This window comes from Vicia villosa, linkage group LG1, assembly GCF_029867415.1.
Source record: "Vicia villosa cultivar HV-30 ecotype Madison, WI linkage group LG1, Vvil1.0, whole genome shotgun sequence".
Lineage (NCBI taxonomy): Eukaryota > Viridiplantae > Streptophyta > Magnoliopsida > Fabales > Fabaceae > Vicia > Vicia villosa.
The window spans coordinates 230,126,111-230,198,199 of NC_081180.1; the positions used below are offsets into that span (position 1 = coordinate 230,126,111).

The following is a 72,089-nucleotide window of genomic DNA, read 5'->3' on the forward strand; positions in this document are numbered from 1 at the left end:
TTTTTTCCAACTTTTGCTCATAGCACAGAAGCACTATGATTCCATAATTCACAAACCTCTCAAGATTATCTGATCCAGCCAACCCGACGTCTTGTAGCTACGTACCAAAACACTCCTAACAACAAAGTCTACCACAATACTTTCCTTAATCATTGATCCAACAATGACACCTCACACAAGGCTACTTAAACCACAACTTCACAGTCCATCAGTAGCGTTATAGCATCACAACTTTCTAAATTCCATTCTTTAGAATTAATCAAAATCTACTCCGAGACACTCCAACTTGATTAACAACCAAAGTCTTAAGTCCAAGTCACCTTCACTTCAGAAAACAACAAATTCCAATAACACTAGTACTGCTGCCCTCAGTAGCATACTAACATCTTGCAACTGAAACATATCCGAGAAGCATATCTTCTCCCCCACTTAGCTTCAAACCACTCCTGCATGCAACTGACTAGAGGCACAACAAGTACTGACAGTGCTCCACACACTTATCACATACTGAGGAATTAAACAACATTAGACAACACTGGTCGGACAGACCGACCTGCTCTGATACCACTAATGTAACACCCCAATTCTACCCAAAGCATTTAGGCAAGAAAATATCAGAGTATTTAAAATTTCATACAACACAATTAGGATGTTACACTAAGTAACCAAACAAACACCTAGAAAACAAACGGACATCAGCGATGCCAAAAGCATACACACCTGCCAATAACATGATACATAACACACGGAAGATATGAACATATATATATATACGTATAGCTCTCACTCACAAAGAGGAGTTTTCCAAAATAAAATGTTTACAATACACATCAGCACATTATCACATATACATGTTCAAAGAGTCATATACAAATAAATAACAACAGACTCCCGACTTCCCGGTGTTACGTATCAGAGCAACTAACAAGACCAACTGGAGAACTACCTCTTCCAAAAGACTCCCAAAGCGGCTAATCTGCAGGATGCCACTCAAGCATCAAATCAGCAGAAGGGTGAGAATATAATTCATAATGAAAGCATGACAATGATAGTAATGCCAACAAGTATCATCAAGAATCATACAACAAGGTAATTCACTAAGTCAACCACAATCAATATATAAGTAATGTGACACATGAATGATAACATAAATTATAAAGACTGACGATGATGAATGAGACTCGACTATGCATATGCATGTTGTACCAAATCCGGAGTAAAACTCCTCCTTGTCATTATGACAAATACACCTGCCGAGCATTATGCTGGGACTTTATTCCACTCAGGAAGCCCGCAGGCTGTCGTCATCGAGCACGCAGCCCCCACTGATGACCTCTTGCCACTCAGGCTCATTCCGTTACCGAGCATTAAGCCCCTACTGGTAACCATGCCCGCAGGCCATCTGTTAACAGCATTCCGCCATTAACGTATTGAAATGTTATGCTGTGCAAATATAAGACTCTTTTACACGACAATAACATCATCAACAATATAACACGATCATACACTCACGTTACATCGTTTATATTTTATCCAAAAGGATACATCACCAATTAATAACATCGTTATCAATTACATCACACCATAATTACCACTCAGGCATTAATAAGCACACAACACACATTCACCGTCAAAACATACTAGCCACATCGGCATAAATGATCGCATAATTGCATCACATCAAATTAATATTGGCCCTTGGCCCACAACTCCATCAATACATCATCTCATTACAACAATTATTGCCATAAGGCCACACATCATGTTAATAACAAACAACCAAACATTGTCACATATCAAGAATGAACATTCATTAATACATAACACATATGAACATGATCTCATGTGATCGACAACTAATCACATACCTCATATCAATACGATAACGTTTACACAACACATCATCATGATTTATCATGCACTAGTTCACAAAACCATTTATGAAAATCAACCAACCACTACTACATCCTACATCATTAACAATTACAACCAAGCACTATGATTATTTACCAATCATATCGCGCATATAAACCATTATGTGTTTTCATCAATAACACCTCATTACCAATTAATAACAAGCTAACCAATCCTACACTATCATATAGAACATCCAACTAGCTTCCTAACACTTCGAACGGCGTACGAAACGGAGTTACAGATCAAAAGTTACAAGGTTTCAAAGTTTGGATAATTGAACATACTACACAACTCATCACTTGATCCTAATAAAAATAATGGAATACTACATCCTATGAATCATTTAATTAGATAATAATATAGTTCATTTTGTTAGCTTTCCAACGCTTCGAACGGCGACAAAATCGGAGTTACGGTCCAAAAGTTACAAGGTTTCAAAGTTTTGGAAAAACAAAATATGTTGTTGGCCGCTCAGCGGGCTGCTTTAGGCCGCTAAGCGGAAATTCCAGAAACGGACCAACGAAAACTCCGCTCAGCGGGCCTGAGGCCGCTTAGCGGACCTGAGAAAAACCAGAAAAAACCCAGCACGAACAGAACTGTCTTAAGCCCCTTATACCCACCAAAACCACTCCAAAACATCATTATAACACCAATACAACACATACAAACCATAGAAACAACCTAACATCAAACTTTCATGGTTGATCCATCAATCTTTCTCAAAACCTAACTTTTTCTTCAAACTCAATCAAGCCATAGAAATGGAAAAGAAAGCATGATCAATGAAGGTATCTATCATCACACTACACATACACACCACAAAATCATGTTTATAACTTCTAAACTCACAAAACTCACAATCCACCATTGTTGGTCAACTTAGAAAAGAGCAAGAACAAGAACAAGACAAACAAAACTACAAGAATCATACATTCAAGATAAATTAGATTCACCCCTTACCTTGGTTAATCTTGATTCTAGCTTGGTTGGGATTTCCACAAAAATCTCTTCTTCTCTTGTCTTCACAAGTTCCTTTCTTTCTCTCCAAAATATCTATCTTTCTCTCTATAACTCTTTCTATTTCTCTACTTCTCATTTTCACCCACTTAACTCTCATTAATTCCAATTTTGGCCCAAATGTCACTAAACATTAATTCTAACCAATTAACACCCAAAACATAATAATTACACACATGAAAGTAATAAGTAAAATATTAACATAATTAATATTTACCGACTGACACAACTCAAAAACGGTAAAATTCCAATAAACGACACAAACGTCCAAATCAAGCATATACTTATTTATCCGAGCGTTACAATTATGCCTAATTGTATGCTTTTCTCTCTATGTTTGATTTTGTTGGAATTGATATGTTGTTGTTTGGAGAAATCAAATTAATTGATGAATTGTAATTAATGTGGTGTTTGTGTAATTGTTGTGTTGTATCTATGTGTTCTAATTTGAGCGTATTCTGATGCTTTCGAGTTGTGATTTTGGACGTATGTTTGTTCTAGTATGTACGTAATCGCTGTGGTTGATAATTTAATGGTAAATTATGTAATTTTGTTGTTAAAATTATGCATTTGATGTAATTGTTGATGGTGAATGTAGTGTTGATATGTGTGGTTGCGAGTCAGCGTCAGAACTGAGTTGTGGGTTTTTTCTGTGAAAAATATTTGGTGTTTGGAACTTTTAAAAAGGGGTTATTTCGTGTTAAAATATAAGCTAAATGATTTGTAAGAAAAATTGGATTTTGGGATGGCTTAAAGTAATTTTTCATTTAGAAAAAGTTGCAAAAAAGTGCTTCTGTCAGCGAGGTAACCAGTTACATGGTTGAGGTAATCGGTTACATTAAAAACGTGTTTTGGGGTATTTTGGGTGATATAACTGGTTACATGGATGAGATAATCGGTTACATCAAAGAAAATTTGGTTTTTTTAGGGTGTGTTTGTTTCATGGCTTAAGATTATATTCCTTGGAATACTATTCCTAGGATTGTTATTCCCTGAAATATTGTTCCAACCTATGCGTTTGGTAGAAATTTAAATTCCTAGGCATAATAATAAAATTTGTTTAATTTTAAATTATAAAAAAAATAAAAAAAATAATAATTTTGAGTGATAGTTGGAAGTTAGACTTAGTTTAACTTATTCCCATGGGAATATTTTATTCCCATCATTCATGCCTTGGAATAAGAATTGAAAGACTATGTGTAAATAATATTCCTTGGAATAAAAATTTCTTGGAATAACTTTTTAAAACTTGAATCAAACACGTGAATATTACATTCCCATACTCATATTCCCAGGAATAATTTTGGTAACCTTGAAACAAACACACCCTTAGCTTATGGGATTGAGGTAACCGGTTACATGGTGAGGTAACCCGTTACCTCGCTGTGTTAGAAATTTTCGTAAAACTTTGAGAATTCGTAACTTTTTACTCAGGTGTCCGTTTGACGCACCGTTTGAACCTGTGGAATGCTAATAAAATAAAATTTCTTTTAAAAATAGTTTCAAGTTTAAGGAACTAAATTTAATTGATGTGTAATGAGGTTTTGTGTTGTCAGTGTATGTTGCGGTATGATGTCAGTGTTTGTATTTCGTAAGACTTTGAAAATTTGTAACTTTTGACTCTGGTGTCCGTTTGACGCGTCGTTTGAACCTACGAGTGGATTAAAATTTGTAAAAATATTTTCTATATTATAAAAATAATTTTGAAACAAGTGGATTAATATTTATTGGTAACTGACACATTTTCGTGTAATACTGTGTATGTTGTGCTGATATGTGTGCAAACTTTAATGTGTGTTGATGATGTGTGTTATTATTGAGATGTACGGATTGTATGTTATATGCATGAACAACATGTGGTATGTATTGTTGTGTCGCATTGATAGATGCACATATCAATGTGCGGTGTTTGTTGCATGGTTGAGTCACATGCATGATGTGTTGTAGACTTCGGTCCTGTTGTTGGTTCTAATCCTAAATGGAGGGGATTTGGAATGATGTGAACCAAATTGTTTACGATTGTTTATTCTAATCTGTGTTATATATTTTTCCAATAAAATTAATTTCTACATTAGAATTCCAACTATTTGGTCGAGGGATGCGTGTTTTGGTGTGTGTTGAGCTATGCTATTTTTGTAGAATATTGCAATTGCATAGTGATTTCTTGCTATACCGTTGTTTGTTGTGACTGCATGAATTGGTAGGTGTTTGGTGATTGGTGGGTGGTATCGACAAAGTGCACTGACCATGGTAGAAGTCAACATGCATATTGTTGTTGTTGCATGTAAAAATGTTGCATGCATTCATGGTGTTGGACGGTGGTCCGTTGTTGGTAGCTAAATTCCTATGTTGTTGGAATCAGTGAGATAATTATTGGTGAGCCTCAATCCCATTATGTGGATTGAGTGTGTGTGTAGCTAATTCCTATGGCGATGGATTAGTGAAGTGTTATTGTGTAACGATTTTGGACCACGTGGGGATTGGACGGTGAACCTGAGAGTTCACAAATTGGTACCACGTGTATTGGGTCATGTTTTTGAGTCTTATTGCATTGCATTGGTTTTGTATTGTTGTATTGTTGTGTTGATGGTGTGAATACATCGGTGTTGTGTTTTATGTTGGTGGTGTGGATATGTGCGTTGTTGGAATGTGTGATATAATTATAATAATTTGTTACTCGCTTACTATTATGCATTCCTTTATATAATTATGATATATCACTCCTTCTATTTGAATGTTGCCTCTACACGGGTAACATGCAGATACTCAATAGTGGTCAGCATGGATGTGAGTGGAAGGATGAAGCTTCCTTTTTATTTTCTGGTATCGACGTCTCCTCTAATGTGTAACACCGGAGAGGGAACTTTTTTTATGTCTTTTATGTTATAGAGATTAATTGAATATCTCTTGAGTTGACGTTGCTATGTTTTTCTCTATAAACATGATTATGTTTTGAATTATTATTAGTTGGTGATATTTCCGTTGCCTGAATACAAGTTTAATTTGTAGACATGTTTTTATAAGTATAGTCTTTATTATAATTTTTTAAAAAGGTAAGTGTTAAAGATCATGACGTATGAGCAGTTTTTTTTAAACTGTAGCATCCTAAATACTTTTGTGTTGAATTTACTCTGATAATATATTTAAATTACGCGGGGTTGTAACACCCTTCTAACCCACATATATTATCGCATGTCTTTTTACGAAAAAATAAAACAAATAAACCACAAGGATGCCACATCTTCATATAACAAACAATCTTGCTCTGTAACACGGGTTGCAAAACACTTAAACAAAAATGGCATCTTTGGTACTATTAATCAAACTACTTCAGACTTCGCAGCGGAATAAATATTTCTTAAAAACTTCTTCATAAATTAATCAACACCATGAAAGGTAGTTCGAACATCAACAAAATCATCACACTTCATGTTTATAACTTCATGATTATGAAAGTAGTATAAAATCCTTCAAAATAACAAAGGTATTCAAGGTTCACAATCAATCAATCCCAACCCCGATGTTACGTATCAGAGCAAGACCCACTGGACTCAGCGAAAACTAAATAAGCGCACTCCGAAGCTACCTCCTAAGCTTCCTGCACTAATCTTGATCACCTGCAAGTTACCCACGTTTCGAGGAAACATTTCTAAGTAGAAAGGATGAGTAAATCATAATCATTATAAAAGACATAAGTAATAGATACAATAGCTATAGCATAGGAACAACAACAACATAACACCATCTACTACGTCCATAGCATAAATCAAGAATCACTAATTCTTCACATCAAAACACCACAACTCAGGAATCAAATCAAACATATCACTTAATTCAAATATTATCCAATGCCATAAATAATGAGATGGAACATCAATAGACTCATGCATGTGGTACCAAAACATCACTAATGACTTAATCATCGTTATCTCTAAAGATCCCCACTAATAGGATCGGTTCTCGCTTGAAAGCAAAGCACTTCACAATATTTCACTCAATCCACACTATGGGATTGAGGCCATCAATGGACCGTATCTTCCTTCATACATCACTAGATCAGTATCATGCAAAACATCACTAGATTATTCGTCGTGATAAATGCTATGAATGTATGATGCACAATAACACATAAAATACGACCACAGTTAGTTAAGACGCGTCATCATTTACCATATTAATTATACCTCATCACATGATTCATAAATACACATATCATCACAATAGAATTAAAACATCATAGAACACAAGTCAAGTAACGACAAGACATGGTTAATTGAATTTCATAGTAGAAAGCATACTTACTATTATATTATCACAAGGTATCATCATATCATCATAAAGGAAGTACTAGAAAACTATGTCCTATAACTCATTTTATTCCACCAAGGTATAGATTATTACATTAGCTTCTCTATGCTTCGAACGACGCATCAATCGAAGTCCGGAAACTCAAGTTACGGATTTTACAAAAGGGAAATGCTTAATAGCATGTAATTAAATTCGTGAAAATCATGCGAATGTATTAATAACTTAATTTTAAACTATTATCATCTTTATTATTGGACCCCACCATGTTTTTATGCAAAAAAAATATAATTGAAACCAGCAATTCCAAAAACAATATGCATGCCAATTTGATTTTCTACAAGTTTATAATAGCCATCTAGTTAAAGAATCGATGAAAATCAGAGTATAGAGATAAGTGAAGACAAATTATGCATGAATGATTATATCGTACTACTTACCCATCCACTTATATATATTTTATGTGGCAAACTAAAAGATATTTTCATTCCTATTATTTATTGAAAAAATATTCTAAGTAACATGGTCTATGACCAGTTTCTAAACACATCCCTTCGTGAAAATTTGTGAGGAAAATTTTCGCACTATATAGCATTCCTCTTTACAAAAATTCTGGTTCAGGAACCATTCATCCGGCGAGCCCTTTTATTCATCCAACGACTGAAGTCAGTAGTCTCTACCTCCACTCACCTACTCGCTCGCCCGACGCGTCCTAGGAGATTCCATTCGCCCGACGATTAGATCGATTTGCATGGATAATCTGCACGAACTTGATTTTCTTGTTGCGACTTCCTGCATAAAACCAGTCCCAATTCTTGCATTTGCTTCCCATTACAAGTTCTAAATCATCATCTAAAGTCAGAATTTCATGATATAACCACAACCCAATGTATTCTACATTATAGACATCATTCTATTACAAATCAATACTTCTAATTCATCAATATTCATCACATCGTCATAACCCAAAAACCTCAAAACCTATTCTACAATTATCTAACACATAGACCAATTATAATAATCAAGATAAAGTCCCATTACCTTAGATTAGAGCTTGATTCTAATTCCTCTCAACGTTCTACACTTCCTCTGTGCCTTAGCTATGTTCTTCCCTCAGCCTCTTCTCCAAATGCAATTTCACAGAATGAATCGTTAAAACCCCGATATTCCTTTTTGTGAAGCTTACCCCTTGGACCTCTAATATGGTCCTTCAACCCTGTCCTCACTTAACCTTCACCATATTATCACCTTGCCCTCCTATTCTCTACATGATATTTTATTCTATTTTTCTAATTAAAATAATCCTAACTAATTATTCTAAACTATCTAAAATACTCTTATTTTTCAATAATCTTTATAACACACATGAACATCACATAAATTACCAAAACATCGCATAATTCGTCATAATAATCAAATCATCACAAGTCATCACACAGCTTCACATATAATCACAAATATACATCAAAAATAACTTAAATAATTAAATAAATAATCTAATTATATTTTTTGTGTGTTACAGGCGTTATTTAGGGTGTTACATCCATGGTGGACAACATCAAAGAAAAGGGGTGAGAAATAAAATTCAATATAAACAGTGTAAAGAATTCTAAGGTAGAGAATTATATAACAAGCACAAGTTCATTGCAAAATTAATTACAACATGGTCTCACACCCATTCACAACAACATATGCATATTCTCAAGCAATCAACAACATCATGAATAATCAACCACTTATGCAAGCATGTATGCAATATACTCTACAGTTGACTCATCATGCATATGGTACACTTGATGAACACTCAGGTTCATCTAGCTCCTTGATCCCTACCATAGGATCAGATTCCCTCTAGGAACCATATACATCAAAAACTGTCGTTAATCACCATATAGCAACGCTTCACTAATCCCTCAATAGAATTATCTACACGCACTCGATCCCCACCATAGGGACAATGCTAACAGAAACTGGATCTAAGTTCGTACACCATGATGCATGACTCTCAACAACATGCATTATCACCAAAAGATTCACTAAATATTCACCATGCATATATCAATATTACATATAAAAACAATCATCATACACAACCATTAATCAATGTTACAACAATCAATAAACAACACTAACAATATCAACTCAACAATTGCATATCCACAAGCATCCAATCATCTTAATTCATTATAACATCGACACATCATTATACAACGATTCATTAAAAAATCATACAATCCATCACAAACATCCCTATAGTAGGCATATGACTACCTCTAAACTAATGCACCAAGCACATAAGGTATCATGAAGCGTTAGCTTTCTAACGCTTCAAACAACGCATCATTTGGACATACAAATCAAAAGTTATGGTATAAAACAGTAGTAAATCAAACATGGTTCAATTCATAATTTTTCAAAAAACCATACACCATCAATCCATTGACATAGAGTGTCAATAGATTGACATCAAACATGTTTTGCAACATCCACTTCAAAAAATTGCATTTGGAAAGCATTCAATCGATTGACATTTGATTGAACTGACTCTAAAGTCCAAAAATTCCAGTTTTCAGCATGTTCATTAAAATCAATTAATTTTCACTCTCTCCCAAACACTCAATAACATTCAAACAGTGTATTTCAAATTCCTATCATCATAGATCAAATTGCTATTGTAATCTCATCATAATTTCATCAATTACCATCTATTTTCACCAAATAAACACCACCTACAACGCATCAAAACAATCATTCTCACATTCATTCTCACAACATCCAAACATTCATCAATGCTGGAAACTTATACATGTATAATCATGATGATTCAAGTATAAATTCAATAAAAAAGTCACATGTACAAACACAATAATCATCAATTTCCAGATTTCTAATACAACAACAATTCATAGAACAAAATCATTGAACCCTAATGAGAGCAAGGACCTATCTTCTCTACCCTATCTTGCAATATACCCATATTGAAAGCCCTTTCTCCCCCTTAACTTGTTCTCCTAGTAGCAATGAAATCTCACATTTTATTCTCCTTCTTCTACCTTTTGCCTCTTTGATTTCACTTTTCTCTCTTTCACTTTTTCTCTCAATTTCTTATCTTACGTACTGTAAAAAATCTCTGTTTTCAAACTCCGTATATAATAATAAAACATAATATCTCATATTTAGGTTATCCCCTTATTACCCTTATTACTCTCCATAATTCTCACATTGCCCCTTATTTCTTTACAAAGCTCTATTTTGTTTTTAATTAAATTAAAACTAACTTCTACCATCCTATAGTATTTAAGTAATCAAACTAAATTTTTATTATTTTAATTAATAAAATTCTAATTGATTATAAACAACTATACCAACCCCTTACTATCTTTCTCCCTATACCTTCACCTCTTGGATACTTGTCCCTGCAATCACACAACAAGTAAATAAATCACTCAAAAAGGCATAATTAAATTAAACAAAATTATCTAACAAAAACGGGGTGTTACAAATCTCCCCCACTTAAGAAATATTTGCCCTCAAAAATACCTGAGGAAAACAGAGTCGAATACGACTCTCTCATATGCTCCTCACGCTCCCACTAGTTGGTCCTCCCCAAACTACCTTCATTAAGGTAATCTCTTTACCACACAACTTCTTCACTCCCGGTCCTCTATTTGCATGGGTTATGCCTCAAGAGTCATATTATCTCTCACTTTTACATCATCCACCTGGATCACATGAAACGGGTCTGGAATGTATCTCCTCAATTGAGAGAAATGAAACACGTCATGAAGATTAGCAAGAAGAGGTGGCAAAGCAATCTGATAGGCCACTCCCCTATCCTTCCCAAGATTCGGTATGGACCAACAAAAAGCAACTTGAGCTTTCGAGACTTCAAAGCTCGACTAACACTAGTTATCGACGTAACTCTTAAAAACGTGTGATCTCCCTCCTATAACTCAAGTGCTTTCCTCCTCTTATCATGATAACTTTTTTGATGACTCTGTGATGCTTTAATCTTCCCTTGGATCATCTTGATCTTCTCAATCGCTTACTGAATAATCTCAAGTCCGAGCACATCACTCTCGTCTGACTCATACCAACACAAAGGAGTTCTTCACCTCCTACCATGCAACGCCTCATACGGTTCCATTCCAATAATAGAATGAAAAATTTTGTTGTAAGTAAACTCAATCAACAAAAAGTAGTTATCCCAAGAACCTCCTTGTTCTAGAAAACAAGCCCTCAACAAATCTTTCAAGGACTTGATGGTTCTCTCTGTTTGATCGTCCGTCTGCGGATGATAAGCAGAACACAACTACAACTTAGTACCAAAAATTGCCTACAAACTCTCTCAGAACCTTGATGTAAATCTCAGATCTTTATCTGACACATTACTCGAGGGAATACCATGCAGTTTCACAATCTCATTAATATATAATTCAGCTAGCATCTTCAAAGAATAATTGATCGTCATCAATATAAAATGATCTGATTTGATCAATCTATCAACAATCACCCAAATGGAATCACATCCCTTCGAATTCTTCGGTAAACCTATTACAAAGTCCATTGAAATCCTATCATATTTCCATTCTGGAATATTCAATGATTTCATCAAACCCAATGACTTTTGATGTTCAATCTTTGACTTATAGTAAGTCAAACACGCATACACAAACTCAACAACATCTTTACACTACAAGAAAAATGGTGATTAGCTGGGTGAATTTGCCAGGTGACTAGAACCTCGCAAATGATTGCAGTTGAGGGATGCAAACCACCTCGCAACTCAATTTTCTTAAGAAAAAATATATAAATATTTTTCCGTCTCACAAAGGAGGGAGGGAAGTTTGAAATTTTTGGAAAAAAAGTTGCAGAGTGTTAAACACCCCGCAACAATGTTTTAAAAAAGTTTTTGGAAATTAAATATTAAATTTACTAAGAAGTCAGGGGAGCAAGTGACTTTACTGACACAAAAGTTGTGAAGTGCAAACCACCCCGCAAGTCTCAATGCCTTCTTGCGTTGCGATTTGAGGTCCACTTCACAAGTTTCTTTTGAAAATTTTGGAGAAAAATAAACCTGGTAATTAATGATGATAGAAAGTGGTAGGGATATGTGTCAGACACGGAGATTGCGGGGTGTGAAGCACGCCGCAAGTGTCAACGATAATAAAATTTGCTAGGTATTTATCATCCCACAAGATTTATTTAATACTATTACCTTTTCAAGTCCATCTCCCACGTTCTCGTTCACTCTCTCGTTTTGCACTCTCTGAAGGAACCAACATCTCCCAAAATCTCTCCCAAACCTGATTCATTCAAAAAACAAAATATCCATAAAACCCTTCTTGCAAGCTGCATCATTCCTTTCGAGGCTTCCTACAGGTTGCAATAGTTTATTTCTAGGGTTTCAACATTTGGGGTTTCTCATACAGTGTCGGTGATTTCTCGTTCAGGGGTTTTGATTTCGGGGTTTTCCAATCAAGTACTTTAGTGAACATCGTTTTTAGTTTGTGATTTCTCTTCCATGGTTTCTGCGATTTGAGTTTGATATTTCAGCGTTATGCCTTTCCAGTATTGGACGTGGTGTTACTAGCTAAGAATCGTGAGTTTCACATTTCTCAAAGGGAAGGCGGCGACGGTGGAGTTCAGGTGTCTATTTCATTTTGATTGCTTTAATTTTAAATTCAATTGGGCCTGTTAGTGTTAATTAAACTATTAGAAGTTAGTAGTTAATTCCTATTGGAAAATTATGTGGCTACTGTTAGTGTTATTTGATAGAATTACTAACATAAAATTAATAACTATAGTTATCAGTACATAATTGTTAGTCCATTCAACAATAACAAAAATTCGCCGTAGCGGTGGAGAACACTATAACGGCCGTCGTAGGGTAAACAACAGGATGGCGGAGCTGAGAGGTTTCCCCTCTTAAAAAATCAAAATTTCCCCTTAAATTTACAATGTTTTAATGATAACTTTGGAATTTTCAATCAAATTTGAGTTGAGACTCAACCTTAACCTTCCTTCGTAGTAGTCGTTTATGCCACTTAAAGATGGTAAAGACTCTTACTAGACGTATCCATCAAACTGAAAAACAGTATTCATGTCAAGATGAAGGATTTGGAAAATGCATTTGTCATGGCTTGTTTACCTCTTGTCATAAATGTGTTTAGTAAAGTTAGATTTGTTTTTCCATATTCAATAAAATTTGTTAATTGGCAGACATCTATGTATTATCCATTTGGCTGAGTGAAGTCTGTTTTTTCACAGTGAGTTGGTGTTATGTGTGAAAAGTGTCAGATTCTTTCATATTTCATGGAATTGAATGCAACTTTATTAATGAAAAAGTCTCTGTAGTCTTACATTTTATTAGAAATGAGGCATAAAAGGAAAGGATAATATGTAAGTTTGGGCATGTTTTAAAGCATCTTTTTCGGTTTCATTTTGCAGGATCTCTACGAAACGAAGAGGTGAATTTGATGGTAAAGACTGGAACTGCAGCGGGAAAGTTTGTATCTGTTGGCAGAAATCCTTGTGAAATACGATGAACTGATGAGTGATCCGAGGTTCGGTTTTGATATGTGATTGCAGGTCTTTTCACTCAGATGGATGCGAAATACAATGGCTCGAGTTGAACTGATACGATGAATTGACATTGGCCTTGAAGTGTTTTGGTTTGGTATGAATCTGTAGAACTTGATTTGTATGTTGAATTGAAAAACATGCTGGTTTTGCTTTGATTTGCAGCTTCATGTAGTCTTATTCTTTTGAATTCTTTTGGGCATGAATGCAGTTCTAATTTTCTGTATATTTTTTGCAGGTAATGTACTTAGCTTGACATATTTGTTCGGCAGCTCTGTATTAGGATGCATAATTGAATCTGAGTTAGGTTTGAAGTTCGATTTGGTTTGAGGTGAGAATTAATCAAGCTAGAAGAATGTTATAGAATCAGATTGTTTATTTAGCTCTGAATTCCTTTTATGCGTAGTTTCTGAACTGGTTTATAAATGTCAGCTCTTTTCACATAAAATTACCGTTCGTATTTTCCATTCATTTATAATTCTTTTCACCTCATAAAAATACACTTTTACATATGGTGGAGGTTGTGAGTCAGCAGGGTCATAATAGGAGAAGACATAGTATAATTAGATTAGGCGTGGTTGTTTGATTCAGGTGAAACTGTTGCAGGCGATTAGTGAAAAGAAGTGTATTACAATATGTTGCCTAGTTGGAATTTAGAGAGCATAAGAGGTATATGTTTTTTGTGATATGATTTCCAAGATGAGGAATTTTGGTCCCAAGAAGAGATGCTTATTGCTTTTTGGCTGTCTATTGAGTTCCATTCATGACTTTGTTTCCTATGGCCAGTGTGCATTGGAATTTAGGATTCTGTAGAGGTTTCTGCTTGTAGCAAGTAATTACAGGGAGTGAGTTCAGTTTTAGAGTCATTTCGAAATCATCTTACTAACACCAGTATGAAGTAGCTATTCTATCAAATTGATTTCAATAGTGGGATTTGATCTCTGGGTGCTTAGGTTCTTGTCGTATCGGTTCTCGGTAGTACTTCTTTTTCTTATAATCACAAAAAGTATTTCTTATTAGCATTAGTACTTCTATTCTGTCACCAGTATGAAGCACAAAAAGTAGAAAAGAAAAAATGAGTTATTAGCATTAGAAAAAAGCTTCTATTTTTTATTTTTATAATGTCTTATTTTAAAGTTTTCTTATAATCATTAAATAAATCTAAAAATGTCATTGAATTGTAATTTAACATTTTTTAGTAATAAAATTAAACTACATAAAACTTAAAGTGTAGGGGGTCAACAACTGACAGAGTAAATTTTATAGTATATTAACAACTCTGTCTAATTTAAAAATGAGTTATTAGCATTAGAAAAAAGCTTCTATTTTTTATTTTTATAATGTCTTATTTTAAAGTTTTCTTATAATCATTAAATAAATCTAAATGTCATTGAATTGTAGTTTAACATTTTTTAGTAATAAAATCAAACTACATGAAACTTAAAGTATTGGGTCAACAACTGACGTTGTACATATGGTGTTAATTAAAGGTATCTTGTAGCTATAAAATGCAGAGCTAATTAAAGTATAGTAGTACTTCTTTTTGTCACTACAATATTCACAACAACCGAAAGAAACAAGTAGATAAAGAAAAATGCACTAGTGCAGAAACTACTTTTTACATCGGGCAAAAACTACTTTTTACATCGGGTCTGGACCCGATGTAAAGCTAGGTGATGTAATAAGTCTGAGACATTTTACATCGGGTCAAGGCCCGATGTAAAAAGTGGCATACCACATCGGTTGAATTCAGATGTCTGATGTGAAAGATAATGCATTTTTTTTATAAAAAAAATATGCGCAATATTTTACATCGGGTATTCATTTTGCCCGATGTAATAGACGACCTTTTACATCGGTTGTTAGAAAGGCCCGATGTGACAAATCATGCCTTTTTTTTTGCGCCATATTTTACATCTGGGTGTGCATTTTACCCGATGTAATAGACTACATTTTACATCGGTTTTTAATACGGCCCGATGTAATATCTTTTTTGGTTTTTAACATAAATTGACTATTATTCCAATTTTCCCTATTTTAACCTGTAATTTTTTGTACCTAATTTTCAATATAATAGACAAATACCACACAGACCAATATAAGGTCTCTACTTTGCACATTTTTCCCACATCACACAGACCACATTTAACTGCACCAAATAGCTAAGATGCATATATATTCGTCAAAATATACAAAAGTATTAATTTAGGATACACAAGTGTACAAAATGATAAGAAAAGTTTACACACATTTTTCTACTACAAAATAACAACACTAAACATAAAGTTATTCTTTATATAACTCAAAGAAACATTTTGCCCAACGGAGTCGCAAATCATACAAATCTTCTTCTGTTAATTCTGTAGGATCATCAAATACCTACAATACGTAAATGCACAATATAGAGTTATTCTTTGAAAATTCTCATTAAGTTGCAATACGCAAAGTAAATAACAAATTAAATTTATTTTATTACCTACATCCAAGATCCAATTATATTTGCAGAGACAATGTCCAACATATTTTTCATCACATAGTATCCACAATCATTAGAGTTATGTTGTTTCCTTGTCTACAATTGAATAATTATCATAAAATTAAATATAGAATTATAATTTACATCACACTTACATTGGGCCTATGCCATGTAGCCTTTTTTCTATTGCCATAACTTGCAAATTGATGAACCTCAAAAAGGCGGGGGGTGTAGACATTATTTCTAATAAAATTGACATTAAATATTTGTCCAAAAGGCGGGGGTGTAGACATTATTTCTAATAAAATTATTTCATGAATGAGATGGTGTATTGAAAGATTTGATGACTTGAAGAAATTTATTAGAATTGAGAGACTTTTAAACATGAATGAGATGGTGTATTGTTGTAATTATTTTTTGAAAATTTATAACTAATTTAGTGTTTGGATAATAATTTTGATTGGGAAGTTTATAACTAACTGTGTTGAGTTGTAATTTTGCTCTCAAAATTTATGTGTGTTAACTTAAAATTTAAAAAGAAAAACACCGCATTCAGAAAACCCAGAAATACATATGTCTGAAAGCTTAAACATATCAATATCCAACTCAAGTTAGGCCCCAACAAGAAACTAACCTTATTATAAATCAGATGAACTCCAATCAGCTATGTATCTTCAAGTACCTAAAAAATACATAAACATATAATTTAAGCATGTTTTGAATCACATTCTATAAATTATAAAATAAACTATTGTCCCTGAACAAACATCTTTTAAACATAAAAAGTTTAATAATTATGCATTTTTTGTATACAAAAACTACATAAACGGTCAATTATATCATATAATTGTATCATGTAATATTATTATTTACTAAATTATTAAATTTTCAGCATGAATATCAATACAACTTTGGTCCTTGAAAATATACTTTCATTTTCAAAGGCATTCGTACATTTCATATCAAGAAGCTTAAATACAAAAAGTCATAACAGAAAACAAGTTCACAAGTAGATTCACTATAGCTTAGAGCTAACCATTTTCACAACCAACACCATCTAGACTAAACTAATACCAATAAAGTACATTTCATGCCAAATATGTAATACATCCAAATAGCTGAGTCCAAAACCAATTCTAATAGTTAATAACATCTAGCTTTCAACCATTCTAGTAACCAAATTAACAAGCACTTTAGACCTATTCTAACCCCTTAACAAGCACATGTTTCCACTACCGACCGACATACTACAAAGTTCTATATATCTTTAACTTGTACGAGTACAACCCTATACTACTACTATATAGGCTCAACTTTTTAGATGATGAAAAAATTCAATTTTTTATCTAAATTATCTGAACTTGCAATACAAGGGTAGATTGATAGACTCCACTTTTAAAACAAAGATAAAGTCCAATTCTTTTTTCCAATCAAGAAAGTTTCTTTGAGGAGTAACATTAATTAACCATTCTTTTCTCACATCTCAGACTTAATCATCATTCTCTCTCTAAAACATATACTATAAGCTAGTACCACCTCTCTCAATCTTTCACTTTATCATCTTTCTCTCAAATCTTCACTTTATCATCTTTCTCTCAAATCTTCACTTTATAAGTATTATATTCTGATATTTATTCCTGGTTTTCTCTAATGTTAGCTTAGATTTATTCATAAATTATTTTTCATTCATGTTACTCTATCAAGAATATTATTCCTTCATGAATTCATTCTATCATTCTTCATTAATTTATAAAACTAGCATTCTTTAGATTTTGTTTTTCTGGATCTAAGTTTCAAACTTCTGTTCTCTTGCTATTGATTTTCAACCGCCAATCTTTTTATTTTTTGCAATTGATTTTCAACCGACTAAACTCACCCGAACCAACCGACAAACCGGCAAACCGCCAAAATTAAAACCGATGACACCAAACGGACGATAGTGGATGAGATATTGTCATCTGTGGGTTTCTTCGGATCGAGGTTTTTTCATCCGAATCCGACCGATGTCCACCCCTAGTTATTATTACATTTACACACATCAAGCTATTCAAAGCATCTATCAAATATCCAAACCATCATAATTTTTTGTTCAAAACAATCTAAAGAGCATACAAAAACCGAGCCATATCATTATACTAGCTTTCAGTCCACCACAAACCAATTCAAAATTCCATATAACACATATATCATCCAGACAATTAAACATAACAGATGCTAACAAAAAGGATCAATTAAAAAAACTTACGGAAGAGGAAGGGTCGTGCACCGTGAGACTCAGGCCGTCACGGGCAGGCTGAAGCAGGACCGGAAGAGGAGGCGAGGTCGTACACTAACGCAAAGACGCGGTTTGGCGAAGGTCGTGGATCGACGACGGTGGCGTTACCGGCGAGTCTGCTGGGCGTTACCGGCCGTCGTGGGTTTTTGTTCAATCGCGCAGGAAGGGAAGAAAGAAAAGAATATGTTTTGTGTATAGCTAGCCAACCATTGTATATATCTTTTCTGGGTTTTTGTTCAGTCGCGCAGGAAGGGAGGTGAGTGGGTCGGTGAAGGTGAAGCTGTATCGCGCAGAGAAAGCAAAGAAGGAAAAAGAAATTTTGGTTTTTGAGTGAAGGAGGCTAGGGTTAAGTTGGAAATAGTGGGAGACTTTTCCCATCGGGTAATATATAGGCCAATGGGAAAATCTCTTTCTGGTAGACTTTTTCCATCGGGTTTTGTATGGGCTGATGGGAAATCCCTTTTTGGCAAACTTTTCCCATCGGGTATTGTATAGGCTGATGTAAAAGCCTTTATAAAAAAATTTGTTTTATTTACAGTAATGCCACTGTGTAGACTTTTCCCATCGGGTATTGTATTGGCCGATGAAAAATCCTATTCTGGTATACTATTCCCATCGGGTATTATATGGCCTGATGTAAAAGCCTTTATAAAAATTTAGTTTTATTTACAGTAATGCCACCGTGTATTGGATTTTTAATTTTTTAGTTATTTTTCCCATCAGCTCCATTAAATACCTGATGTAAAATTCTTTGACACATATTTTTCACATCAGTTATCTTTATACTTGATGTAAAATCTTGTAAGCAAATGTAATATTTTTAGTAGTGATGTTGGCGTAAATTCTAGATTTACTATGTTTTAACATAAAATTATATAATTGATATAATTGACTAGAATTCTCGAATTGGTCAATTGATTAAAATGTTTTCTGATTATTATAATGGATACGATATTGTAAACATGCAGTATGGAAAATTACAAGTGTTATCGTAGTTGGATGTACGATCGTATGTATGCTGGGAGACATGGACTTAAACCACTTTTTGAGGAAGGAGTTAAATTATTTATTACATGGGCATTTGATCAAGAATGTTGTTGGACAGAAGGAGGAGTGAGATTTCCGTGTCTTAAATGTGGATGTAGAACTATACTAAGTGATCCGAAAGAAGTAGAAACTCATTTGAAGAGAAAGGGATTTAAGGAAAACTATTAGGTTTGGACATCAAATGGGGAAGAAATGCCGATGAATATGCTAGAGACAAGTAATTTCCAACATGGATCAAGTAGTCGATCACAGATGGAATATGAAGAACAATTTAATCTACCCGATGACATGATTGGCGATGCTTTAGGGGTGAACATGGCCTACGATGAACAACAAGATAGTGACGAGGAAGAGTTGCCGAATGAGAAAGCTCAAAAATTTTATGAGTTGTTGAAAGAAATAAACACGCCATTATTTGAGGGTTCGTCAGACTCTAAATTATTTATGTGTGTGAGATTGTTAGCTGCAAAGTCAAACTGGAATGTTCCTGATCAGTGTCTGGAATTCTTTTGTCAAATGATGTTGGATGCAACTCCTACGAAAGACAATTTGCCTAGAAGTTATTATGACGCGAAGAGGTTGGTTATGAGGTTGGGTTTAGAAGTAAGGAAGATTGATTGTTGCATTAGAGGTTGCATGTTGTTCTATGACAATGTGTTTGGTACAAACGATGGAGCGTTAGAGGAATGCAAGTTTTGTAACAGTCCAAGGTATGTAGTTCGCACTAAAGCCATTGATCGTAATAAAAAACGCATAGCAGTGAAATCAATGTTTTATTTGCCGATAATACCAAGGTTGCAGAGATTGTTTGCTTCAATGCACAGTGCAAGTCAAATAACATGGCATCATACAAACAAAACAAGTACAAGCACTATGCGACATCCATCTGATGGTGAGGCATGGAAGCACTTTGATCGGATACATCCTGATTTTGCTATAGAACCTAGAAATGTCAGACTTGGATTGTGCTCAGATGGTTTTACTCCATATGTCCAACAGTCGGGAACTGCATATTCTTGTTGGCCGGTTATTGTTACCCCTTACAACCTCCCCCCTGAGATGTGCATGACAAAGCCTTACATGTTTTTGACTTGCCTCATTCCAGGGCTGTCGAGTCCAAGAGCAGGAATTGATGTGTATTTACAACCTTTAATTGATGATTTAAAGAGGTCGTGGATTGGAGAATGTACTTATGACAAGAGATGGAGAGTATTGCGACGACCGTGCTAGAGATACTCAAGTAAGATGATACTAGAATTTTCCATGTAAAAAAGAACATAACAGAACTATGTGATTATGGCCAATAGAATATTGCATGTTGTTGAAGATTTTGATTATCAATAGAGTAAAATAACATTGAAAAATGCAATAATATTGATAGTAGTTTATGAATACTCTTCTGTGTAACCAAAACATAACATAATGACCAACTTTATTCCCATGTAATTAAAGAAGAATGTGCTGCAGAAACTGTATTTTTGTTACAGTGAATATACCTAGTTTATATGTTTCTCAATCATCCTTTGTAGCTCCTCATTTCTTATTCCAACCACTTTATCAATAACTTTTCCATTCTTAACAAGTAAGAAAGTTGGCAACAAATACACCTGATATGTTTGAAAACACTTTATATTTGCATAATATAATGACCAACTTAAAAATAGTTTATCAACTCAAAATTGGAGGAAGTATATGAATTTAAAAATGAAAAATTTGAGACTGTTTGGTAGATTTTGAGACTCTGCTAAGAAATTAGTAATTTGGTAGTTAGCATGATGTATTGGAGTGAATGGTGGTGGTATGTGCATATGTAAATGTTGTTTTTGTTTTTGCATACTGAACATAAATGTTATTTTCTATTACTATTTTTTACTTTATTTAATTTATTTACGTATGTGTAGGCGGAGTACTAAAGGTTGAAGGTGGAGCTTTTAGCTAAACATCCTGAGTTAGGTGGTCGACGGGGGCGACATCCTCATGATCCAGCTATTAATCAACATTTGTGGTTGAAAGCAAGTTAGGGAAAGAATAGACATGGAAAAATTTATGCTACTGGACCTTTAGCTGGCAACTACAAAAAAGGGGATAGGTGTTCTTTATTTAGGAGAATTGCAGACGAGGAAGGGTCTTCACGTTCTACAACATTAACCCCTAAAATAACTGAAACAATTAGACAACTAGCTCAGAGTGATGCAGCACGTGAAAATGAAACATTGAGAAAAAACAAACGGAGTTGGAGGAAGCATTGCGACTTTCACAAGAGCAAATAATGCTTACACAACAACAAATTCAACAACAAGTGCAACAACAAATACAACAACAAATGCAACAACAAATGCAACAAATGTAACAACTATTTCAACAACAATATGGTGGTGGTGGATTTGGAGCGGTTGGTAACCAGGGGGTGGTAGACGAGAATGATGAAGTAAACGAAAATAACGCGGACATCCCAGATCCTCAGTGAATATTATTTTGAATTTAAATATTTTAGATTAATTATAAATTTCTTTATATTAAGTATGAATTAAAATAATTAGAATTAATTATAAAATTGCATTTTTAAAATTTTTTGAATTTAAATTATTTATTATATTTATATTATTCTAAATATTAATTTTAATATTTAGAGTAATATAAATATATATTTTTATTGAATTTATTATATTTATATTATTCTAAATATTAATTTTAATATTTAGAATACTATAATTTTTTTTTATTATCTGCGTTACATTTTGCGTAGTGCATGTTACATGGTATCTTAGAATATTTGCCAGGTGAATTTCACCCTGCAAGTTTTTGAATATTCAAATATTGCTAGGTGAAATTCACCCCGCAAGTCCCCTAACACTGCTCTGACTCAACTGTCACACCTGCTCTGCACGAAACTGTCACATGGAACGAAGTTCGCTGAAAAGTCTTGGAAAGCGTGTTTGCAAGGTGTTTTATACCTGGCAATGTTGCGGGGTGAAAACCACCTGGCAAAGTTGCGGGGTGTTAATCCCCTTGCAAATATTTGCGACTAACGTTTTTCCGGGGTGAACAACTCACCTCGCAATTACGGTGTTGCAGGGTGATTTTTGCTTTTGCGGGTGAATTTCACCTGGATAATTGCAGTTTTTTGTAGTGTTAAGTCTTAAAACATTTTGGTAGCACATGGATGGATATTGAGCTTACCATGGTGTTCTTCCTCAAGAATACTTTTCTTAAGTTCTGGCACATCTGGAACACAAACTTTGTCTCTGAATCTCATCATACTATTCTCGTCAATCTTGAAGTCACCACCTTCACCTCGATTGATCAACACTAACCGGTCACACTGATCTCATCAAGAATACCATTGGTCGGTTTTAACATACCCAATTTCACACTGGTATGAGTCTTTTCACATACTAAACTCATATCTTTGAATTGGTCAACCAATTCCAACTCTCAATCCATAAGCATCGACATATGCAAAGACTTCCTATTCAACGCATCAGCTGCAACATTATCCGTACTAGGATGGCAACTTAAGCCAAAATCATAACCCTTTAGGAGTTCAAGCTATCTTCTCTGCCTCATGTTCAATTATTTCTAATCGAATAGATACTTTAAGCTTTTATGATCACTAAATACATCAAATCTAGAACCAAAAAGATAATGTCTCCAAATGTTTAACACAAAACTACAACTGGTAGTTCCATATCATGCGTACGATAGTTCCTCTCATGAACTTTTAACTTTCCGGAAGTATAAGCCACAACCTAAGCATTCTTCATCAGCACACCACCTAAACTCATCTTTGATGCATCACAATACACCACAAAGAACCCACTTGGATTCGACAAAATTAACAATTAAGCATTCCTCAACTTTTCCATGATTTCTCAGAAACTTTCCTCCTATTTCACATCCCAGACATAAGCTTGATCCTTTCGAGTCAACTGAGCCAAAGGCAGTGCTAATATTGAAAAACCTTTGATGAACCTCGGGCAATAACCAGCCAAATCTAGAAAACTTCTTATATCCGTAACAGACTTCAGAGTCTCCCACTATAACACATCATCAACTTTTGACGGATTACCATTAATCCCTCTACTAGAAATCACATGGCCGAGAAAACTCACTTCTTTTAACAATAATTCATATTTGGACAACTTTGCATAAAGCTTCTTCTCTCTCAACACCTGCAATAAGACTTTCAGATGCTCCCCATGTTCTTCACCGGACTTAGAATGTATTAAGATGTCATCGAGAACACAACCACAAACTGATCTAGATAAGGATAGAAAATCCTATTCATATACTCCATGAACACACCTGGTGCATTAGACACTCCGAACAACATTACTGTATACTTATAATGACCATACTTCGTTCTAAATGCAGTCTTCAGAACATTGTTTGGTTTCACATGAATCTGATAACCAGACCTCAAATCTATCTTGCTCAATACACAAGCACCCATCAAATTATCAATTCTCAAAAGAGGTTACATGTTCTCAGTGGTAACTTTATTCAGTTGTTTGTAGTCAACACACAACCTCGTATTGTTGTTCTTCTTCTTAACTAGCAACACTCACACATCCCACGGAGAAACACTTGGTGGAATCTTCACAAGCAACTCTTCCAACGGTTTCTTCAATTCACCCAACTTTGGAGTAGACATCCTATATGGAGCCATCGACATAGGATTAATATTGGGTACCAAGTCTATGGAGAACTCAACTTCGCGCTCTGGCGACAAGTCATGATATCATCAGGGAACACATCCAAAAAATCACACACAATAGGTAAATAAACATTGGAAACTTTACTGTCGACTTGCAAAGATGCAAACATTGTAAACATCTAAGCCTCGTCTTCTAAGAGTTATTCCACTTGTTTAGAAAATAAAAACATCAGCTCTCCACTATCGCCAAACTCTAGAAATTTTTCAATCTTGTTGAAGCAGTTAATATGAACATAGTTGAATTCTAACCAGTTCATTCCAAGAATAACATAGATTTGATGCAAAGGTAGATAGACCAATTCCATCGCAAAACTCTTACCATAAATAGTCAACGAAAAACTCAAACAAACCAACGTAGTAGTCATATAACCATTAGTCAGGGTATCGATAACATACTCCCAATAATAGAAGATAGTTTTAAACCCAACCTCTTAGCACACTCAAGAGAATTAAAAGAATTAGTAGCACCAGTATAAATAATAGTAATTAACTCAACATTGTTAATGAAACATGTACCTCTGATTAAGTTATATGTCTTGTGGACCTCTGAACCACTCAAAGCAAACACTCTACCATTAGTCTGGGCAGCAGTAGTTGTCGTCTTCTTTGGCTTCTCCATTGCATACTGATATAACCCTATTCACCACAGTTGTAACAAGTCGGACCATTATTCTTTCACTCTAAAACAAGATGACTGTTTTTCCTAGCTATTGAAAATTGATGAATGCACAATTATCAAATTGAGGTTGGATTATGTTCGTATTTTGATCACTACAAAATTGGTGGGGGAAATAAATGTGGTAGAGGCCTTTTGGGTTGATGGGAAGAAATATCCTATTATATTTGTGGAGGATCTAGAATTTGGCTTAACATGTGACAATGTTTAATTGATTATAAGAAGCAAAATGAGTATCAAGGTACTGAATGAGCTGCGCTTTTGAAAATGCGCCCTTGGTTGACAATGAGGAGCGGTCTTAGGAAGGTTTTAAGTTAAAAAATTCATCTGAGTGGCATGGTCCTTGGAGTTATGAATGTATCAAAAAGAAATAAAAAGTGGAGGAAGGACATTCTAAGGGTAATAAAATTGGAACTAGTCACAGTAAGCAAGAGAAGGGAAGATGCCTGCTTAAATATCGTAATAAGAATGATGTATCATTTGTTCTTAATCTAAAAAGAGTGGCACGTTTATTAACTAAAGATAGATTTTATTTGATCCCTTAAGGGTAGAAAAAGAAAAAGTTTTCTAGCAGTTCGTCTAGGTCTTCTTCTAAGAAATATGAATGGGTTTATTTGTCGAAGGATTCTAAGGCTTAAAGCTCTAATGAGTGTCGCGGGGAAAAATCATCGTTTGTGGGATGAGACACCTGATGCCTTCTTTGGGCTCGAGTGCTCAAGAAAAAGATTTTTCTTTGTTTTTGTCACGACCAAACTTTTTATTGTTTCCAAAGTAGGAAAAGGAAAAAAGCTGCAATAACCTTAAAAGTGGGGGAGAGATTCCGGGTAAGAGGGTTGGTTATACGAAGGGAAGGTATTAGCACCCAACGTATCTATAGTACTCTATAGGCTTCTTTGTTATGTTTTTCATTCTATGTTATTGTGGAGGTTCTGTTGTGAGATAGGTGGGACCTAAGGTGTTTGTTTGATTATGCTCGCAAAGATCATCGCGATCCTCTGCATACATATCCCTTAGAGGGAATCAGAGCATCTATAGCTCGGGGTCTACGGGTGCTAAGGTTTGAGTGGTTTGAGGGAGAAGTTTTGCTCGCCAAGGAATAAGACCTTGTGCCTACGTATTCTCAAAGGGATGTTGAGAAAGTCAGAGCAATCGTAGTTCCCACTTATGCTAGTGGAAGCAAAGGATAAGAGACAAATGTCATCTCAATGTTCGATGTATCTAATCTATATCATCACATACATCTGTTTGTTTTTTGTTTGAAAATCTTTTCATTATAAGCCCTGGGCTGTGCCACTTATGCCGCTTAGAATGATAAAGATGTTTTTTGTTTAGCCAGCCTTGTGGCAAAAACAAGTTTGATTAGCCAGCCTTGTGGCAAAAACTTTCAATGAAGTCAGCCTTGTGACAAAAAGTTTTGATTAATCAGCCAGCCTTGTGGCAAAAGTTTCGACGAAGCCAGCCTTGTGGCAAAAACTTTGATTAATCAGCCAGCCTGGTGGCAAAAGGTTTGATTGATTAGCCAGCCTTGTGGCAAAAGAGAAAATTTGATTGATTGATTGTTTGTGATGATATAGATGAGATACTCCTATCATAGAGATGATAAATGTCTAATCTCCTAGGGTATTTGATTTGGATATTGGGGATGCTTATAAGAAGCCCGTGGGTCCTTGTACGAAGCCCAAGAGGAGGCTATCCGAGGGTCCTTGCATTGTAAGCCCAAGAGGAGGCTATGGGAGGGACAATCGAGGGTCCTTGCATTGTAAGCCCAAGAGGAGGCTATGGGAGGGACAAGTCATTTGTACGAAGCCCAAGAGGAGGCATGGTATAGTTGGTTTGAGCTCTTAGAGCGATTTCACCAGGAAACCATACTCTATGTCCTAACCTAAACTAGGGAGATTCTTTGCACGAAGCCCAATAGGAGGCTATGGGGAACCTAGTGTTGTACTAAGTTGAACAAGTATATATAACACGATCACAAATATGAACAAGTACAAACAAATATTGACAAGTACATGAACAAATATGAACAAGTATGAACAGTTATGAACAATTATATATGACAAGGTGTGTGTATAAAATGGAGTTTATGAAGGAAATATACCTGTAAGGATGATTCGTTTGTATACACGGGGCTCGGGACTTATACTCGGGGAGAGGCCCATTGAGTTTATTCAGAAGTTATGTAAACAAATATTTACAAAAGGGCTCGGGACTTATACCTACATGGAGGCCCATGGTATTTTTGGGAAGATTTAAAGAAAACCTTCATTTTTGATTTGTTATTCGAGGTTAAAAATCAAATTGATCGAGGTATGTACAAAAAGGTGTATGTACAATAAAATACCTAATTTCATGTAAGGGAATGAGACTTATACCTATGTGGAGGCCCATGTTTTATTTTATAAAACATGGTTGATTGTTTTGTTAAAAGCGAGGTTTCGTCGTTTTGAAAACAGTTTGAAAGTTTTGTTTTGAAAGAAGTTTTAAAGAAAAACTGTACAAAGAAAAAGGAATGGGACTTATACTCTCTAATATTCGAGAGGCCCATGTTTTTTGAAAATCAATCGATCAATCAAAAAAGATTTGATCAAGAGTTTTTTTTTTTGAAAAGAAAACCAAAAGGAAATGGTTTATTGTTTTGAAAAACTTTGTTCGTTTGTTTTAAAACAGTTTGAATTTTGACAAAAGTCAACTTAATTAAGATAAAAACAAATTTTATACTTAATTAAGACCTAAGTGATTAGGGTTTGATCACAAAATATTTACAAGTGATTAAGTTTTGAAAATCAAGTGAAAAAAACTATTTTTAAAGTATTAAAAACATTTAAAAACAAGTCACTTTAAACTTAATAAAAACACATTAAATAAATATTTTTTTTGTGATTTTTTTGGATATTCATAAAATACATATATTAAATGAGAAGTGTACAAAAAATGAAGTAAAAAAGAGTTGATTTGATTGGTTAAAATGATTGATGAAATTGTGTAGAAAATGAAGAAAAATAAGTGTTAAAAAAAAGGTTTTGGTCCCTAAGGGACTTGAACTCGTGACCTTGAGGTTACCAACCAAAACACTTGCCAACTGAGCTGCGTGCGCAGCTTGTTATCATAACACACTCATTTAATTATATTTAAAAACGAACATTTGAATTTTCTGAACAGAAAATGGCGCCAAGAACACCATCCCCATTTGATTTTGAAAATCTTTGAAACTGAATGAAATTGATCAAGTGAAGGGTCTATCTCACTCGTTTTTTCATAAGGAACATGATGGTGACCTTTAATTTCATTTATTTTCACTCTAAGGCCATTGATTTTCTGATGAACACGAAGAACCCTAATTCTGAGATTGATCATGGAATCGTGTATGTGCAAGGTAATTAACAATTGATTGAGGGTTAATGATCCATACACATGCAGAAACAAGATGGCAAAGCAATATTTCACTTATGATGCATGTATGATAGAGTTTGAAGTTCAAGAGAGCTTACCTTAAAAATGCCAAAACTGAGAATCGAATTCTGCAAATGAGAGGTTCCAGATGTTGTTTCTTGATCTGGACAGCTTCAATGGACCTTAGGGAACATGTTTGAATGATTGGAATGAACTGGAAACCTCTTGATCAATCTATGGTACCCGATCTGCAGTATGACTTAAGTGAGGATCAAGCTTGGTGATTTTGGTGTTTCAGATCATGGATGATGGTTGGAACAGTTCATATGAAGTATATGGATGATGTCTAGAAGGTTAGTTTGGACAGATATGGCTTGGTATGAAAATTGGCATGTTAAGGCTCACTTTATGCAAACATGGAGGTGAGATGATGATTCTGAGTTTTAAGGTGTTTTGGGGTGTGTGAGTGGATCAAACACATCCCATATGATGTTTATGAGATGTTAGAACCATCACTTTGGCCATAACTTCAAAGGTTTAGAGGTTGAGATTTCTACCTCTTTGAAACTTAAGAAACTTGCAATTCAAGAAAGAAAGAGAAAACCTATAATTTGTGAGGTTTTGGTGTGATTTTGAATGAAGTTTGGACCTCTATTTATAGGCCAAGGATTCTGAATGCAGAGCTTTGCAAGTTGATCAAAGAATGGTGATTTGGCATTTGGAGATAAAATGGAATCTTTACATTAAATGCAAATGGTTAAAAGTGACTTAACCATGGTTAATCTTCCAAGCTTCTTATCCTCTTCCATTCTGATCTTCAAATCAGAAAATATCTCTCGATTATTTCATTGATGCATCATTACTTGCATTATAGGTCATGTAGTAATGAAACTTAGTGAAAATGGTTTGAAATTTCAAGTGAAAATGATCACTAAATGCATAATTCAAAGCCATAGCTATGCTCCATATTTTTTCATGCTCTTGGACATTTTGGAAAGCTCATGTTATGTGCTTCAAAACCCTAGTTGAAAGTTTCTTCAAAACCTTTAGGCTATGTTTGGGAGTTTGGAGGGGAAGGGAGGGGAGGGTTTTGAAAAATAGGAAGAATTAGGTGAAAAGGATAAAAAGATTTTGGGTAGGAGGGTTTTGGAGGGTTTGAGTTTATTCATAACACCAAAAACCCCATAAAATGGGGGAACTCAAAAATTGTATTGAAGGAGGGTTTTGGAGGGTTTTGAAGGGCTTACCTAAATTTTCCAAATATCTTTTAGGTTGTTATAGTATTCTAAAAATTAAAAATTTAGTAATGATAATGACTATTTTATCATTCTAAACAAAATCATTTTTTCAAAAAATGTCAAATATTTTTCTATATTTTTTTTAAATTTCATTTTTGGAAGCCTTCCCCTCCCCTCCTCTCCAAACTCCCAAACATAGCCTTAAGGAAATGGGTGAAAAAGATCCATGAACTTTGAAGAAAGTTAGATTTTAAGTGAAATTTTCAAAAGATACCAACTTTGAAGCTCCATATCTCTTAAATGGTTGATCTTTTGGAAAATCATTTTATGTGACAAAGTTGTTCATTAGATCAAAATCTACAACTTTCATGTTGGAAGTTTTTTTCAGTTTGTAGGTGAAATTTTGAGTTATTCCCTTCCAAAGTTTGGAAAAAACCATTGAAAAACACTTAGAAACTTTTCTAAGTATGGAAAGTCAAACTTTTGACTTTTTGATTATTGATTGATTTTCTTGATTTTCCTTGATCAAATGACTTCATATATCATATATTGATGATTTGAAACTTCAAAAGTCATGGTTGACCAAAATTTCCAAAAAGTCAATGGTGATCTTGTATAGTTGACTTTTTCAAACGAATCGCGTTTCTGGAGATTTCAAATGAACCAAACTATCCTCACCAAATGAATGGTATGAATGGATCATGTTGAGTTATTGGAGGACCTTGAGCCATGGTTTAAGTTGTGGCACCATGTTCTGATTAAAAAGTCAGTTGTTCAGGTGAATTAGGTCAAAAACCCCAATTGTCGACCTGGTGAAATTGATGACTGTGGATCTTGAATTGAGATACAATTTCCATTGGATATTGTCATAGGGATTATTTGAAGATGATTAAAACCTTTGAGTGATTCCCTGGAGCTTTTTAGGGTTTCTCAAATGTAATCCCTGATTTCAGTCCCTGATAGTTCAAAAACCCTAATCTGATGATTTGAAATTTCACTGTTGATCAGTCCCTGTGCAGGGGATGTCTTGAGCCAATAGATTAGGTAAAAATGATGTACTTGGGGTCTTGAGGTCATGTCCCAAGTCATTAGGTCAAATCCTGAGCAAAAGTCAGGGGTATGCTATCTTCAGTCATAATCTAATCTAGTTGATTCAAAGTCTCTGAGCTTGTTGAAATGAATCTCTGAGGACCAAATGTTGATTGTTGATGAAAATAGTTCATTTGAGATGAAGGGAGAACAAAACCCTAATTGATTTTTACTTGTACTGATGAGTGATTTCTTGATTAAACCCTGCTGAGTCACAAGTAGCAAACACAAGCTATGCAATTTGTTAGAGATGCAAATGATGCATATGCAGATGATATGAGGTGGTATCTTAGGTCAAAAATTGGGGTATGACAATGAGGATTGGAAAAATTGGATGAAGTTTCATAGTAAACCTCAAGAGGTTATTGATGATGTTTGTGTGATTAGAAAATCTATAGGCTTAAAGATCAAGGGTGATTGTTCAAATATGTTTAGTGCTTTGTCAAGGGGGTGATGAGATTAAGAAGGGTGGATGATGTGAGGATGGTAAGGGGAGGGGAGAGAAGTATTGGGGTTGAAAGTGGATTTTTAAGTTAGGGTGCTTTTAGGGTTGTTGAGTGGGATTTAGGTGGTAATAATGAACCTTGTTTCTTTTAATGTGAGAGGTTTAGGTGGTTGGGAGAAGAGGAGAGGGGTACTGAGGTTGGTTATAGACAATTATTTCTTGGTGGTGTGCATTCATGAGATAAAATTGGAAGTGATTGACGGTGCTGTGTGTAGGTATCTGTGGGGGTCCTCTGAAGTTGGCTATATTTTTTGGCCCTCCGTAGGGGCCTTTGGAGGTTTATTAATATTTTGGGATATTAACTAGGTGGTGGCGAAAATTTCAACAAGTATTGAGAATCTTTGGACTATAAAAGAGTGCTTTAGATAGCCAGGGCATAAGTTTTCTATTACCAAAGTTTATGCTACTTGTGATACTGGTGGTAGATTATCTTTATGGAATCACTTGGTTATTTTGATTAATGATGATAGGGGGGACGCTTGGTGTGTGTGAGTGGCGATTTTAATGTTATTCAATCGATTGAGAAAAGAAGGATTAGGGTAACTGTTGATTGTGTGGAGGATTATTCTCATTTTAACCAGCTCATTAAAGATAATTTTCTATTTGATTTAGTATTGTGTGGGAGGAGATTCACGTGGTATTGGGAGGATGATCTTTCTATGATTCATTTGGATAGTTTTATATTAATGGATGCTTGGGTTTCGTTTTGGCCAAATTGCATTCAAGTTGCTCTTCCTCATACTATTTTTTATCACTCTCTTTCATATTTTAACAGTTTTCAAAGGTTGAGATTAAACAGGTAGTTTGGGATTGTGATATTTTTAAGAGTCCTGGACTAGTCAGAACTAATCTTGGCTTTATCAAAGACTTCTGGGACGTCTTAAAAGATGAGTTGATGCACTTTTTGTGTGTGCAGATTTTCACCTAATGGAAAATTGTCCAAAGTCATATTCAATTCTTTTATTGATTTGATTCCAAAAGTTTAAAGTCATCAACGTTTGTCGGATTTTTGACCTATTTCTTTGGTTAACTGAATGTATAAAATTCTATCTAAGGTTCTTGCTAATAGGCTTAGACACATGATTGAAAGTGTTATTTTTTAGTCTCGGATAGTTTTTGTTTAAGATAGGAAGATCCTAGACGACATTCTTATATATAATGAAATGGTGGACGATACACATATTTTGAAAATATAATAATAATTTTTTTTTGGAATCAAATAAATTTTATTTCCAAAAACCTTGAAGTACATACCGCTCCAATGAGCCATGTTACAATAAACAACTTACTCTATGCAAAGAGTATTCTCATCAAAATGTGTAATAAGAGTTCTATGCCTAGAACACCTTGTGTAAACAATGAATTTAACTCTATCCAGCACATGTTCATCCCGAATTCCTTGAGCAAAGATGATGGAGTTCCTGTTCTGCCATAAGGCATACACTAATTCTGCTGCAGCAGCTTTGAGGATTTGTCTTCTCCATCCTTTCTTGTTAGCATCCATGGTGAGCCATTGCTTTTCATACTGCCATATACCATGGTTGTGATGGTATCCAATCCAGTTTAGCATTTGAGACCAGATTACTCTAGTCCACCTGCAGTCAAAGAAAAGGTGATTGAGTGTTTCCTGTTCTAAATAGAAGGCACACCTAAGATCAGTTTGGATTCCAAACTTTTGGAGTCTGCTTTTAGTGTTCATTCTCTCCATGAGGGCCAGCCACATCTGGAACTGAGCCCTGGGCCTAGCCAGATTCTTGAACCCAACCTTCTTCCATGGCACATGATCTCTTTCCCCTCTCAGACTATGATACATCTTTGAGGTTTTATAGCCACCAGTTTGTAGGACAGTCTGCCAGTAGTAAGTCTGTATTATGCGTTCCCTGCAGGCTACTAAACTTTTTATCAAAACAGAACAATCATTTTTTGGTTTCCATAGCAAGAAGTTCTGGTTCTTGAGATAGTAGATATTCACCCATTTCACCCACATCTTATCAGCTTTAGACTGAATGTTCCAAAGGAGTTTCCCCAAAGTAGCCAGATTCCATTCTTTCAGTGATGTGATGTTCAGGCCCCCTGCATATTTTGGCTCACATATATTTTCCCAGGAAACAGGAGCCTTCTTGGTTATCTCAGCTTTTCCACTCCACACAAAGCTCCTACACATAGCTTCAATATGCTTGGTAACACAATTGGGCAAAGGAAAAACCTGCATCCAATAGTTAGTAATAGCAAACAGCACACTTTTCACAAGTTGTTGTTTTCCTGCATAACTAAGGAGTTTGGCAGTCCAATATGTTATCTTGGAAGTAATCTTGTCAATCAGAGGTCTACACATATTAATATTTAAATTCCTACTCATGAGGGGAACCCCCAGATACTTGAAGGGTAAACTGCCAGTAAGAAAACCAGTGATGCTTAGAATCCTTTGTTGTACATTCTCATCTACTCCCCCAAAATAAACTTTGCATTTTGTGGGACTAGCCTTTAGCCCTGTTGCTGCAGAGAACTGAGTAATAGTGTCCATCATAAGCTTCACAGAACTCTCATCCCTTCTAGTGAATAACATCAAGTCATCAGCAAAGCATATACTAGTTATTCCTAGCTTCTCACACTTTGGGTGAAATTCAAATTTTGGGTTGCCATGGAGCTTCTTCAAACATCTATGGAGGTATTCCATAACTAAGACAAAAAGCAATGGGGATATTGGGTCATCCTGTCTGAGGCCCCTCCTAGCTTGTAGGTATTCACTATGGTGGCCATTTATATTGAATTTATAAGACACAGTTTGAATATACAACATAATCCAGGTGATAAACTGTTGGGGAAAATTCATCTCTCTCATGATATCTTCAAGGGCTTTCCACTCTAAAGAGTCATAGGCTTTTTGAATATCAAGTTGGATTGTGCATCTAGGGGAAATGTGTTTCCTACTATAGCTTCTAATTAGCTCTTGAGCAATGATTATGTTATCCTGAATGACTTTTCCAGGAATGAATGCAGATTGGCTATAGTCCACAACACTACTAATCACTCTGCTAAGCCTATTGGTAAGAATCTTTGAGATGATTTTATACAGGGTGGTGCAACAAGCAATATGCCTTAGGTCCTTCATGTTCTTAGCATTAGGGGTTTTGGGGATAAGTGTGACCAATGCACAGTTGGCAGCCCTAAGCATTCTATCCCTAGCAAAGAAATCATGAACTGCATTCCTAACATCAGTACCTATAACAGACCAAGAAGATTTGAAAATTTTGGATGTATAGCCATCAATACCTGGTGCTTTATCCTCCCCTATGCCATTCAGAGCAGTCCAAATTTCTTGATCAGTGATAGGAGCAATCAAATCTGCAGCCTGTTGATGTTGAAGTTAAACTCCACACCTCACTGCCTCTATATCAATATGCCTCAATGTCTGACTAGCAATACCCACCAAGTCTTTGTAGAACTTAAGCACTTCAGTTTCAATATCCTTGGTCTCTGTTAGAAGCTTCCCCTCCTGACTTTCCAGAGATTGAATGCCAATGATCTTGTTTTTTCCTCTCACAATGGTATGGAAATAGGAATTATTCTCATCTCCAAGCTTCAACCAAGTCATCTTTGATTTTTGCCTCAGGATCTTCTCTTCCATCTCCATAGCCTTAAGGACCTCCTCCTTCCACCTTTTCACCTCTGCCTCATACTGAGCATTAGCAAGATCAGTGGCTAGGTTGTCTTCAGCTTGCTTAAGGTTTGCTCTATTTCTCATCAGATTTTCCACCCCTATGGAAGCAGTCTTTGTGAGACTTCTCAGATTTGGTTGTAACCTTTTCAGGTTCCACCACACCCTGTACATAGGTGTTCCTTCCATTGCTCCATTCCAATTGTCCGTCACACAAGGTAGAAATAGAGCATTGTCAGTTATATGGTTCAAGAATTTAAAATGAGCTTTAGGTCTAGGCATAGAATACTGATCTTTCACATCCACCCTCAGAGAGTGATGATCAAATATATGAGCATTGAGGATCTTAACCACACAGTCAGGGAATTTAAGGAACCAATTAGCATTGCAGAGAGCATGGTCAATTCTAGAGTGTATCACACCATTTGACCAGGTAAAATGAGGTCCTTTGGTATCATGAGAAAACAATCCACATTCTCCCATCATAGCTTCCATGTCTTGGAATTCAGAGTCTTTAACTCTATTCCCACCAATTCTATCTGTTGTTGTAAGCACATTGTTGAAATCACCTATTACCATCCAAGGGTCTATTATGTTAAGAGCTAACCTTTGTAACTCCAACCAAAGGGCCTTCCTTCTGTTAAGATGATTTTGAGCATATATCACTGTCATCCAGGTGACATTTCCTGTAGGATGCAGTACCTTGCAATGTATGTATTGGTCAGAGCATACTTCAAAAGAAAGGTTTATTCTGGTACTTTGCCACATAATCCAAATTCTCCCATTTGGATGATGAGAGTAGTTATCCATCCATGACCAATTATTTCCAAATGTCTCTCTACTGTTATTAGCCTTATTCTGTTTGACCCTAGTCTCAAGTAAAGCCATACAAGGCATGTGGAACTGTTGAAGGTGGGCTTTAACCTCCAAGTGCCTTGCTCTTTTATTTAAGCCCCGTACATTCCAGGTAATGATCATGGGACCAAATACTCAGATGGCTCCCCCAACTCTTCTACACCTAGCAAATCAAAACCATTTTGGCAATTGAGTAGGACCTCTCCCTGAGAAGTGCTGCTTGTCTCCACAACAGGCTCCTTCCTTTTTTGATTTTTCCTCACCACAGTCCAAGGTACTTCCTTCTCTGGTTCTGCAGGTGGATCAGGAACAACCTCTTGGGGTATTTCCATGGCCTGCTTTATAGTCCATACTTTCTTAACAGCTACCTTCTTTTCTTCACAATGGTGGCCCACCTTATTACATTTCTTACAAAAAGGAGGTTTCCATTCATACTCTACTCTTTGTGTGATAACCCCTGTAGGACTCCTGATGGTGATGCTTTCCTTCAGTTCTGAGGTAATATCCACTTCTATAAGCATTCTAGCATAGGACACCCGAAGCTTCTAATCAGTATACTCATCTGGCATAACTGGTTTTCCTACAGCACTAGCTAATTTTCCAAGCCGTTTCTCTCCCCAGAACGCCAGTGGGAGTTGTGGAAATGTAACCCAGATGGGAACAACACGAATCATGTCCTCCTTCATGGTGAAATCAGGAGTCCATTCAGGAATGAACATCAGTTTCCTGTGGATCGTGTATGGTCCTTTGCATAAGACCATTTCCTTGTCCTCCTTACATTTGAATCGTATAATGAAATACCCTTCATCATTATAGTACAATTGAGGCATCGAGACAAAGTTCCAGATGTTGGTTATGAACAATTTAACAGCATTCATCGATAGATTGGCGCCTATCACATACATAACCACAGCACTTTTCCAGAATAAGACTTCAGAGACAACATCAGCTTCTTCTATGCTCACTTCAATCTCCCCATTTACAACCCTAGGTGGTGTATATTCAATATGCTTTCTAGAAGTTGGTAAGCGATTACCTTTGATAATGTCTACCCAAGGTTGATTTGGTGTGGCAGCAGCGCCATCTAGATCCGCAACCGCTTCCTCAATCTTCTCCTCAACAATCGGTTCCAACAGTTTAGGGTTTCAGACATGACTTTTTGTATCGGAAATCTCTCTCGTATTGCTTGTGTCAATTGATTGAGTGTGTGACGAGGCTGAAAAACACTCGAACGCTCGCCAGTGGAGTCGTAACCGCCAGTCGCCGCCGCCGGCCACGACCTCTACCCATTATGCTCCAAAATCTCCGGAGCAAACGAAGAGAGAGAATTCAATCCTCTATATTTTATTTTCTTTTAAATATTATTATTATTATTATTATTATTATTATTATTATTTAAGGTTGATTTTGAAAAAACCTATGGTTCGGTTGATTGGCGGTATTTAGATGATGTTATGTGTAAAATGAATTTTTCGACTTTATGGCGGAAGGGGATATTAGAGTGTATTAATATGGTAACAACCTCTATACTTGTGAACTGGAACCCAACCGATGAGTTTAAGATGGAAAGAGGTATTCGTCAAGGTGACAAGCTTTCCCTTTTTCTTTTTCTTAATGTAGCATAAGGATTACATGTTTTGATGAACGTTGTAGTGGAAAATGAATATATACAGGATATGGGATAGGGGCGTAAAATGTTGTTAGTGTTTCTCATTTACAATTTGTTGATGATACACTATTGGTGGGGGTTAAAAGTTGGGCAAAAGTTTGAGCTTTAAATGCGGTGTTGATTCTTTTTGAAGCTATATCGGAATTAAAAGTTAACTTTCTTAAAAGCATGTTGTTTATGGTCAACATCTCAAAATCGTGGTCGCATGAGGCAATGATGGTTATGAACTATAAGCTCGATTGACTACCTTTTATGTATTTAGGGCTGCCTATTGGTGGAGATTCTAGGAAGCTTAATTTTTGGTATCATCTGATTGTTCATATCAAAAGAAGACTGTCATGGTGGAAGATTCGCTTTCTCTCTATCGGGGGTGTCTGATTCTTGTTATGTCTATTATATCCTCCATTATAGTATACTTTTTTTCCTTCTTCAAGGCGTCCTCAGATATCATATCTTCTCTTGAGTATATTTTAATTTATTTTTCTAGGGAGGGAGTGAGGAAATGAGAAAAATTTCCTGGATTAAATGGAATATTATTTATTTGAGGATTATAAATGATATAGGAAATTTTTGGTATAGATCAAGTGTTGTATGCTCGGTATGGTGAGGAAGGGGGCGATTATGTTTTTGGAGGAGTGGTGGTTATGTTAGGTGGAGGAATTTGAAAAACATAAGGGACCGTGTCAAATTGGTTGATGGAGGGTGGTTTCTTAATAACATTGATCCGAGAATAGGAGATGGGTCTTCCACTCTATTTTGGATAGATCATTGGCTCGATGGTACGTCTTTGAAGGTAAACGAGTTGGGGTGGGAGAGAATAGTGAGACGTGGAAGTGGCATAAGAGGTTGTCTGCTTAGGAGGAGGAGTTAGTGGGGGAGTGTATTGATCGGTTAACCTCCGTTATTTTCTAGGTGGATGTAGAAGATCGTTGAGTTTGAATTTTACATCCCTCTTCTAGCTACATGGTCAGAGGTTGTTATAAAGATTTTTCTAAAGTTTACGTTAACACCAATCAGGCTAACTCCCAATTTTTAGGGTCGAAGACTGTGTCGCTTAAGGTATCTATTTTTGTCTGACGATTGTTATTGAATCATAGTCTGACTAAGGACAATCTGGCTAGGAGACAGATTCTTTCCACGAACGATAAAAAATGTGTGGCGAATTGTGGCGTGGATGAAGACATTGATTATTTGTTTTGACATGTGATTTTTCGGTATGGCGTGGCTTATTATTCTCAATTGGTTAGGGCTCTCTACGACATCCCAAGGAACTATTTGGGATCATCTATTGCAGTTTGGGGGGCTTGGTGGCTTTTCAAAAAAATGTTTGATTGTCTTTTAATACTATTCGGTTCGTGTGGTTTGGGTTATCTGGAAATAGCGAAATAGGCGAATTTTCCAGAATAAAGCGGAGCAATTGCAGGCGTTATCTAAAAGGGTAAAGCTAATGACGTTGTGGTGGTTAAATTCGAAATATGTTACTTTCGATTATGATTATTAAAAATGGAGGTTAAATCCCTTATCTTGCTTATCAACGGTTTTGTAGACCGCTTTTTGTTGATTTTTTTCGAAAACTTTAGATTATAACTTTAAATTCTTTCTTGTCATTTTCGATACATCTTGTGTTGGATTGGCTTGTTTTGATCATTAATATATATTTTATTTTGAATTTTTTTTAAAATTATTTTCTATTTTTATTTTAATATAATATACTTAAAAATAAAAATAAAAAACATTTTAGATATATTTAAGAGTGAAGTCCCATTTTAGTCCCTCACAAAAACTGTAGAGGTCAGATTAGTCCCTGAGAAAAAAAAAGTCCCTATTAAATCCCTTACAAAATTTAACCGAGCCATGTTAGTCCCTCAACTAACATTTTTTTAAAATCGGTTTTTTTCTTACTTTTGAACCGTGACTGGATTGCTAATAAAGACTCATTTTAGTCCCTCACAAAAAAGGAAGAGTCCAAATTAGTCCCTAAGAAAAAAAGTCTATTTTTAAGCCCTTACAAAATTTAATCAAGCCATGTTAGTCCCTCTTTTAGTATTTTTTTCAAATCAGTTTTTTTCAAATTGTGACTGGACTCCTATTTTACGACTGTTGCATTGAAATTATTTATGAAAGGATTGTAGATAAATCACCGTGATACCACGACGTTCTTTTCTTTGTTTGGTTTATTATCAGGCTTATGGGTGGGTGACTATGGTTTTTGTTGTTATGTATTCTTGTGTATTAGGTGTCGTTATTGTTTTAGTTGTTAATGATCTTTTAGGAAGGTTTAGTTTTGTTACTAAGGTGATTTAGGATAATTTCGTTCTTTTGTAAATAATACTTGTGGCAAAAATAATACACATGGTATGTTGGAAGAAAATTGATTTATACCATATCACTTAGGTTTTGTTGATAACAAAGTATTTAATGAACAATTAGGCACACTAACATATGTTCAAGTGTGCAGGGTCATTAGTCAAAGAATTTACCAGACTCTGACTCTGATAGGAACATATGAAGAGAAGCTTGAGACTTAGATTCTGAAAGATCAGAATATGATTACTCAACTTCTGAATGATAAGATTTTAATGTCTCACATCTAGAGAACCTAGCTTCTGGTGGAAACTTAGACTCTGAAGACCATGTGCAAAAGAACTCAACCTCTGACCCGTACTCAATTTTTAAAAGTAGGTCTATCTTGTCAAGTCTAATCATAGTTTAAAAATACAAAAAAAATCGTTTGAAAAAAATATTAAAAGAGGGACTAACATGGCTCCGTTAAATTTTGTAAGGGATTAAATAGAGACCTTTTTTTTTGTCAGAGACTAATTTGGACTCTCTCTTTTTTGTGAGTAGCTAAAATGGGTCTTCACTGGTGGTCCAGTAACGATTCAAAAGTAAAAGAAAATCCGTTTGAAAAAAATATTAGTAGAGGGACTAACATGGCTCGCTTAAATTTTATAAGGGATTTAATAGGGACTTTTTAATTCTCAGGGACTAATCTGACCTCTACAATTTTTGTGAGGGACTAAAATGGGACTTCATAGTTAAAACAAAAAAAAACATTTAGTATTTATGGCTGTGACTAGAAACTATGAGCGTAGTCATTAAGATAAGAGAATTTCTTTATTGACCCTCCTATGGGAGTGACCTCCAGCGAAAATCTAAATTTACCCCTGCTTCGGAGATGCATCTCCGATTTTTTTTAGATTTTTCCAGATTTCGGAAATGCATTTTCGAAAAAATTAGGATTTTGATTAATTCGGAGATGCATCTCCGAAAACACAAAATTTTTTTGAAATTTTGATTAATTCGGATATACATATCCGAATTAATCAAAATCCCAAAATATTAAAAATTTTGGGATGTTAATTAATAGAGGAGGGATCTAAAGGATAGAAAAACACTTAGAAAGGGGGGGTTTGAATAAGTGTAGCTTTAAAAACTTGACAGATAAAAATAAATTGCACAGATATTTTTATCCTAGTTCGTTGTTAACTAAACTACTCCAGTCCACCCCCGCAGAGATGATTTACCTCAACTGAGGATTTAATCCACTAATCGCACGGATTACAATGGTTTTCCACTTAGTCAGCAACTAAGTCTTCCAGAGTCTTCTGATCACACACTGATCACTCCAGGAACAACTGCTTAGATACCCTCTAAGACTTTTCTAGAGTATACAGATCCACATGATCACTCTAGTTACAACTTGCTTAGATAACCTCTAAGACTTCCTAGAGTATTCTGATCCACACGATCACTCTAGTTCCTTACAACTTAATGTAATCAATTCTAAGAGTATTACAATTGCTTCTTAAAAGCTATAATCACAAACTGTGATATTTCTCTTAACGTTTAAGCTTAATCTCACTAATATATTACAACAGCAATGTAGTGAGCTTTGATGAAGATGAAGATTCTGAGCTTTGATTTGAACAGCGTTTCAGCAAGTTGATATTCACAGAATAGGTGTAGAATTTGGTTAACCTTGCTTCTCATCAGAACTTCATATTTATAGGCGTTTGGAGAAGATGACCGTTGAGTGCATTTAATGCTTTGCGTGTTCCGTACAGCATCGCATTTAATGTTATACGCTTTTGTCAACTACCTCGAGCCTTGTTCACGCTGTGTCTACTGACGTAGCCTTTAGTAGCTTTTAACGTTCCTTTTGTCAGTCAGCGTAGCTTGCCACTTGTACTTTCTTCTGATCTGATGTTTGTGAATACAACGTTTGAATATCATCAGAGTCAAACAGCTTGGTGCAAAGCATCTTCTGATCTTCTGACCTTGAAGTGCTTCTGAGCGTGATACCATCAGAACTTCAGTGCTTCTGTTCTCTTGTTCTTCTGATGCTTCCATAGACCCATGTTCTGATTCTGCTTCGACCATCTTCTGATGTCTTGCCAGACCATGTTCTGATGTTGCATGCTGAACCATTTGAGACAAAGCTTCTGAGCGCTGAATTATGCGTACTCTTTATATATTTCCTGAAAGGGAAATTGCATTGGATTAGAGTACCATATTATCTTAAGCAAAATTCATATTATTGTTATCATCAAAACTAAGATAATTGATCAGAACAAATCTTGTTCTAACAATCTCCCCCTTTTTGATGATGACAAAAACATATATAAATGATATGAATTTGCGATCAGAAAGAACAGACGGCAAAAGACAAATTACACAGCTATAGCATAAGCATATGAATATGTCTCCCCCTGAGATTAACAATCTCCCCCTGAGATAAATAATCTCCCCCTGAAATAAATACTCGAAGAACTTTAATAAAAGACTTCCCTGATTATTTCGGTAGAGACGATCATATAAGCTTCTGTCTTCAGAGAATTCATAGCTTCTGACTTCTTCTTCCATTGGACAGCTTCAGAACTAGAATTTCTTTAGATCCCTAGAACACTCACAGCTTCTGATTCCTGCTTCCATCTAGGACAGCTTCAGAACATGAATTTCTTTGATCTTCTGAACATTCACAGCTTCTGATTTCTGCTTCCATCTAGGACAGCTTCAGAACTTGAATTTCTTTGATCTTCTGAACATTCACAGCTTCTGATTTCTGCTTCCATCTAGGACAGCTTCAGAACTTGAGTTTTCTGGATCTTTAGAACATTCACAGCTTCTGATTTCTGCTTCCCTCGGATAGCTTTAGAGCTTTGAATTTCTACCAACATCACTTCATGCTAGATTTGTATCAGAACATTGTTGAATGTACCAGAGCATCATCAGAGCATCTCTACATCCTGAAATGTTACAGAACAAAAACTAAACGACAAAAGTCAGCATGAACGAGTCAGAACATAAAATGTATATGAGAACACATGATATGTATCAGAGCCATATAGGCTAAAGTAATGTATCAGAGCAAATAGAATTTTGTCAGAGCAAATAGACAAATATGGATCAAATTCTATTATCAGTGCTTCTGATTCATTCTTCTTTCTTGCTTCTGATTTCTGAAGCTTGACAGCACTCGGCTTGCTTCAATTTCCATGAGCTTATTCTTTTTACAGAATAACACTTCTTATGGTTTTGCTTCTTGTGTTTGCTTTGAAGATTTTCTTCACTTCTTTATACCTGCAAAACACTTAAACCATATAGAACTTGCAGTTCTTGTTAGTAAATGTGTGGGAGCTTTACCCAGCAACTGATAGATTAATCAAATCATTTATCATTTATCTTCTCCCCCTTTTTGTCATAACATCAAAAAGAATATTTCAAAAAGATTCAGATGAATAAAATGACAAATAAAAACACTGGAATGTAAAACAAAGAAAGTTTTCATTGGTAAACAAAAGATATTACATGAGAAGATGTTTAACAAGCAGATGTAACAAGGAAAGAAGACTACTAAGACCAAAACCTTGTTTGAGCAAGAGAAGAAAACGGAAGAGAGAGAGAGAAATAACTTGATGAGGAATGCAAAGTGAGAGAGATATAAGAGGGAAAAGAAACGTTTGAAGAAAAAAAGAAAACTGAAAGAGAGTAAATGATGAAAAGCATTTAATGTTACGTGACGTGAGGAGAGATAATAAAGACAAATGAGGTGACTAGCACAGTTACCTATGGTCGGCGTCCCTTCAACTGCACGCGCGCTTATCCATGAATAGTAACGACAGGTTTACCATCCCGAGATAAAACGTTACAGCTGTTTTGCTTTAAAAGAGGTTCTGAATCAACTTAGACAATGAAACGTTAGTAATAACCGAATCATAATTTCTAAAAGATTTCAATCAGAACTTCTGATTAGAAAATAATCCATTTTCATTTCAGAAGATACTCATACATAAGAACTTCTCATCTTCTCATTCTGGGCATAAATCCATACTGATGTTCTTCAGAATGAACTTAAACCTATCTTCAGCCAGGGGTTTTGTAAAGATATCAGCCCATTGATGGTCTGTATCAACAAAGTTTAAAGATATAACACCCTTCTGAACATAGTCCCTTATGAAATGATGTTTAATCTCAATATGTTTAGCCTTTGAATGAAGAATAGGATTCTTAGATAAACATATAGCAGAAGTATTATCACAGAATATAGGAATGTTACTCTCAAATATCTGATAATCTTCTAGCTGACTCTTCATCCAGAGCATCTGTGTACTGCAACCAGCAGCAGCGACATATTCTGCTTCTGTTGTTGATAGAGCAATAGTTGCTTGCTTCTTGCTATACCAAGAGATCAAATGACTTCCAAGAAATTGGCAACTTCCTGAAGTACTTTTTCTTTCAATTCTGTCTCCAGCATAATCAGCATCGCAGAATCCTACTAAGTTGTATTCTTTAGATTTTCTGTAAACTAAGCCAACATTAGTGGTACCTTTCAGATATCTTAGAATTCTCTTAACAGCAGTTAAATGAGATTCTCTAGGATCTGATTGGAATCTAGCACACAGACAAACACTGAACAAGATATCAGGTCTAGAAGCAGTCCAATATAGAAGAGATCCAATCATACCTCTGTATAACTTCTGATCTACCTTCTTACTTACCTCATCCTTACCTAGGATGCATGTTGGATGCATAGGAGTTTTGGCTTCTTTGCAGTCTAGAAGATTAAACTTCTTCAGAAGTTCCTTCACATACTTGGTTTGGTGAACATACGTTCCTTCTGATGTTTGATTTATTTGTATTCCAAGGAAATACTTGAGTTCTCCCATCATGCTCATTTCAAACTCAGCCTGCATAGACTCAGCAAACTCCTTTCCAAGTGTAGCATTAGATGTTCCAAAAATAATATCATCTACATATATTTGACAAATTAAAATATCCCTTTTAAAGGTTTTACAAAAGAGAGTAGTGTCCACTTTTCCTCTAGTGAAACCATTATCCAGAAGGAAAGAACTTAAGCGTTCATACCAAGCTCTGGGAGCCTGTTTCAATCCATACAATGATTTCTTTAGTTTAAAAACATGATTAGGAGACAGAGAGTCTTCAAAACCAGGAGGTTGATGGACATAAACTTCTTCATCTATATAACCATTTAAGAAGGCACTCTTAACATCCATCTGATAGAGAGTGATGTTATGTTGAGTGGCAAATGAAATTAATAGACGAATAGATTCTAACCTGGCCACTGGTGCAAAGGTTTCTGTATAGTCAATCCCTTCTTGCTGACTATAACCCTGAGCCACCAGTCTGGCTTTGTTCCTTACCACTTCACCTTTCTCACTGAGCTTGTTTCTGAAGACCCATTTTGTGCCGATTATATTGAATCCATCTGGTCTAGGAACAAGATCCCAAGCATCATTCCTTGTAAACTGATTCAGTTCTTCTTGCATAGCAATTATCCAGTCTGGATCTTCTAGAGCATGATCAACAGAAGTTGGCTCGATCAAAGATACAAGACCTAATTGACAGTCTGCATTGTTCTTAAGGAATGCTCTTGTTCTGATTGGATCATCCTTCTTTCCAAGAATGACATCTTCTGAATGACCAGAAATGAGTCTGGATGATCTTCTGACAGATGGTTCTTCAGAAATGCTTAGATTCTCCAGAGGAGCTGATACTTGATCTTCAGATTCTTTGCTTCTGAGAAGCTCTGCTTCTGATGCGTTGCTTCTTGGCTCAACAACTTCTGATATATCAATATCCCAATCTGCAAAATTATCAAACTGCTTTGGTTTTTCAGAACCAAGCTTATCATCAAACCTGATATTGATTGATTCTTCTACAATCAATGTTTCAGTATTGTATACTCTGTAGCCTTTTGAGCGTTCAGAATATCCAAGAAGAAAACATTTTTGTGCTTTGGAATCAAACTTACCAAGATGATCTTTAGTGTTCAGAATAAAGCATACACATCCAAAAGGATGGAAATATGAAATGTTGGGCTTTTTATTCTTCCACAATTCATAAGGAGTCTTATTTAGAATAGGTCTGATAGAGATTCTATTCTGAATATAGCATGTAGTGTTTATTGCTTCTGCCCAGAAATGCTTAGCCATATTGGTTTCATTGATCATGGTTCTGGCCATTTCTTGCAGAGTCCTATTCTTTCGTTCTACAACCCCATTTTGCTGTGGAGTTCTAGGACAAGAGAAATCATGGGCAATACCATTTTCTTTGAAGAATTCTTCAAAGGATCTGTTCTCAAATTCACCACCATGATCACTTCTGACCTTTATGATTTTACACTCTTTTTCAGATTGAATCTGAATGCAGAAATCAAAGAACACTGAATGAGTCTCATCCTTGTGTTTCAAGAATTTTACCCATGTCCAGCGGCTATAATCTGAAGGATAGAAAAACACTTAGAAAGGGGGGGTTTGAATAAGTGTAGCTTTAAAAACTTGACAGATAAAAATAAATTGCACAGTTATTTTTATCCTGGTTCGTTGTTAACTAAACTACTCCAGTCCACCCCCGCAGAGATGATTTACCTCAACTGAGGATTTAATCCACTAATCGCACGGATTACAATGGTTTTCCACTTAGTCCGCAACTAAGTCTTCCAGAGTCTTCTGATCACACACTGATCACTCCAGGAACAACTGCTTAGATACCCTCTAAGACTTTTCTAGAGTCTACTGATCAACACGATCACTCTAGTTACAATCTGCTTAGTTCACTCCTAAGACTTCCTAGAGTATTCTGATCAACACGATCACTCTAGTTCCTTACAACTTAATGTAATCAATTCTAAGAGTTTACAAATGCTTCTTAAAAGCGATAATCACAACTGTGATATTTCTCTTAACGTTTAAGCTTAATCTCACTAAAATATTACAACAGCAATGTAGTGAGCTTTGATGAAGATGAAGATTCTGAGTTTAGATTTGAACAGCGTTTCAGCAAGTTTGATATAAGTTGTTTTGGTGCAGAATCGTTAACCTTGCTTCTCATCAGAACTTCATATTTATGGGCGTTGGGAAGATGACCGTTGAGTGCATTTAATGCTTTGCGTGTTCCGTACAGCATTGCATTTAATGTTATACGCTTTTGTCAACTACCTCGAGCCTTGTTCACGCTGTGTCTACTGACGTAGCCTTTAGTAGCTTTTAACGTTCCTTTTGTCAGTCAGCGTAGCTTGCCACTTGTACTTTCTTCTGATCTGATGTTTGTGAATACAACGTTTGAATATCATCAGAGTCAAACAGCTTGGTGCATAGCATCTTCTGATCTTCTGACCTTGAAGTGCTTCTGAGCGTGATACCATCTTCTGAGCTTCAGTGCTTCTGATCTCATGTTCTTCTGATGCTTCCATAGACCCATGTTCTGATTCTGCTTCGACCATCTTCTGATGTCTTGCCAGACCATGTTCTGATGTTGCATGCTGAACCCTTGAGACAAAGCTTCTGAGCGCTGAATTATGCGTACTCTTTATATATTTCCTGAAAGGGAAATTGCATTGGATTAGAGTACCATATTATCTTAAGCAAAATTCATATTATTGTTATCATCAAAACTAAGATAATTGATCAGAACAAATCTTGTTCTAACAATCTCCCCCTTTTTGATGATGACAAAAACATATATAAATGATATGAATTTGCGATCAGAAGGAATAGAAGGCAAAAGACAAATTACACAGCTATAGCATAAGCATATGAATATGTCTCCCCCTGAGATTAACAATCTCCCCCTGAGATAAATAATCTCCCCCAGAAATAAATACTCGAAGAACTTTAATAAAAGACTTCCCTGATTATTTCGGTAGAGACGATCATATAAGCTTCTGTCTTTAGAGAATTCATAGCTTCTGACTTCTGCTTCCATAGGACAGCTTCAGAACTAGAATTTCCTTAGATCCCTAGAACACTCACAGCTTCTGATTCCTGCTTCCATCTAGGACAGCTTCAGAACTTGAATTTCTTTGATCTTCTGAACATTCACAGCTTCTGATTTCTGCTTCCATTCAGGACAGCTTCAGAACTTGAATTTCTTTGATCTTCTGAACATTCACAGCTTCTGATTTCTGCTTCCATTCAGGACAGCTTCAGAACTTGAGTTTTCTGGATCTTTAGAACATTCGCAGCTTCTGATTTCTGCTTCCCTCGGATAGCTTCAGAGCTTTGAATTTCTACCAACATCACTTCATGCTAGATTTGTATCAGAACATTGTTGAATGTACCAGAGCATCATCTGAGCATCTCTACATCCTGAAATGTTACAGAACAAAAACTAAACGACAAAAGTCAGCATGAACGAGTTAGAACATAAAATGTATGTTTGAACACATTATATGAATCAGAGCCATATAGGCTGAAATAATGTATCAGAGCAAATAATGTATCAGAGCCATAACATTATATGTATCAGAGCAAATAGAATTTTGTCAGAATAAATAGACAAATATAGATCAGATTCTATTATCAGTGCTTCTGATTCATTCTTCTTTCTTGCTTCTGATTTCTGAAGCTTGACAGCACTCGGCTTGCTTCAGTTTCCATGGTTTTGCTTCTGTGTTTGCTTTTTGCTTTGAAGATTCTCTTCACTTCTTTATACCTGCAAAACACTTAAACCATGTAGAACTTGCAGTTCTTGTTAGTGAATGTGTGGGAGCTTTACCCAGCAACTGATAGATTAATCAAATCATTTATCATTTATCTTCTCCCCCTTTTTGTCATAACATCAAAAAGAATATTTCAAAAGAATTAGATGCATAAAACGACAAATAAAATCACTGGAATGTAAATCAAAGAAACTTTTCATTGATAATCAAAAAAGATATTACAAAAGGTTCCTATGTTTAACAAGATGAGAAACATTCCTAGCAAATACATAAAAAGTCATCCAAAGAGGAAATGACTACAAAAATTAAAAACAGCACCCTAGCAGGACACGCTCTGTGTCAACCCATCAAGAATCCCTGAGGACTCTTGTCTTCCAGACTGGAATCTCCACTGTAGGAGAGATCCCAGAGACCAAGGAGGAAGTGAGGGACAGTTCACAGACAGAGAGCTAATGTTGCAAACGGGGCTTTCCCTCAACATAGAAGTCAAGAATATCATTCTTAACCTCCTCCCATAACTCAAGAAAGTCTTCTGTCTTTGGGTGAAAGTTGATAACAACATCAAAGAAGAGGTCTGACTTGAGAGGTATTAGGAGAGCCATCCCGAGATATGCAGAGATCTGTCGCCTTTGAGTCATAGATCTTCAACAGGCTTAGGGTGAACGCTGGGTTTGAGCTAGGATTTAAAAAAAATTTGAGCAAGAGACGAAAACGGAAGAGAGAGAGAGAGAAAAACTTGATGAGGAATGCAAGGAGATAGAGAAAGATGAGAGGGAAAGAGAAGAGTTTGAAGAGTATTTAAAAGAAAATAAAATGAAACAAATGGTGAATAGCATTTAATGTTACGTGACGTGAGGAGAGATAATAAAGACAAATGAGGTGACTGGCACAGTTACCTATGGTCGGCGTCCCTTCAACTGCACGCACGTTTATCCATGAATAGTAACGACAGGTTTACCATCCCGAGATAAAAACGTAACAGCTGTTTTGCTTTAAAAGAGGTTCTGAATCAACTTAGACAATGAAACGTTAGTAATAACCGAATCATAATTTCTAAAAGATTTCAATCAGAACTTCTGATATAAAAAATAATCCATTTTCATTTCAGAAGATACTCATACATGAGAACTTCTCATCTTCTCATTCTGGGCATAAATCCATACTGATGTTCTTCAGAATGAACTTAAACCTATCTTCAGCCAGGGGTTTTGTAAAGATATCAGCCCATTGATGGTCTGTATCAACAAAGTTTAAAGATATAACACCCTTCTGAACATAGTCCCTTATGAAATGATGTTTAATCTCAATATGTTTAGCTTTTGAATGAAGAATAGGATTCTTAGATAAACATATAGCAGAAGTATTATCACAGAATATAGGAATGTTACTCTCAAATATCTGATAATCTTCTAACTGACTCTTCATCCAGAGCATCTGTGTACTACAACCAGCAGCAGCGACATATTCTGCTTCTGTTGTTGATAGAGCAATAGTTGCTTGCTTCTTGCTATACCAAGAGATCAAATGACTTCCAAGAAACTGGCAACTTCCTGAAGTACTTTTTCTTTCAATTCTGTCTCCAGCATAATCAGCATCGCAGAATCCTACTAAGTTGTATTCTTTAGATTTTCTGTAAACTAAGCCAACATTAGTAGTACCTTTCAGATACCTTAGAATTCTCTTAACAGCAGTTAAATGAGATTCTCTAGGATCTGATTGGAATCTAGCACACAAACAAACACTGAACAGAATGTCAGGTCTAGAAGCAGTCAGATATAGAAGAGATCCAATCATACCTCTGTATAACTTCTGATCTACCTTCTTACTTACCTCATCCTTACCTAGGATGCATGTTGGATGCATAGGAGTTTTGGCTTCTTTGCAGTCTAGAAGATTAAACTTCTTCAGAAGTTCCTTCACATACTTGGTTTGGTGAACATACGTTCCTTCTGATGTTTGATTTATTTGTATTCCAAGGAAATACTTGAGTTCTCCCATCATGCTCATTTCAAATTCAGCCTGCATAGACTTAGCAAACTCCTTTCCAAGTGTAGCATTAGATGTTCCAAAAATAATATCATCTACATATATTTGACAAATTAAAATATCCCTTTTAAAGGTTTTACAAAAAAGAGTAGTGTCCACTTTTCCTCTAGTGAAACCATTATCCAGAAGGAAAGAACTTAAGCGTTCATACCAAGCTCTGGGAGCCTGTTTCAATCCATACAATGATTTCTTAAGTTTAAAAACATGATTAGGAGACATAGAGTCTTCAAAACCAGGAGGTTGATGGACATAAACTTCTTCATCTATATAACCATTTAAGAAGGCACTCTTGACATCCATCTGATAAAGAATGATGTTATGTTGAGTGGCAAATGAAATTAATAGACGAATAGATTCTAACCTGGCCACTGGTGCAAAGGTTTCTGTATAATCTATCCCTTCTTGCTGACTATAACCCTGAGCCACCAGTCTGGCTTTGTTCCTTACCACTTCACCTTTCTCACTGAGCTTGTTTCTGAAGACCCATTTTGTACCAATTATATTGAATCCATCTGGTCTAGGAACAAGATCCCAAACATCATTCCTTGTAAACTGATTCAGTTCTTCTTGCATAGCAATTATCCAGTCTGGATCTTCTAGAGCATGATCAACAGAAGTTGGCTCGATCAAAGATACAAGACCTAATTGACAGTCTGCATTGTTCTTAAGGAATGCTCTTGTTCTGATTGGATCATCCTTCTTTCCAAGAATGACATCTTCTGAATGACCAGAGATGAGTCTGGATGATCTTCTGACAGATGGTTCTTCAGAAATGCTTAGATCCTCCAGAGAAGCTGATACTTGATCTTCAGATTCTTTGCTTCTGAGAAGCTCTGCTTCTGATGCGTTGCTTCTTGGCTCAACAACTTCTGATATATCAATATCACAATCTGCAAAATTATCAAACTGCTTTGGTTTTTCAGAACCAAGCTTATCATCAAACCTGATATTGATTGATTCTTCTACAATCAATGTTTCAGTATTGTATACTCTGTAGCCTTTTGAGCGTTCAGAATATCCAAGAAGGAAACATTTCTGTGCTTTGGAATCAAACTTACCAAGATAATCTTTAGTGTTCAGAATAAAGCATACACATCCAAAAGGATGGAAATATGAAATGTTGGGCTTTCTATTCTTCCACAATTCATAGGGAGTCTTATTTAGAATAGGTCTGATAGAGATTCTATTCTGAATATAGCATGCAGTGTTTATTGCTTCTGCCCAGAAATGCTTAGCCATATTGGTTTCATTTATCATGGTTCTGGCCATTTCTTGCAGAGTCCTATTCTTTCGTTTTACAACCCCATTTTGCTGTGGAGTTCTAGGACAAGAGAAATCATGGGCAATACCATTTTCTTTGAAGAACTCTTCAAAGGATCTGTTCTCAAATTCACCACCATGATCACTTCTGACCTTTATGATTTTACACTCTTTTTCAGATTGAATCTGAATGCAGAAATCAAAGAACACTGAATGAGTCTCATCCTTGTGTTTCAAGAATTTTACCCATGTCCAGCGGCTATAATCATCTACGATGACTAATCCATATTTCTTCCCTCTGACAGATGCTGTTTTGACTGGGCCAAACAGATCAATGTGCAAGAGTTCTAATGGCCTTGAGGTAGAAACAACATTCTTGGACTTGAATGCAAGTTTGGAGAACTTGCCCTTCTGACATGCTTCACAAAGAGCGTCTGATTTGAATTTCAGATTAGGGAGTCCTCTGACCAGATTCAGTTTGTTAATCTGAGAAATCTTTCTCAAACTAGCATGACCTAATCTTCTGTGCCAGACCCACTGCTCTTCAGAAACAGACATAAGACAAGTCACCTTCTGACTCATAAGATCTTGCAGATCTGTCTTATAAATGTTGTTCTTCCTCTTGCCTGTAAATAGGATTGAGCCATCCTCCTGATTTACAGCCTTGCAAGACTCTTGATTAAAGATTATATCATAACCATTGTCACTTAATTGACTGATAGATAAGAGGTTATGTGTTAATCCTTCTACAAGAAGTACATTAGAAATGGAAGGAGAGTTACCAGACTTTATAGTTCCAGAGCCAATTATCTTGCCCTTCTGATCTCCTCCAAACTTGACTTCTCCTCCAGACTTAAGCACCAGGTCTTGGAACATAGACCTTCTTCCTGTCATGTGTCGCGAGCATCCAGAGTCCAGGTACCATGACATGTTGTGCTTTGTCCTTTTTGCAGTCAAGGATATCTGCAATAGGAATAATCTTATCCTTAGGTACCCACATTTTCTTGGGTCCTTTCTTGTTAGATTTTCTCAAGTTCTGATTGAACTTGGGTTTAACATTGTAAGCAATAGGAGGAACAGCATGATAATTTTTAATGTGAGTTTCATGATATTTCCTAGGTTGTGTCACATGCTTTTTGGTGTGTGTTATGTGAAAACTTTGAGCATGTGAAGTGTGCCTAATATCATGGGAGTGGCCATACTTGAACTGATCATACAATGGCTTGTATGTGATTTTCATTTCATCAACAGGTTCAAGTTTGTATGGGGTTTCACCCTCAAAACCAATGCCTACTCTTTTGTTTCCAGACACAGCATATATCATAGAAGCTAGCTGACTTCTGCCAATACTTCTAGATAAGAACTTCCTGAAACTTAAATCATATTCTTTCAGAATATGGTTTAGACTAGGAGTGGATTTTTCTGAATCAGAAGGAGATCCAACATTATTGGATAATTTTAAAAGTTTTTCTTTTAATTCAGAATTTTCCAACTCAAGCTTCTTTGTTTCAAATTCAAATTGCTTTTTCAGCTTTTTGTATTTGAGACTAATCTGAGACTTGAGTTCCAGTAGTTCAGTTAGACCGGAAACTAACTCATCTCTAGTAAGTTCAGAAAATACCTCTTCAGAATCTGATTCTGATGTAGATTCTGATTCGTCATCTTCTTTCGCCATCAGCGCACAGTTGGCCTGCTCATCTTCTGAGTCATCTTCTGACTCATCCCAGGTTGCCATAAGACCTTTCTTCTTATGAAACTTTTTCTTGGGACTTTCCTTCTGAAGATTTGGACATTCGTTCTTGTAGTGTCCAGGCTCATTGCATTCATAGCACATGACCTTCTTCTTGTCAGATCTTCTGTCATCAGAAGATTCTCCACGTTCAAATTTCTTTGAACTTCTGAAGCCTCTGAACTTCCTTTGCTTGGTCTTCCAGAGTTGATTTAGCCTTCTGGAGATTAAGGACAGTTCATCTTCTTCTTCAGATTCTGATTCTTCAGGATCTTCTTCTCTAGCCTGAAAAGCGTTAGTGCATTTCTTGATATTGGATTTTAATGCAATAGACTTACCTTTCTTTTGAGGCTCATTTGCGTCCAGCTCTATTTCATGACTTCTCAAGGCACTTATGAGCTCTTCCAGAGAAACTTCATTCAGATTCTTTGCAATCTTGAATGCAGTCACCATAGGACCCCATCTTCTGGGTAAGCTTCTGATGATGTTCTTTACATGATCAGCCTTGGTGTATCCCTTGTCAAGAACTCTCAAATCAGCAGTAAGAGTTTGAAATCTTGAAAACATCTTTTCAATGTCTTCATCATCCTCCATCTTGAAGGCTTCATACTTCTGGATTAAAGCAAGAGCTTTAGTCTCCTTGACTTGAGCCTTTCCTTCATGAGTCATTTTCAAGGACTCATATATGTCATAGGCCGTTTCCCTGTTAGATATTATCTCATACTCAGCATGAGAGATAGCATTCAGCAAAACAGTTCTGCATTTATGATGATTCCTGAAAAGCTTTTTCTGATCATCATCCATTTCTTGCCTTGTCAGCTTTACGCCTCTGGCATTTACAGGATGTTTGTAACCATCCATCAGAAGATCCCATAGATCACCATCTAGACCCAGAAAGTAACTTTCCAGTTTATCTTTCCAGTATTCAAAGTTTTCACCATCAAATACCGGCGGTCTAGTATAACCATTGTTACCGTTGTATTGCTCAGCAGAGCCAGATGTAGATGCAGGTGTAGGTGTAGACTTTTCACTTTCATCAACCATCTTTTACTGAAGCGTTTTTCTCTTCCTGAATCTTTTCTAAACACGGTTAAGTGCTTGCACCTTAGAACCGGCGCTCTGATGCCAATTGAAGGATAGAAAAACACTTAGAAAGGGGGGGTTTGAATAAGTGTAGCTTTAAAAACTTGACAGATAAAAATAAATTGCACAGTTATTTTTATCCTGGTTCGTTGTTAACTAAACTACTCCAGTCCACCCCCGCAGAGATGATTTACCTCAACTGAGGATTTAATCCACTAATCGCACGGATTACAATGGTTTTCCACTTAGTCCGCAACTAAGTCTTCCAGAGTCTTCTGATCACACACTGATCACTCCAGGAACAACTGCTTAGATACCCTCTAAGACTTTTCTAGAGTCTACTGATCAACACGATCACTCTAGTTACAATCTGCTTAGTTCACTCCTAAGACTTCCTAGAGTATTCTGATCAACACGATCACTCTAGTTCCTTACAACTTAATGTAATCAATTCTAAGAGTTTACAAATGCTTCTTAAAAGCGATAATCACAACTGTGATATTTCTCTTAACGTTTAAGCTTAATCTCACTAAAATATTACAACAGCAATGTAGTGAGCTTTGATGAAGATGAAGATTCTGAGTTTAGATTTGAACAGCGTTTCAGCAAGTTTGATATAAGTTGTTTTGGTGCAGAATCGTTAACCTTGCTTCTCATCAGAACTTCATATTTATGGGCGTTGGGAAGATGACCGTTGAGTGCATTTAATGCTTTGCGTGTTCCGTACAGCATCGCATTTAATGTTATACGCTTTTGTCAACTACCTCGAGCCTTGTTCACGCTGTGTCTACTGACGTAGCCTTTAGTAGCTTTTAACGTTCCTTTTGTCAGTCAGCGTAGCTTGCCACTTGTACTTTCTTCTGATCTGATGTTTGTGAATACAACGTTTGAATATCATCAGAGTCAAACAGCTTGGTGCATAGCATCTTCTGATCTTCTGACCTTGAAGTGCTTCTGAGCGTGATACCATCTTCTGAGCTTCAGTGCTTCTGATCTCATGTTCTTCTGATGCTTCCATAGACCCATGTTCTGATTCTGCTTCGACCATCTTCTGATGTCTTGCCAGACCATGTTCTGATGTTGCATGCTGAACCCTTGAGACAAAGCTTCTGAGCGCTGAATTATGCGTATTCTTTATATATTTCCTGAAAGGGAAATTGCATTGGATTAGAGTACCATATTATCTTAAGCAAAATTCATATTATTGTTATCATCAAAACTAAGATAATTGATCAGAACAAATCTTGTTCTAACATAATCATCTACGATGACTAATCCATATTTCTTCCCTCTGACAGATGCTGTTTTGACTGGGCCAAACAGATCAATGTGCAAGAGTTCTAATGGCCTTGAGGTAGAAACAACATTCTTGGACTTGAATGCAGGTTTGGAGAACTTGCCCTTCTGACATGCTTCACAAAGAGCATCTGATTTGAATTTCAGATTAGGGAGTCCTCTGACAAGATCCAGTTTGTTAATCTGAGAAATCTTTCTCAAACTAGCATGACCTAATCTTCTGTGCCAGACCCACTACTCTTCAGAAACAGACATAAGACAAGTCACCTTCTGACTCATAAGATCTTGCAGATCTGTCTTATAAATGTTGTTCTTCCTCTTGCCTGTAAATAGGATTGAGCCATCCTTCTGATTCACAGCCTTGCAAGACTCTTGATTAAAGATTATATCATAACCATTGTCACTTAATTGACTGATAGATAAGAGGTTATGTGTTAATCCTTCTACAAGAAGTACATTAGAAATGGAAGGAGAGTTACCAGACTTTATAGTTCCAGAGCCAATTATCTTGCCCTTCTGATCTCCTCCAAACTTGACTTCTCCTCCAGACTTAAGCACCAGGTCTTGGAACATAGACCTTCTTCCTGTCATGTGTCGTGAGCATCCAGAGTCCAGGTACCATGACATGTTGTGCTTTGTCCTTTTTGCAGTCAAGGATATCTGCAATAGGAATAATCTTATCCTTAGGTACCCACATTTTCTTGGGTCCTTTCTTGTTAGATTTTCTCAAGTTCTGATTGAACTTGGGTTTAACATTGTAAGCAATAGGAGGAACAGCATGATAATTTTTAATGTGAGTTTCATGATATTTCCTAGGTTGTGTCACATGCTTTTTGGTGTGTGTTATGTGAAAACTTTGAGCATGTGAAGTGTGCCTAATATCATGGGAGTGGCCATACTTGAACTGATCATACAATGGCTTGTATGTGAATTTCATTTCATCAACAGGTTCAAGTTTGTATGGGGTTTCACCCTCAAAACCAATGCCGACTCTTTTGTTTCCAGACACAGCATATATCATAGAAGCTAGCTGACTTCTGCCAATACTTCTTGATAAGAACTTCCTGAAACTTAAATCATATTCTTTCAGAATATGGTTTAGACTAGGAGTGGATTTTTCTGAATCAGAAGGAGATCCAACATTATTGGATAATTTTAAAAGTTTTTCTTTTAATTCAGAATTCTCCAACTCAAGCTTCTTTGTTTCAAATTCAAATAGCTTTTTCAGCTTTTTGTATTTGAGACTAATCTGAGACTTGAGTTCCAGAAGTTCAGTTAGACCGGAAACTAACTCATCTCTAGTAAGTTCAGAAAATACCTCTTCAGAATCTGATTCTGATGTAGATTCTGATCCGTCATCTTCTGTTGCCATCAGCGCACAGTTAGCCTGCTAATCTTCAGAGTCTGAATCATCTTCTGACTCATCCCAGGTTGCCATAAGACCTTTCTTCTTATGAAACTTCTTCTTGGGATTTTCCTTCTGAAGATTTGGACATTCATTTTTGAAGTGTCCAGGCTCATTGCATTCATAGCACATGACCTTCTTCTTGTCAAATCTTCTGTCATCAGAAGATTCTCCACGTTCAAATTTCTTTGAACTTCTGAAGCCTCTGAACTTCCTTTGCTTGGTCTTCCAGAGTTGATTTAGCCTTCTGGAGATCAAGGACAGTTCATCTTCTTCTTCAGATTCTGATTCTTCAGGATCTTCTTCTCTAGCCTGAAAAGCGTTAGTGCATTTCTTGATATTGGATTTTAATGCAATAGACTTACCTTTCTTTTGAGGCTCATTTGCGTCCAGCTCTATTTCATGACTTCTCAAAGCACTGATGAGCTCTTCCAGAGAAACTTCATTCAGATTCTTTGCAATCTTGAATGCAGTCACCATAGGACCCCATCTTCTGGGTAAGCTTCTGATGATCTTCTTTACGTGATCAGCCTTGGTGTATCCCTTGTCAAGAACTCTCAATCCAGCAGTAAGAGTTTGAAATCTTGAAAACATCTTTTCAATGTCTTCATCATCCTCCATCTTGAAGGCTTCATACTTCTGGATTAAAGCTAGAGCTTTAGTCTCCTTGACTTGAGCATTTCCTTCATGAGTCATTTTCAAAGACTCATATATGTCATAGGCCGTTTCCCTGTTAGATATCTTCTCATACTCAGCATGAGAGATAGCATTTAGCAAAACAGTTCTACATTTATGATGATTCCTGAAAAGCTTTTTCTGATCATCATTCATTTCTTGCCTTGTCAGCTTTACGCCACTGGCATTTACTGGATGTTTGTAACCATCCATCAGAAGATCCCATAGATCACCATCTAGGCCAAGAAAGTAACTTTCCAGTTTATCTTTCCAGTATTCAAAGTTTTCACCATCAAATACCGGCGGTCTAGTATAACCATTGTTACCGTTGTATTGCTCAGCAGAGCCAGATGTAGATGCAGGTGTAGACTTTTCACTTTCATCAACCATCTTTTACTGAAGCGTTTTTCTCTTCCTGAATCTTTTCTAAACACGGTTAAGTGCTTGCACCTTAGAACCGGCGCTCTGATGCCAATTGAAGGATAGAAAAACACTTAGAAAGGGGGGGTTTGAATAAGTGTAGCTTTAAAAACTCGACAGATAAAAATAAATTGCACAGATATTTTTATCCTGGTTCGTTGTTAACTAAACTACTCCAGTCCACCCCCGCAGAGATGATTTACCTCAACTGAGGATTTAATCCACTAATCGCACGGATTACAATGGTTTTCCACTTAGTCAGCAACTAAGTCTTCCAGAGTCTTCTGATCACACACTGATCACTCCAGGAACAACTGCTTAGATACCCTCTAAGACTTTTCTAGAGTATACAGATCCACACGATCACTCTAGTTACAACTTGCTTAGATAACCTCTAAGACTTCCTAGAGTATTCTGATCCACACGATCACTCTAGTTCCTTACAACTTAATGTAATCAATTCTAAGAGTATTACAATTGCTTCTTAAAAGCTATAATCACAAACTGTGATATTTCTCTTAACGTTTAAGCTTAATCTCACTAATATATTACAACAGCAATGTAGTGAGCTTTGATGAAGATGAAGATTCTGAGCTTTGATTTGAACAGCGTTTCAGCAAGTTGATATTCACAGAATAGGTGTAGAATTTGGTTAACCTTGCTTCTCATCAGAACTTCATATTTATAGGCGTTTGGAGAAGATGACCGTTGAGTGCATTTAATGCTTTGCGTGTTCCGTACAGCATCGCATTTAATGTTATACGCTTTTGTCAACTACCTCGAGCCTTGTTCACGCTGTGTCTACTGACGTAGCCTTTAGTAGCTTTTAACGTTCCTTTTGTCAGTCAGCGTAGCTTGCCACTTGTACTTTCTTCTGATCTGATGTTTATGAATACAATGTTTGAATATCATCAGAGTCAAACAGCTTGGTGCAAAGCATCTTCTGATCTTCTGACCTTGAAGTGCTTCTGAGCGTGATACCATCAGAACTTCAGTGCTTCTGTTCTCTTGTTCTTCTGATGCTTCCTTAGACCCATGTTCTGATTCTGCTTCGACCATCTTCTGATGTCTTGCCAGACCATGTTCTGATGTTGCATGCTGAACCATTTGAGACAAAGCTTCTGAGCGCTGAATTATGCGTACTCTTTATATATTTCCTGAAAGGGAAATTGCATTGGATTAGAGTACCATATTATCTTAAGCAAAATTCATATTATTGTTATCATCAAAACTAAGATAATTGATCAGAACAAATCTTGTTCTAACAGGATCAAGCTTAATAAAATATTTCTTTTTTCATATGACCAATAATTTCTTTTATATCTATCTAATCAATTCTATATATTAACAAAACATTATTTTTCTCTCACATGAATAATCAATTCCAGATAATGTCAAATAAATAAATAAATAACACATAAGTCAACTTTTACAAAAATGAATTTAATTATTTTTTTAATTATAAATAACACTACTAAAAATTTGATCAACTAACGTACTTTTTATATTACTACTAAAAATTTACTATCATATTGATGTTAATGAAAAAAATTCTTTTTTTAATTCTTAAACAAATTTCTCATTATTTTCTTCAATTTATTTAAATTAAAGAATAAAATTAATATTTATATGTATAATGTATTTACATACTAGAGATTCACTTAAATTTTAATTCTATTCACTTAACACTGTGCTATTTACATTTACTACTATAATTTCTATCAAATTGATTTTATATAAAATAAAAAGTTTCTTTTAATTTTTTTAAAAATATTCTCATTGTTTTTTTAATTTTATTAAAATTAAATTCTATTCTATTCAATTAAAATAAAGTATCAAATAATTTATTTGTAAATAAAGTAATAGATAGTTGCATAAAAAATTGTTGAAAAAATATAATTATAAATAATAACTACAAAATATTTTAATTTAAAAAAATGTTAATAATTATTATTATATCTTAATGATAATGATATATATTTAATAATATCCTTTAATTAATACAATTAATTATACTATTAATTGTATTGATTCCCCTTTATTTTAATTTTTTAATAATTATTGAATTTTTTAGGAAATGCATATCCAAAACATTTCAAGACCAAAAATTGGAATATTTTGGATATGCATAAGACACCCCCTCTCCAAAAAAAAGTGATTTCAGAAATGCATCTCCGAAAACAATTTTTTTTTTTTTGTATTTTCAGAGATATACTAGTATCTCCGAAAATACATTTTTTTTGGTGTTTTCGGAAGTGTACTTCCGAAATCAACTTTTTTTTAGAAAAAAAATGATTTTGAAGATGCATTTCCGAAATATAAGGGCATTCTGAGAATTTCGCCGCGGGTGACCAAGAAGGTTAGGGAGTCAATAAAGAAATTTCCTTATGATAATTTTTTTTATATTTTAATTAATAATTTATTTTATTGCATAGAAAAGATAGCCACATTTTAAAACTATTGAACTGATTGCAATAATCCAGCCTTTATAAAAAATGAGATCTCAACTGCAGTGACACCACACCGCAAAGTAGATCATCCATTTCCCATGAGAATGGAATAGCAAAGTAGCAAACCATTATTAACCAAAGCCATAATAACCCTTTGAAGCAAAAAGACAAGAGAAGGCCAATAAAGTATTTTCGTCTAGCTAAAGACACAAACAAAAAAGTGAGTGTCTAAAACAAGTGGAAATAGAAAATCTGAAACTAGAGAGTGAGATCTTTGTCTGAACATTTGTTTAAGGTGCATTGTTGTCAGCTTTTGATGGGTTGGTTTTGATGCTTTGGTCCCTCTCCCTATGCCCTAGCTTTATTTCCTCTCTCTCTAATTTAGGGTACATTTCCCTTTAACGTGCGCGTTGGGTTTCTTTCATGTTTGCAAATTTGGAATCTTTTGTCCACTATTGAGGAGTGGGTATGGGTAGGCACTATCAAGGTCCTACTTTCATTTCTACTAAATTTATAATCTTATATGACTCAATTGTCTCACCCAAGATATATGCATCTCTAGATAGGGTTCTCATAAAAAAAAAAAACTATGAATTAAAACAAAACATTTTGAAGTTTAAATAATTAAAATTTTTTTTGATAGAAAAAATAATTAAATTTTGTAATTAGTTAGTGAATCAATTTTTTTTATCACTACCGATTTAGTTTAGTTTGAGGGTCAGTTCTGGCATCAAGTGGTTCCAGTCTCCTCTCCATCTTAGTTGCGGGAGATCGAACTGTGGTCCTCCCTACCAAATTCAGCGCTAATCATCATTGAACTAACTAACAATTGGTTGAATCAAACTATATTGTTTAAATAGTTTTAGAATCAAACCAAAACTGAAACGGAATTAAATCAGAATTATAATCAAAATGAATTAAAACTAAAAATGAAAAATATTAAAAATAAGTTTTAATTTATTTCAATTTTTTGAAAAATATTTTAACAGTTCCATTTTTTAATAAATAGTTCGGTTTAAGAAAAAATAATTATTAACTCCAAACAGTTTGAAATTTCGAAACGATAAACGAAATTAATGGTTATGGTTCGATTTGATTCTGAATAAATTAAAACGGTTCACTTTAGTTACAATAAATTTTTACTATAATTTATTCAGGTTGGATTTGATTATTTCACTAAACTATAGCTTTAAGCAGCGCTATCTCTAGGTCTATAGTTTCTCATGTTTGTTGTATTATAGAGTTGTCTTCTTTCATAGGAATAAATTATTCGATTAGTAGTTTCTACAGGTACTAATTGATGTGAAATAATGATTTCATTTCTAAACTTGAATAATTCAATTGCACATAATGTTTTTTGTCTCATGTTCTTTGTTTCTTTATAATAACACGTTACTATTTTTCACTCATATATATCCTTATTTATAATAGCAATTGATTTAAGTGTATCTTTGTTTTTTCATCTTAAAAAACGCCTTTATCAAAGGCTACAACTTGTAGCTTCTACAAAACCAAACCAAAATGGTCTAGGGATATGAGAATGGAATAAGAAAAGCAATTCCAAACACATAAACACATTTTAAGTTACTAGTAATATTAGAAAATAACAATTTTTACTAATAAAAAATAAATGTGAGATATAGTCATCAAACAACACTTTTTTATGTAGTGAAACACTCTAAGAGAAGGTAAAATTATTCAATAAATACATGAATATTATTAGTTAAATGATAGTAAAAATTGAAAAATTTACTACACACCTACCTATTAAAATCCAAGTGGATTTGGTCCACTAAAAAAATTATTATTATTTTTTATAAATAAATGATGAGTCTCGTTTTAAAAGAGAGTCTACCCAACAAATTTTCATCAAGACTAAATTGAAAAGAGTTACTTCATCATGTCTATCTTCTTTCTGCAGCTAATCATCTTTATCATATGCAAAATCTTTGTCATCATATATGAACTATTCTTATCAATACGAATCTTTTCAGTGAAGATGACTTTGTCTCCAATACGTCTCATATCCAAATATCAAAGGACTTTGATGTAGAATGAAACATCGAGTTCTTACCAATATGATTACACTTTGTCTGTCCCAAAACAGCACAATTTTACTTTGCTCAACCTAACTCTTGTAGGAATTTTTTTATCCACTAAAGTTCTTTAGAAGCTTTAGTTGTTATAATATACTCATACTTAATAGTAGATAAAGCAACACATTTTTATAACCTTGATTTCCAAAATACCACCCCTTACAAAAGTCATCATGTATCTAGAAGTATAATCTATATAATCAATATCACCAATCATATTTGCATTTGCGTAACCATCTAACACATGCACACCATTCTCAAAGCAATATCACAATTTAGAAGTACCTTTGAGATATATGAGAATCTCATTCACTGATTGTTAATGATCTTTACCAAGATGAGAGAGGACCTGAATACCAATACTAACAACATGAGCAATATTCACTATTGTTCATACTAGGTCATACATCAAAAATGCCAATTGCAGATGCATAATGAACTATCTCCACATCTTCTTTGTCTCTTTCACTTATAGGAGATTGTTCATAATTTCATGTGAAATCTATCTAACACCTTGTCAATGTAATTGTGTTTGTTGGACATGTGACTCCCTACACAAGAGGGGGTGAATTATGGTTGTATGGAAAACATTAGTTAAAGTTTAAATCTTTAATAAAATCTGTTGTGAATCAATGCCAAGAACAAAGTATAAAACAAGGGATGAATAAAGAACAATGAAGAAGAACACGAGAATTGGTTATAACTGCTATTCTTTTACTTTCATCTTAGACAACAAGATTACAAGTTTACAAGAATGACAAATAACCTCTCTCACCCTAAATTAGGATTTGCAGCGTGCAATGATGAGAGACTAATATGCTATTTATAATAAAACCTAACATACTAACTAATGGGCATTTTCCACAAGGCCCATTACACAAGCTAACTTAATAAACAAGCTAACTTAACAAATTAGGGTTTAAACACTAAAATCTGATTTAACATTGTAACAGCCCTAGCATCTTCGACACCGGCATGTGAACAACCTTCGACTTCATGCTTAATCCTGTCGAACCAAGAAGCTACCCTTCGACCATACTAAAGTTCGATCCAATATTTCACAAAATCAAAGTTTAAAATTATTTATAAAACAAACAAGGGAATAAACAGTAGAATAAAGAGATAGATGGAAAAGTAGAGGAAAGTCAATAATTAAAAAGTAAAAGAGATAAGGGAAAGAGAAAGACATTAGAGATTTATACAGGTTTGGCCTAACCACATGTCCTACTTCTGTCTCCAAGAATTCTTCTTAAGATTTTCTACTATCTTGAGAGCTTTTAATAGCATATGTCCACAAACCTTCTTTTACAAGGATTTGAAGTTTTTCAATGTCTAACTTCCAACCAAACAACAAACAAAGTTTTTACTTGATATCTTCTAAACCGAGATGGATTTTTATACTGGCTATCCTCTGAACCGAACTAGGATTTTACATGAGATAACCTCAAAACCGATATTATAATTTATACTTGCTAATCTTGACCAAGCTGAGATTTTACAGAAACTGATCTCAAACCAATATAAGACATTACATGAGCTAATATCAAACCAATAGAGTGTTTACACCGGGATGAGTTCATAAACCTTTGTAGAGATTTTAATGGTTGATCTTCACAAACCAAAAGAGAGCTTTTGCAGTCAGAGAATCCTACAAACCAAACATAGTCTTTCTAAGGAATACTGAAATTAAAAAGAGCTTTTATTGATTTAGCTCACAACCAAAATACTTCTTATAGAAGATACTTTACTCAAGAGATAATACATTCTTGGGAAACTTACAAATATGCCCTCATCTAGAAAAATAATCCTCACTTAAGCACGAGAACACTCTGAAAGCACTAATAGCAAAATATAAGTGAGAAAATGAGAGATACAAAAAAGATGAGAGAGTGAGAAAGTAGGATCAAATTTTTTTTAATTGATTTTAAATGATATAAGAGCTCTATATTTATAGGAGAAGGCGGGGTATAAATTTGGAAACTATCCGTGGGAAATATAACTCTCATAAGTGATTATGCCAATCTATTATCATATGTGAATAACTGATTGTTCAAGCTCCAAATGAAAGATTTTGATATTTAGACGTTGTCAACCATTAAAAAACTTTCCCAATCAATTTGGCTGTTACAAACTAAAAATAAATCGATCATAGATTTAGGGCTAATCAATAATTCAATTGTAAAATGGCTTCCAATTGATTAGCAAATCCTCTAATCATTTAGTTAGGACTTAAAAAATATTTCAGGTGGTTTACCAAATAAACAGAGGCTTTTAAAAGTTTTTTGGTGTGCGTGTGTGTGATTTTTCCTTAGTTATTCCTAAAGTATCCTTATGCCTTTACAAGACAGTGGTCACTCAGACAAACGTGACCAGGTAAGCTTTCACACTTCCTCTCTTTCATAACTCTGAAGGTTTAAGTCTTGGAATCATTATCATTGACTTAGCATCATACAAGAACTTATAGCTTGGTGAGTCTTGAGATGACTTTAAATTAATTACCGTCATCAAAGAATTGAGAGACTGAACCACCAAAGAATCTTGAAATAGAGGTTTTCACTTGAACATCGTTGGATATCAAGTGTTGACTTCAAAGAGAATACTTCATCTTCAAGAGAATCTTCAAAAGAATAGCTTGATAACAAATCTTGATCATATTCAACCGCTTGAGCTATATTCAAGAGATAAAGAGTTCACTAGATATCACTGAATATCTGGTGTTGTAATCATCAAAATCAAAACTTTAATTTCACCTTTGCTATCAACAAACTTCACCACTTTGGATCACCTTGATAGTATTTGCAAGTACATAGATCCATAGAGTTGAGACACTCACAATTTACTATTCTTCTTCATAAAAAACACTCATTCCAAGGATTTACTTTGCAAGACCCAAGTTATTCGTTGCAAATTAAAGGAATTACTTAACTCTTTTAGATTTGAATCTTCTTAGTGTCATGACAACAATCAACATTTCACCAACATGTAATAAGAGAATAATAAAATTATCAAAGAATTTATCCACAAACATGCAATGTTCATTAGTAGCTTTACAATAACCATTCTTTTCCATGAAAGAGTTGCTATATATAGATTTCTTCCTCTAAATCATTATGAAATAAATCAGACTTCACATCAGTAATGGTTAACTAGAAGTCATCTTCACCACACGTGAGAAAATTTCTTCAAAGTCATTATCATTTCTATTATTTAAACCTTTCAAAACCAAGAATACTTTGTTACTTGGTTGGGGTTTATTTTCTATAAACTTTATCTTATATACTCATTTATTCTTGAGTGCTCTTCTGCCCTTAGAAATTTTACCAACTCAAATGTATGATCATTTTCCAAGGAATTCATCTCTTCTTGCATAACCTTTAACCATATTTTTTTACCATTAGTTGAAATGGACCCTTTGTAGTGCTTTAGCTCTCCACTGTCAGTGATTATCACATACTTAAAAGAAGGATATCTTTTGGGAAACTTAATGCTCTCTAGAAGATATTCTCAACTTAGGCTCAATCAGTGGCTCATTCGAAGCCTCTTCAACATTCTCATCATGATAAGTTTCTTGGTCATTAGTTGTATTATCATCATCTACACGGATATCTATCTAATTGATCAGTGCATTTTGATGCACGTTCTTCCATGTTTGTACTCAAGCATTTCTTCGGTTTGTTTTATTTATTTTTATGTTTTAATATGTTTTTATATTTTATTTTATTTTTGCACTTATTTGTTTTTCGTATTAATTTTTCAGCTTTAGCAGTCTGCACGGAAACGATCATAACTGGAGTACCAGGAGTCCGATTGAGGCATTCTAATAATCTACGGAAACCTAAGAGAGAGAGTTACGACTTTCATGTTGGAGTCGAAGTCAGATTCGGAGCCGATAATTCCCAGTTTTGCGTTTGAAGCAACAACACTTTATATTTTCAGTTTTGGTCAATTATGGGCCGGGTTATGGATGTTTTTGACCCAGTTGGGTTATTATGACCCGAATTTCCTTTTGTCTTCTCTTTAGTATAGGTCTGGCCGTACAGCCTACTATTCACTTTTTTACTTTTCACAAAATAATTTTGAAAGCTTTTTACGAATGATGAGGAATTAATCCCCGAAGGCAATTTCTGCTGGTTACGGTTTCCAATACTTTGAGGTTTTTAATCTTTAATTCAATTTCTTTTCCCTTTCGATATTAATCTATATGTCTTGTTTGCTTAATTCGAGTTATATAGAATATTATTGATTTATACCGATTGATTTATGTTCCTTGACTTTTATCGTACTTTATCGTTGCTTAATCGTTAAAGTGTGTATGTTAGAATCACGTTTGCTTAATTTGTGATTGTGCTTAATCCGTTTGCTTTATTCGGAAAATAGGAATGAAACCTTATAATGTCAATTTCGCTTGTTAATTGGTGTTGTAATCGGTAGGGGAATAGAATCCGCTTAGGGGATTGAAGTTTATTGAACCAGTGATAAGTCGGTAACCGAATCAGTAGAATTGTCGTTTTAGCTTATTTACATAATCATTTATTTTAATCACTTTTTCACTCTATTATTATTAAATCGATCCAAATCCAAACCCCCCTAAATCGACTTTCCATTGGTTGATAATCAACAAGAATCCTTGTGAGAACGATACTCGAGTCACTTGTCGCTATCTACGGTCTTTTCAAAATAACTCGTTTTTTATCCGCGCGCGACAGCAGATCAAATTGGCGCCGTTACCGGGGATTCTTGTGAATATTAACGGATTTTAGAGTCTTAGGTTTAGTATTTGTGCGTTTTGTCCATAGGTTCCTCGCGGTTTCGGACATAACGCCTTTTGAGTCGAAAAATCGATTTTTTTGGAAATTGAGTCTGATCAATAATCTTTTTTGCCTACTGGGAACAAAAAAATTGTGCAATCAATACTCCCTTACTCTAGCAGAGTAAGGGAATTCGACCCCAAATCGCCAAATTCATCGTTTTTCTATTTTTAATGAATTTTTTTACTGTTTTTATAGAGTCGAAAAAAATCCAAAAAAACTCCCAAAATTCTTATTTGTCTTAATTAGATTTAATTTTGTGTTTTTATATTTTTATGAATTTATTTTAATCGTTTTTCTTCTTTCTATTTGTTTCTGCCTGTATGGAACATAATTGGTATTTGTGTGTTTGTTGAAACCATGGCTGAACAAAGAACTTTGACGCAGTTGGCTGTCCCTAATGTGAACTATAATGGTTTATGTATTGACTATCCTGCGGCTGATGCATCTTTTGAATTGGAATATGGTTTAACACATTTGTTGCCTAGGTTTAATAGTTTTACAGGTGAGGATCCGCATAAGTATCTGAAAGAATTTCAGGTTGTGTGCTCTGCTCCCTCCGAACCTTCACTAGAGGATATTGTGAAACAAATGGCTGCAAATAATCTCCAGTATCAACAACAAATAGATTCTACTCTTCAGACTTTGCAAACACAAATTGGACAACTTGCCACTTTGATGAATGCCATGCAGCAAGCTCAAGGATCAAACCAACAACCCTTGGAAGAGCATTCTATTTTTCAAATTGAGTCGCTTTCTGAAAATGTTGATGATACTCGTAATGATTTGCTTGCATCTGATTTTTCATCACTGTCTGATTTTGATGATGTTTACTCATGTTCTGATTGTACTGACACTAACATTTGTGTTGTATGTGCTGAGATTGATGCTGCCTTGCAAGGTAACATATTTACTACATGTGAAGTTCTTATCGATGAATATATTCATGCAGCTGATACTCTTGACATCCCGGCCGCCCCAAGCACTCCTTCCATTGAGCAACCACCTTCCCCCGAGCTGAAGCAACTTTCTGAAAATTTGAATTACGCTTATTTAAAGAGTAATGAAAAACTCCCGATTATAATTTCTTCTAACATTGATTTTGATCAAGAAAATAAGCTATTGCAGTTTTTGAAGAAGCATAAGAAGGTAATTGGGTGGACTTTGACCGAAGTTCTCAATATTAGCCCATTTATGAATTTGCATAGGGTCTCAATTGAAGGGGGAGATGAAACAAAAATAGTGAGGCAGCCCCTCAATCTTTTGATCTCTGATGTTGTGGAAAAGAAGATCACGTGTCCATTCGACACTTTTACTTATCGAAGATTCTTCTTTGGTCCTGGAATAAAGGGCGAAGGAACTAATGAAAATTTCAAGTTCAATGGACATTACCCAAATCTACTCCATGAGAGACCCACTTTGGAAGAAGAAAATGTAGAATATATCTCTTTGGGAAAGGCTGCTTATGTGATCACTTATCCTCCTTGACTCCTCGGGTGTGTTCTTTCCTTTCTCTCACTCTTATTTTATATTTATGTTCTTTCATTGAGGACAATGTATGTCTTAAGTGTGGGGGAGAGAATCATTTATTTGTTTTGTTTTCTTTCAATTTTTTTTGTTTTTGTTTTGTTTTCAGTTCTTAAAAAAAAAGCATCTTTTTGAAAGTTTTAGACTATAGATTAATTTGTGGTTAGTTGTGGAGACTTGGGAAAAATTCACAAGATCGGTATCGTTCTAACACCGTAAGTATCCCGCATATGGAAATTGATTTGAATTCTTTATTATGTTTTAGCTTTAAATTCTCATTCTCTGACAGCTCTTGAGTAGTTTATTTCAGCAGTCGGCACCATCTCTCACACACTTTACGCAGGGAAGCCGATGAATATAAGTGAATGTTCAGAGAAAAAAAAGTAAAAAAAAGAAAAGAAAAAGTTTATGCACCTTCTAAGTTTGGTGACCCTCACCACTTAACCCAACGGTTGTGGAACCTTCAAAAAAAAAGATTTCAAAACTCTTTGTTAGTTGGTTCAGCGGTTTCTGGTGCTGAACTTGGTAGGGAGGATTACGGTCCGATCCCCCGCAACTACAACTGAGTAAACAAAGGATTATGCCACGTAAGTACCAGAATCCCGTGCAGAAAAGGATCAGAGTCACTAACCGGTCGTCTTGCTATAAGTGTGTGGAGATAATGAGCTTAATGTGATTGCGCCTGAATGAAAAAGAGCAAAAAGGATGAGTAAGTTAGGCTATGGTATAATAATATGATTTGAATTGATTTGTGTATTTAGGAGGCTTATGTCTGCATAACTGTGGTTAGTGTTCTTATGATATCCTTAGTGTGCAAGATTAGTACCTGTCGATGCAAACTTACCCGAAGAAGATTTGTAGCCTAGGATGAGTAATTGTTGATGTATTTGTGCTTTCTTTGTTTTGTTTTCCTTTTTGCTCGGAGTGCAAAAGTTCAAGTGTGGGGGAATTTGATCAGTGCATTTCGATGCACGTTCTTCCATGTTTGTACTCAAGCATTTCTTCGGTTTGTTTTATTTATTTTTATGTTTTAATATGTTTTTATATTTTATTTTATTTTTGCACTTATTTATTTTTCGTATTAATTTTTCAGCTTTAGCAGTCTGCACGGAAACGATCATAACTGGAGTTCCAGGAGTCCGATTGAGGCGTTCTAATAATCTCCGGAAATCTAAGAGAGAGAGCTACGACTTTCATGTTGGAGTCGAAGTCAGATCCGGAGCCGATAATTCCCAGTTTTGCGTTTGAAGCTACAACACTTTATATTTCCAGTTTTGGTCAATTGTGGGCCGGGTTATATATGTTTTTGACCCAGTTGGGTTATTATGACCCGAATTTCTTTTTGTCTTCTCTTTAGTATAGGTATAGCCGTACAACCTACTATTCACTTTTTTACTTTTCACAAAATAATTTTGAAAGCTTTGTACGAATGATGAGGAACTAATCCCCGAAGGCAATTTCTGCTGGTTACGGTTTCCAATACTTTGAGGTTTTTAATCTTTAATTCAATTTCTTTTCCCTTTCGATATTAATCTATATGTCTTGTTTGCTTAATTCGAGTTATATAGAATATTATTGATTTATACCGATTGATTTATGTTCCTTGACTTTTATCGTACTTTATCGTTGCTTAATCGTTAAAGTGTGTATGTTAGAATCACGTTTGCTTAATTCGTGATTGTGCTTAATCCGTTTGCTTTATTCGGAAAATAGGAATGAAACCTTATAATGTCAATTTCGCTTGTTAATTGGTGTTGTAATCGGTAGGGGAATATAATCCGCTTAGGGGATTGAAGTTTATTGAACCAGTGATAAGTCGGTAACCGAATTAGTAGAATTGTCGTTTTAGCTTATTTACATAATCACTTATTTTAATCACTTTTTCACTCTATTATTATTAAATCGATCCTAAACCAAACCCCCCTAAATCGACTTTCCATTGGTTGATAATCAACAAGAATCCTTGTGAGAACAATACTCGAGTCACTTGTCGCTATCTACGGTCTTTTCAAAATAACTCGTTTTTGATCCGCGCGCGACAGCAGATCACTCATCAACAAATTTTCTGCAAGGAAATTTAGGCACGACTTTAATGTAAGTTCTAGTATTAGATTTTCGGCTTCTCGGCTTATCAAAATATTCAATATTTTGGTCTTCATGAAATATTACAATACTACTTCTTATAATTTTTGTGTCAACTAAATCCCATAATTTATAACGAAACTCTTCATGACCATAAACTACAAACTCATATTGTTTGGATCTTTTATTAACCTTAGATCTGTAACACTCTGATTTTTACTAATAAGGGTGTTTTTTTCATTTTAAACACAATACAATATTCATGACTATCTCATTTAACAACTAAGAGTAAAAATTTCCTATTTAAAAACTTTTTCCCAAATTATGATCACAAACTTGCCGTAGATTTAAAATATTTTCACCACAAGAATATATTTTCTTACCTAGTGTTTGAAATAAAATAAAGATCAAATACAACTTACATAGTTAACCATTTCTACAATAACAACAGACACCACAGTAAAAGAAATAGGCAACACTTTGAAACATAATTCTAGGTTGATCTTTAACTTTAAGTCAAAGATGATTGTGTAACAAGGACTCAGGTGTTATCATGTATCAATGATTTTGATCACCAATACAAGTCATCTTTGGGATATGCTATAACAACACGATGATACCCAAACATCACAGACTTTTAAAAATTTGGGTTGTTTAGCCTAATCCACAATAATAGTAGAGAGTCACAATCTAATATAACATACGTAAATACAACATGACGTATAAAAGTCATAACATTTATTTTGATAGATAAAAGCAATACACAAATAGCCTAAATATAGACTCTACATGTGTGACACGCCTATCTAACTTATCACACGCATATGATT

At 35.1% G+C, this 72,089-nt stretch overlaps 1 long non-coding RNA gene across 1 annotated transcript; it reads right to left on the reverse strand.

The window, feature by feature from the left end:
* Positions 1-15,955: 15,955 nt before the first annotated feature.
* LOC131623437 (uncharacterized) lies at positions 15,956-18,965 on the reverse strand. Its single transcript, XR_009290202.1, has 4 exons — positions 18,543-18,965; positions 16,932-16,979; positions 16,298-16,393; positions 15,956-16,200 (listed from the first exon to the last, which is right to left on the reverse strand). It is a non-coding gene; the product is annotated as an uncharacterized LOC131623437 (long non-coding RNA).
* Positions 18,966-72,089: the final 53,124 nt, after the last annotated feature.